Below are 72,089 nucleotides of genomic sequence, written 5' to 3'. Positions count from 1 at the left end.
GGATTGCAATAAATATTCATTTTAGTTTGAATTTTTGTCATATTTATAATGCTGTATAATTTATATAGATTAAGGTATATGCATTTATTCATTCAAATCTCATTCTTCATTTAGAAACTTGACATTTCCTGTGTAGTCTATTTGGAGGTCTTTGGGGGTATTTTTGCTTTCTGTGGGTGTTTTTGGTAATTATAATTGGAATATTTTCCTTATAACAGTTTCTTACCATAGTTCTATTGAAGCCATTCTATATAGTTTGTGACCTGTCACATTAGTGAATTATTTTATGTTTTACTATATATTTTTTCCCAATTGCTTCTCTTAGGTTTTTTCGAATAAATATTATATCATCTATAAATAATAATATTGCTCCCTCTTTTCCAATTTTTATAATCATTATTTCACCTCCTTGCCCAATTGTATTGTCTAGTATTTCCAGAAAGATAGTAAATAATGGTGGAGATACTATAGATTGTTAATTGGATGCATTATTTCTGACTTGAATGGGAACGGCTCTAGTGTTTCATCATCAAGAATGATGCTAGAAACCAGTTTGAGATATGCATATAATTTTACTTTAAAGAAACATTGTTCTCTTACTATTTTACAAAGGATTTTTCTTTGACCTGTAGTCAAAGTGCAACGTTTCCTATTGCTAAACATTCTTCCATTCCTGAAATAAACTCCACTTGATCATGGCATATTCTTTTAATGTAGTGCCTGATTTTATTTTCTGAATTGTATTTGCTATTTTTCATTAGTATTCATCAGTGAGTTGATTTATCACTTTTTTGTGGTGTCTGTCAAATTTTGAAGTCAATGTCATATTCGTTTTTTCAACGAATTGGAATTTTCTCTTTACTTTCTATGCCTGAACCAATTTAAATTGTACAAAAATTACCTCTCTTTGAAGGTGTGTAAACATTCATTCATGAAATTCTTGGGGTATTTATAGCCAAGGTCCTAATTTAGCAACATAATGGATTCCTCCCATGATCACTGTTTTATTCAGTGTATCTATGCCTCTTGAGTCAATTTTAGTTGTTTTTAATTTCTTAGAAAACTTAGAAACCAGCTTCTAAATTTTTAAGTTGGTTTCGCATTGTGTAAAATTGGTGTGAAAAGTGATTAATGGAAAAAAATCAAGATTTTTTTTTCAAAAAAGATTATGTAAAGGAGATATTCCAAAATATATATTTGTAGATGTTAATATAACATAAAAACAGAATCCATGGTCAATACCAATGGGAAATGAAATGTTAAACAAATAATAATAAAGATTTCTATTCTCTAAGACTTCTCAGAGTCCTTACTGTGCTTATGTACCTTATGAATCTCTAAAGGGGGGCTGGTATATATAGCATTTTCCATACTTCACTGTATAATTCCTGTGTTAATGAGCTTATCATGGGACTTGAGTCCTCTGATACACATTTTGGAAAAGAGCTCTAAAGAAATTGAAGGTTTATTATTGCAGAAAAGTCTTCAGGATTGATGGGACTAGGATGTTTTGGAAGACAATCTCTTATATAAAATCCACCACAATACGATAAAAATATATAAACCTCGATGGCTAAGAAAGACACTTGGTGGTTTTATTTGATTCAAACATATTTCACGCTCATACCTTTGCTTTTATATCTCTCTGAAAAAATCCCAAAGACCTTAAAAATGTAAAAGATGAAGTTAGGACCATCTGAAAATTTAAAGGCAAACCTTCAACCAATCAATCTTTAGCTTAACTAATAAGGTACCTTGCAATTTTTACTTAGATTACATAAATATTGCTGATTTAAACAGGGTGCATTTTATATATTGTAGGTATTGACCATAAAATCAAGGTCATTGACCTCCAAAATATTATGCTGTCTCCAACAATAAGTTTCATGTTTATTGAAGAAAAACCTTTGTACAACTCCTCAGAGACGTGGTCTTTAGGAAATAACCTATAATAGCTTCTTGAAAGCCTCAAAAAGCTGAAGAAAGAAAAGCACTGGTTTGAAACACCAGGAATCTCTTTCAATATAGGCCAGAAAAACTCTGCAAGCAAGACCATCACTACACATTAAAGGCACAGTCGCACCAAATTCACGTATCAGTTGAAAATCCTCAATTATGCTTTCAACCAAACACCTTTACCTGGGTTTTGCTACAAAACAAAATCTAGTTCTAGAAATTAACACTGAAGAGTTTAGAATCCAGATTCGTTTCAGAATCGAAGAGCCAGACACTCCTTCCAGAGAACAGAACCTGAGCAAGCCTTAAAATCAAGCCAACCCCAGAGGCAAGATCCCCCTGCAGAGGATTCAAGTTAGAGAAGCCAGATGGTGCCATACTTCCTATACCTCTTCCCAATTATCACTCTTTTCAAAGCTTTTAAGAAAAACTTTTACCCTGGAATTAATTCCAGAGAATGATTTTTTAAAGAAATTGGGGTTTCAGAGTCAAGAGCCCAAATTTGGTTTCAAAACTGAAGATCTAGATGCCTTGTCCAAGGAAAAAGAGAACCTGGTGAGAGCTTAGAACAAATACAAGACAAGGCACAAGATTTTTGAGATGAGAGAGTTCAAGGCATAAAAGCCACACAAAATATCACCTACCTCACTAGCAAGTATTTTAGTTGTCTGGAGCCAGAATTGAGGGGGGCATAAAAACAAGTTCAGTGTATCTGATACCATCACCCTGAGCACCAAATCTTTCTCATTTTTCCTCTGAGACTGCAAGTTGAACATTGTGGAAATGGTAAGCAAGACTTAAGGAGGCAGAGATAGGTCCAAGAGGCACTCCACAGCATTACTCACCCAACCTGGATCTAGAGTTCAGCAGAATTTGAGAACAGTGGAAATAAAACTAATACGTATCATTTTTAATCATCAATGGATGTAAAACTCTCGAAGTGAACGTTTTATGAAGAACCCGATATGTATTGTCTCAAAGAAGCTACCCACAGATTACTTATTAATTACAATAGGAAAATTGGTAAATATGTATTGGAGAAACCTGACACAGACGCCACCTTAACCAAGTGCTCAAAATTTGCTTTACCAACAATAACACAGACTGACATGAGATGTCTCCTGATATAAAGCACCCAAGAAACACATAACATTCCTTCTGGGGTATCACTGCCAACAGTGTGCATGCATGATTTAATCATCAAGAAACAACTGACTAGCAAAACTGAGTGACATTCTACAGAGTAACAGGCCTGTATGTTTCAACAATGAATTGAATAATTGCAATAAAGAAGGAGAGATAGTATGCTAACTCAGGAAGTCTCTTAAAGAGTTATCTTCTATACGTGCAATGTACTACCATTTATGTGGGAAATGGACACCAATTCAGAGACCTACTTATGCCTACAATTTCTCTCCAAAGATGTTCAAGAAACTGGTAACATTAGTTATCTGTTTTTTTTTTTAATAAATTTAATTTTATTGAGATATGCAATCAGTGGTTCACATGGTGGTGCATTCATCACCATGATCGTTTTTGGAGCATTGGCATTACTCTATAGAAAGAAATGAAAGGGAAAAAAAGAAAACCCCAGGTATCCCATACACCTTGCCCCTCCCTCTTATTTACCACTACTATTGACTGTACCCAATTTTAAGGCTTACAGTAGAGGGAGGTTAACTACGACAGTGTTAGTTAACAGAACGAAACATCCAGGAAGTAGATCCATACACACAGGCAACTGACTTTTCTTTTCTCCTCAGTATAGTTATACAATCATTATCAAAGATCAGTGCTACTGGATTACATGTCAACAACTTCAGGTATTTCCTTCTGGCTATTCTAAAACACTGGATTCTAAGAAGAAATACCTGGGTAATGAGGCAATAGCTACGGTCATTTCTTAAATCTTGATTTCTCAGTTGTACCTCCTCCCTTTCACACTAGTTACTTCTTGAGAAGAGAGGTGGAAAATTGAAGATAGAACTGTCTTTTCATTTTAATCTTTTTTTAAACCGTTTGTTGTAGTACCAAATAAACACCTCAAAATTTCTCATTTTAACCACTTTCAAATGTACAATTCAGTGGCATTCATTCTATGCACAATATGGTGCTACCTTCACTAGCATTCATACCTCAACTTTGTCATCATCTCAGACAGAAACTCTGTACCCACAAAGCAATAACTCCCCCTTTGCCACACCAACTACCCCCTCCCCATTGCCATGGCTGCTGGTAACCTGTAATCTGTCTTCATGAAGTTTGCTTATTATATGTATTTCATGTAAATGAGATCATAATCATACAATATTTGTGTTTTTGTGTCTGGCTTATTTCACTCAAAGTGATATCTTAAAGATTCATCCATGTTGCAGCATGAATCAGAACTCCATTTCCTTTTAAGGTTGAAAAATATTCCATTGTGTGTACTGACAATATTTTCTTTATTAATCATCTGTTGATGGACCTTTTGGCTATTGTGAATAAAGTTGCTACAAACATGGATGTAAAAAAAAAGTGCTAGTGTGTGACTATATCTTTCAGTTATAGATGTACATTCAAACTGAAGATATTCAGAAGCAGACACTTTCTCATTTTCAATGACCTATCAAGGATAACGGAAGATGAGTTCTAATTTTAGAGCTATATTCAAGGAATCCATACAAGAAAATAAATGCGTGGAACCTTCTTGTGCTTCTAAATTTCAGTACAAATTTTAGAAAATTAGTACAAACTGCAGACCTAACAACTAAAAATAATCACCTTGAACTATATTACCTATAATTGCTTGAGAAAATTCAGAAAAAGAAAGAATATCCTTGAGTAAAGCCCTTCAAAATAGTCAGCCTCATACATACTAACTTTTACAGATTTATTAAAAGAAATGTTTAAATAAGAAGTGAGCTTCCACTGGAAATCTACAGGGGAAAATCAGTTTGGCAGTGGTGTGTACAGGAGTCGGGAATAGCCCATTGTAGTAGTTATTGTAAATGGAATTTTTTCCTGGTTTCCCCTCAGATTGTTCATTACTAGTGTATAGAAACACTACTTATTTTTGCGTGTTGATCTTGTATCCTGTCACTTTGTTGAACTCCTTTATTACCTCTAATACCTTGTTGTAGACTTTTCAGGACTTTCTAGATAAAGGATCATGTCATCTGCAAATGGTAAAATTTCTTGCTTTCCAATGTGAATGCCTTTATTTTTCTTGCCTAATTACTCTAACTAGAATTTCTAGCACAATGGTGCTAGTGGGATGACAGTGGGCATCCTTGTCTTGCTCCAGTTCTTAGGGAGAAGGCTTTCCATCTTTCACCATTGAGTACAATGTTAGCTGTGGGGGTTTTTTTTATATGCCCCTTATCATGTTGGGGAAGTTTCCCTCTATTACTGATTTTTGAAGTGTTTTTATTAAGAAAGGATGCTGGATTTTGTCAAATGCTTTTTCTGCATTCACTGAGATGATCATGTGGTTTTTCCCCTTCAATTTGTTAATGTGTCATATAGTAGTAAATGATTTTCTTGCTTTGAACCACCTTTGCATATATGTAATAAAACACACTTGATCATGTTGTATAAATTCTTTTAATGTGCTGCTGGATTCGATTTGCAAGTATTTTGTTGAGGATTTTTGAATCTATATTAATTAGAGAAATTTTCCTGCAATTCTCTTTACTTATACTATATTTACCTAGCAATGGATTATGGTGATATTGGCTTTCTAGAATGAGTGCAGTACTAGTCCCTCCTCTTCAATTTTTCAGAAGAGTTTGAGCAGGATTTGAATTAATTCTTCTTGAAATGCTTGGTAGAATTCATCTCTGAAGCCATCTGACCCAGGCTTTTCTTTGTTGGGAATTTTTTGATGACTGATTCAATCCCTGTAAATGCAGCTGGCCTGTTGTGATCTCCTATTTCTTCTATAGTAGTGTAGGTTGTTCATGTGCTTTCAGGATTTCATCTAAGTTGTCTAATTTGGTGGCATACAGTTGTTCATAGTATCCTCTTATGATCCTTTATATTTATTTGTGGTAAGTAATAATACCCACCCTCTCATTTTTTTGTGTGTATTTTCTCTTTTTTTTCTTTTGTCTATTTTATTTTCTTCTCAAAAAACTAACTTTTTTTGTTAATTGTCTCTATCATTTTATTATTCTTGATTTCAATTATTTCTGCTTTCATCATTGCTATTTCTTTCCTTCTAATTGCTCTAGGGTTCATTTGCTGATTTTTTTCTAGTTCCTCCAGGTGTACAGTTAGCTCTTTTATTTTAACTCTTTCTTCTTTTTTAATGCAAGCATTTAGGGCTACAAATTTCCCTCTCAGCATTGCCTTCACTACATCCCATATGTTTTTATATGCTGTGTTCTTGTTTTCATTTGTCTTGAGATATTTAATAATTTCTCTTGCAATTTCTTCTTTGACCCACTGATTATTTAAGAGTGTGTTGTTTAACTCCTACATATTTGTGAATTTTTCATTTCTCTGCCTTTTATTGATTTCCAGCTTCATTCCATTATGGTCAGAGATAGTGCTTTGTATACTTTCAACCTTTTAAAATTTATTGTGACTTGTTGTGTGACTCAACATGTGTGACTCAACATGTGGTCCATTCTGGAGAATGATCCATGAGTACTTGGGAAGAATGTACATCCTGCTATTTTGGAGTGCAATGCTCTGTATATGTCTCTTAGTTCAGTTATCTACTATTTAAGCTCTCTGTTTCCTTATTTATCCTGTATGTAGATATTCTATCCATTGATGAGAGTGGTGTATTAAAGTCTCCAAACATTATTGTAAAGACAACTATTTCAGTTCCGGGAAGATGTTGGAATAGTATAGGTCAAGTTCACGCCTGCTCCAAGGAATAGCTAGAGAAGGGACACAAGGGTGACTGAGATGATTCCAGGGTGTAAGTGACCTGGAAGAGTCTTCTGCACCACACAGGGAGGCCCTGGATGCAAAAGCTAAGAAACTGAGAAGCAAAGAACTGGAGCCCCTCTGGCTGATACAAACAGCCTAACATGGAAGTCCAGAACCCTAAAGAGTGTACAGATAGGGAGACAGAGACTAGGAAGTAAGCCAAGCCCTATTCCTTGAATGCACTACCATCAGTCCCATGACCCATGACCCACCCGATGCCCCACACACTTGGACCCCATCACCTGACCCTCTCCCTGTGCTCCAAGCGCCCCTGCCCAGACAAGCTCTTGTGCACGTACCTGCCACAGCCCAACCCACCTCTCCTGCAAAAATGAAGTCTTGCTCCACCCCTCCCGAGCCCCACCTACCCCTCCCTGCCCCTTGCAGGAGGTCACCAGTGCATAAAGGCTGCAGGCACCTACCTCCATATCTAGGCTACACCCACCCTCAACCCGTACAGTCTTGCAACCCCACCACACCCACCCTGAGCTCTGCGTACTTTATGGCATTCCCAGATCTGCACATGCACACAGGTCCCCAGTTACACCCCCAGCTCTGGGCAAGCATTGACCTGCATACCTAGGCCACATCCACCCACACACCATGCATGTGCAATGCCAAACTGCCGCCCTCAGCACTGTGCATGCACAAAAATGGCCCAGTGCCCTAAACCAGTGCACAACAGCGCCACCCTACCCCCACCCCAGACCTGTGCAACTGCACAGCCACAGTCTCCCCAATACTGGGCATCTATGCTCACAGGCACCAATGCAGCATCCCCACCCTGTGCTTATACCTGCACTGCAATGCATCACCACGGTGTTGTGTTCCACCCTGTGCCTTGCATCCTGCTCCACATCCATCCACAAATACAAGACTTTAGACTATAGAAGGAAATCAACCTCCAAAGTAAACCAATCAAGATATTTCATGCTGTGGAGACAGCAGAAGATCACTAAACATATCATGATGCAGACAGATATAGCCCAGCCCAATGACAAAATTAAAACACCAGAGGAGACACAGACATTGGAACAACTAATCAAAGATGTCCATATACCTCTACTAAATAAAATAAATGGGATGGCACTGACATAAAGGAGCTCAAGAGACACTAGAAGAGCATAAAGAGGAATTTGAAAGACTAAATAGAAAAATAGCAGATATCACAGGGATTAAAGAGGCTATAGACCAAATAAAAAATATACTAGAGACAAACAACAGCAGATATAAAGAGGCAAAAGAAAGAATAAGTGAACTAGAGGTCAAGAAAACTGAGTGTGGACATCAAAACAGCCAAAAAAAAAATGGAAAAAGCTGAATTTGATCTCAGGGAAATGATGGACAAAACAAAGCACATAAATATAAGAATCATTGGTGTTCCTGAAGGAGAAGAAAAGAGTAAAGGACTAGGAAGATTAGTTGAGGACATAATGGGGGGAAAATTTCCCAACCCTTATAAAGAACATAAATATGCAAGTCAAAGAAGCTCAATGAACTCTAAATAGAATAAATCCAAATAGGCCTTTCCCAAGACACATACTAATCAGTCTGTCAAATGTGTAAGAGAGGCAGGAAATCCTGAAAGCAGCCAGAGAAAAACAATCTACCACATAGAAGGGTAACCTTATAATATTGACTTCAGACTACTCAACTGGCACCATGGAGGTGAGAAGGCAGTGGTATGATATATCTAAGATCCTGAAAGAGAAAGACTGACAACCAAGAATTCTGTACCCAGTCAAATTGTCCTTTAAAACTGAGGGAGAGATTAAAATTTTCACAGACAAACAAATCCTGAAAGAATTTGTCAACAACAGAAATATTACAAGACATACTAAAGAGAGTTGAAAAAAAAAAAGACAGGAGAGGGAGGTCTGGAAGATGGCACAAAATTGAAGAGTACCACTAAGGGTAACTTAAAGGATAAAAAAGAAAGAGGGAAAAGAATATGTAGATCTGATAATTAAATCCAAAAGATAAGATGACAATTAAATCTAAAAGAATATGTAGATCTGACAATTAAAATCCAAAAGATAAGATGGTAGATTCATGAAACGCCCTCTCAGTAATAACTTTGAATGTTAATGGATTAAATTTACCAATTAAAAGACGCAGACTGGCAGAATGAATTAAGAAATATAATCCAGCGATATACTGCTTACAAGAGACTCATCTTAGACACAAGAATATAAATAGATTGAAAGTGAAAGGATGGAAAAAGATGTTCCACTCAAGTTATAACCAAAGAAAGCAGGAGTAGCTGTACTAACATCAGACACAATAGGTTTTAAATGTAAAGACATCATAAGAGACAAAGAAGGACACTATATATTAATTAAAGAGACAATTCACCAAGAAGAAATAATAACCATAAATGTTTATGCTCGCAATCAAGATGCTCCAAAGTACATGAGACAAACTTTGGCAAAACTGAAGGGAGTGATAAATGCTTCAACAATAACATTAGAAGACTTCAATGCACCACTCTTCTCTATAGATAGAACAACCAGACAGAAAATCAACAAGCAAATAGTGAAGTTAAACAACTTAATAGATGAATTAAACCTAACAGACATCTATAAGTTATTACACCCCAAAACACCAGCTATGCATTATTCTCTAGTGCTCATGGAACATTTTCCAGGATAGATCATATGCTGGGGCACAAGACAGGTCTTTTTTACATTAAAAAACATTGAAATTATTCAAAGCACTTTATCTGATAACAGTGAAATGAAGCTGGATATCAATAACCACCAAAGAATGAGAACTTTCACAAATATATGGAGATTAAATAACACACTCTTAAACAACCAGTAGGTCAAAGAAGAAATTGCTAGGGAAATCAGTAGCTATCTGGACACATGAAAATGAGAATACAACATATCAGCACCTATGAGATGCAGCAAAGGCTATACTGAGAGGAAATTTATCGCCCTAAATGCCTATATTAAAGAAAAAAGAAAGAGCAAGAACTGAGGCTCTAACTGCTCACCTCGAGGAACTTGAGAAACAACAGCAAACTAACCCCAAAGCAAACAGAAGAAGAGAAATATCAAAGATTAAAGTAGAGTTAAATGAATGGGAGAACAAAAGACAAATAGAAAGAATCAATAAAACCAAAAGTCGGTTCTTTGAGAAAACCAATAAAATTTATGGGTCATTAGCAAGACTGATAAAGAACAAAAGAGAGAGGTGGCAAATGAACAAAATCAGAAATGAGCAGAGCCCACTCATAAAATATCCAGTACTCCTAGCTTCTCTGGAGCATACAGTTTGGGGAGACAGAGATTAAAGGTTATGACAGGTAAAAGTAAGATATTAGGAGAAAAGAATTAGGGATATTGATAGGGTCTACCCTGATAGAAAATAAACCTACAGTGGTAGATGGTAAAGAAGGGAGGCTAATAGGAAGAAAAGGAGAGGTTTAGAACTGGAAATCTTAATAACTAAGGAAGGAGGGATACTGTGGTGAGAATGAGATATTATAACCTAATCTTTCAAAGGTAGAGGAATTATAAGTTCCTCTAGACCCAGAGTGTGTTCATGGGAGTGGGATGATAAAAATGAAATAGTAGGGAACTAGAAATGAGAAATTCAAGGAGTTGAGAGTTCAAACCCATCAGGAATACTCAGATTGATGGTAAAACCTGGGGTAAAAATAAAAAGGGGTATTGGGAAACTATAGTATAAAGGAGGGCATGATCAGTGGCATTTTGTAGAATTAAAACTTGATTTCACACTATTTGCATCAGAATATGAACTGCAGATAAGTCACCCCCCAAAATTATTTGTTCTCTATGGAAACAATCCAAGTTTATTTATTTATGCTTAATAGTAAATCACTTATGTTAGAACTCATTATTTAAGCTTAAAACCATAATAAAGTTCTCACCCCAACCAAGATGGCCTAGTGAGTGCCTTCAGTGCTTTCAGCCTTCAGGGCTCCATCCCTCACAGAAGTTTTAAACAACAAGCCATACCTGGCAGAAACATCTTTCTCAGGACACCAGAAATCAGTTTAAGAACTGCAGTGACAAGAAAAGCACCACATCAAGAAAAAGTCTTTTTTTTTTTTTTTTCATGGGCAGGTAATGGGAATTGAACCAGGGTCTCTGGCATGGCAGGCAAGAACTCTGCCTGTGAGCCACTGTGGCCTGCCCTAGAAAAAGTCTTCTTAAACTCAGTAAACATGGTGCCCTGCCTGGCCTTTCCCCTATCCTTCACCAGCTCAGTGTGAGCATCTCATAACCCCAGTTTAGATCCCTGTTCCCAGTTCCAGAGAGAGCAGATTGACCCTCATGTAAGTACTGGAAGCATGGCTATCTGGCTCAATCTGCTTAGTGGTGACCTGAGGGACACCTTGACCCAGAACTTACCCTGCATATAAAAGGCCACTCATTGAGTTCTCCTATGGAATTCTATAGGAGAGTAGTCAGGTTTTGCTGCCTGGAACAAGGGATTACTGGCTATAGGACATACAGTGCAGTGCTCTTGACTGTGAGGAAACTGTATCCTAGGAAAGAGAGGATATTTACAACTGTGTAAAGGGGGGAATCCTAAGGCCACAGTAAATGTCCAAGAGAAGACACATGTGCAGAAAGGATCAGGGAGACCCCTATGCTTGGCCTTGAGCTCTTCTCATACAATCCATTGTTGTGGGTTGCACAGGTTAATCAGTTTTATCCTCCTCCTCCTCTTCCTCCTTTTTCTTCTTCTTCTTGATAGCACCCTGGCATTCAAGAAAACCTCAGTCATAATACCACTTGGATATAAGCTTAAGGAAGAGATGTTGCAGAATCTAAATTTCACAATAACAAATCACAAGATCAAAATGTCCAGGTCTCAACAGTTACAAAGCATACAAAGAAACAAGAATTATGCCCCAGGCAAAGGATAAGACTAAAGTATTAGAAATCATCAATTGAGGGGAAACAGACCTGAGATATACTAGCAAAGATTTTTTTAAACGGTCTCAAATATACTCAAAGAACTAAAGGAAAACACAGACAAAGAACTAAAGGAAATCAGGAAAGCAATAGATGAACACGAAGAGAATACTGATAGATAGAAATTTTGAAAAGGAACCAAACAGAGCTGAAGACCACAGTAATAGACATTAAAAGTTCCCTGGAAGGGGTTCAACTGGCAAAAGATTGGAACTGGCAAAAGAAAGAATTAATGAACCTGAAAATAAGACAACCGAAATCATTCAGTGTGAAGACTAGAAATAAGAAAGGATTAAGAAAAGTGAACAGAGGTTGGGGAATGTGTGGGATACAGTCAAGTGTGGCAATATATGATTTGTGGAAGTCCCAGAAGGAGAAGAGAGAGAGAAAGGGGCAAAAAGAACATTCAATGAAATAACGGCTGACACTTCCCAAATTTAATGAAAAGCATGAATATGTACAACCAAGACACTCAACGAACTCCAAACAGGATAAACCCTAATAGACTTATGCCACAGCATATTATAATCAAACTGTCAAATACCAAGGTAGAGAATTCTGAAAGCCACAAGAGAGAAACAACATGTTTTGCATAAGGCATCCTCAAGAAGATTAAGTACCAATGTCTCACTGGAAACTATGGAGGCAAGAAGGCAGTAGGATGACATATTTAAAGTGCTGAAAGCAAAAAATTGCCAGCCAAGATTTCTATATCTGGCAAAACTGTCTTTGAAAAATGAAAGAGAGATTAAGACATTCCCAGATAAACAAAAAGTGGAGGGAGTTCATCACGATTGGATGACGTGCTACAAGAGGTGCTAAAGAAAGTTCTCAAGTTCAGAGAAACAGGCAATATGAGGGTAATGATATGGGTAAGTATAAATTCCGGTAATATTGCATTTTTGGTTTGTAACTTCACTTTTTACTTCCTACAGAATCTAAAAAAGACAATTGCATAAAATGTAATGATAAATCAGTGGTTTTGGTCTCACAATATATAAACATGTAATTTGTAATGAGAACTACCCAAAGGTGTTAGGCAGGAGCAGAGCTTGTGTGTACTATTGAAGTTAAGTGAGTATCAAAGCAAATGAGACTGTTATAGATTTATAATGCTAAATTTAAGCCCCATAGAGACTACAAAAATAAAACATTGGTGAATGTTCAAGCTCATGGGACAGAGATTTGAGTGTGTGTTGCTAGGGGCAGGGGCAGGGGGAATGGGAAGTTCATGTATAATGGGTTTCTTTCTGAGGAGATTAGAAAGTTTTAATAATGGAAGATGGGGAGGATATCACAATATTGTGAATGTAATTAGTTCTATTGAATTATATGCTTGAGAGCAGTTGAGATGGAAAAGTTTATTATATATATATATATATTATATCCGCAATTAAGAAAAAAAAAGGAAAAAACAACCAAAGAGACAATGACAATTAAATGCATTATATGTTCCTGGAAGGCATCTAGCAAGAAAGGAGAAAAGGCTCAAAGGACATTACAGAGATATATGAAAAAACTGGAATATAGATGGTAAGCTGTATTAGTTAGTGTTCTCTAGAGAAGCAGAATCAACAGGAAATATCCATAAATATAAAATTTATAAAAGTGTCTCACGTAACCGTGGGAACGTAGAGGCCAAAATCTGTAAAGCAGGCTGTGAAGCCCACGATTCCGATGGAGGGTCTGGATGAACTCCACAGGAGAGGCTCACCAACTGAAGCAAGAAGAGAGACTGTCTCTTCTGAATCCTCCTTAAAAGCCTTTCATTGATTTAAAAATATAATAAAGTCTATAGCAATTAGATCTAATTTAGAAAAGTTTATTAAACACACATCATGAGAAATTAAATACCTTACATATCACCCAAATTGGGTCTATTTGGGCCTCATGTTTAGTGCTTTGCTCTGCACATTAAATGTTCAATAAGTGTTTGTTAAATTAAATGAAAGGAGTTGCTTTTATCGAAGCTCACATTCCCTCCCACGATTAATGAATCGCTATTAAGTGAGAAATTAATGAGTGTGCTCTGTGAGTCAGGAAAAAAAATATGTGTTCTGTTTTGGAAAGGGACAAAATTCACAGCAGGGAAAGAAGAAAGGCAACTCTAGGAATTAACAAGAAAGAAGCTTGCAATTACAGCTACTGACATGTGGGTAAACTCAAAATAGCTGCCAAAATCTCTACCTGTGAGCTGACATATACACTCACTTCAAATTAATCAAGGTTTCACAAATCCCTTCTCTGTACAATTAGAAAGGAACAAAGGCATGTGAGAATCTATCAGGGCAGCTCCAAAGAAGAGAAAAGTCCAAAGTTCATATTTTTCCCAGCTGTTAGTTTTACAGCCCCTCGGTCCACATTTCCCCACCCCCACCCTTCTCCCATATTAGAAGAAACAAAGCATACAACGAAAGGTCAGATAGTTGAAGTAGGTGACCTGGATGAGAAGAGGGGGAAATCTGGGATGAATCCCAATGCAGGCAAAGGGGGTTAATTCTGAACTCACATGTGGCACGGTAGGGGATTACTGCAAATAAGGAAATCAGGCAACCAATGGCAGAAAGATCCAGACATGGAGCAGCTGCTCCTGAAGGTGAAATACAATTATCAGTGGAAACCAGCTATAGGCAAAAAGTAGTAGTCTGATAGACAAGCAAAAAAGAAAGGATGCAAAGAAATCTGGTATCAGGTATAGATGGGCGAGATTCAGGGACAAAAACAAGTCATGGAGAAATTAAGCAGGAGACAGGGAAAGGTCCCATTTTTTTGTCAAAGGTTTGACAGCACCAGTTAAGGTAACTGGCACACAAACACGGGGTGAGGTCATGCATATGGATGGCCTGATTCTGAGTCAACAAGTTGGCATCCCCAAGGCTTTTAAAATTCCTCAACTATGAACAGCATTGGTCCTTGAGCCTGGACCACAGGAGGAATGATTAAATGAGATAACGTGTGTAAAGTATCACAGAAAAAGCTCACTCTTCTTTTTTTCCTTTTTTCAGTTTTATTATTCAGGGGCTAGAGGGGGGGAAATCACAACCAAAACACCTCCTGTAACCTCTGTAACACATAACCAGTTCCACCAACATCTGACCATTTTGACATAACACTTTCATCATTTGTCTTGCTGTTACTGATAGCACCCTGCTCTTATGGAGTATTATGTGCTGTGAACAGACAACAAATAGAGAATTTGTGGCCTTAAGAAATTATGATTAGGGCTAGTGAGAGGAAGAAATAAGCAGGAGAACCTGAATTTGAGCATCCTTGCAAAATTGCAATTAGGCGCTTCTCAGAACCCTTCAATAGCTACGTATGCAGAAAGGAATCAAGAATCACATTTTTATATATTCCATGAATGCTACTGAGTATGGTCAGGGGAAATGAGAGACTTTGGTTTTTATTAGCACTATCTTGCTGATTTACACACACAAGGAGAATAAAAAAGCAGGCTGGAAAATTATACCAACATCCTTATCATTTATTTATTCCAAAATTACTCTTTCCACTAATACCCTCCAACCCTCCTTCCCTTTTGGCTCTGATAAAACACAGAGCTAATAATTTCCTGAAGAAGACTGCCCTTACTTGGTATTGGTCATTAACAAATATGACTGGTTACATTTTTTGGTCAAGGGGTATTTAGGGGGAGAATATAGTTTTCAGATTTGATGATGACTAACAGTTTAATTATGATATAATGGCAATTAAATATAATTCTGAAAAATAGGATAAATATCTACCAAAATAGATTCCTCTTAACCTTGTCAATTAATTATAGTGTAACAAGTTTCTCCTTTACTACAAAGTTACATCCAACCATAGCAACCTTCACATAGTCACAGATTTTTTAGCATTTCAAACTTAAAAATTTTTTTTTGTTTTTTTGTTTTTTACAATTATACTGGGATTTATTTCCCCTTTATAGTAAGATACAGTCATTATAACACTTTAGGGGTTATGATCTTCATTCTTTCCTTATTAGAGCAGGATATTGTGATGAGGATTTGATTTGGTTCAAATTATTATTAAAATATGTTAATTTTATGATTCTCAGGTTGACAATGATGCAGCAATTTACATCTATGATTTTTAAAATAAATGCTTGCTATGGGATGAAAGAAAACTTGGTAAGTCTTACATCAAAAGTAACTGCTGAAAAGAAAGTATGAACACATTTAATATAGATATTGTAACCATGTGTTCACTCCTGCCAAAAGTTAGTTATTTTCTTCATTTATGATTTTAGGTTTTACCATGTAATCATCAGGCCAGCAATAGCTAATCAGGGCATAAAATAAAGTAGAAATGTTTTACCAGCCTTATAAACATTTGTGCTGCTAGATTTTTCACTAGTTGAAAGCAACAAGACAGCCTGTTAGGTAGCTGAATATAGAGTATATTGGAATTGTACCATATGCTCTTTCAAAGAAACATCTGACTTAGCTAAGAACGTGTTTTTTATTTATTAGTCAACGTCTGTGCAGACATATGCGATATCTTGATTCCTTTATTCCTGTCACACTTTTGATGCAATCAACCCTCATGTTCTCTTCTCCTTTTCTTCAATTCCTGGGAGAAAATACAATCAATCACCAAGGAAATGCAGTAGGGTAACAACACTTTTTCTAATACAATTTTCCTTCTCTTTTATACTGCTGTTTTAAAATATATATTTTTGAAAGAGAAAATAAATGAAGTGATGTAATGGTGATCTTTCTCTCTGCACACTTTTGAATTTGGGCTGTTTTGATTTGTCAATTTGATACTGGAAAATGATAGAATTCCTCCTACTTTTGCACTAACTTTTTCCTTTCACAAAGAGCAGTTATAGTTTGTCAGATCTTCCAGTAATTAGAATTCTAAAATAAAAATAGGTTTTGAAAGACTAGACAGCCAGTTGGTATTTGCTTCAGATGCAAGTGGCCAGCCCAATCCTAAGGGTAAAGGAAATACATTTTATTGAGTGAATTACCTTGAGTACTTCCTCACATCCTCAGTAATATTAAAGCAGTTTAGCTGGACTATCATTATTAATGCTTCCAGCAATTCCAGTAGACAAATTCTATCCTTGGTCTCATTTTGTTGTTAAAATAACTAAGTCTCAGGTCTTAAGTCACTGCCCAAGGGCACTCAGTAAGTTCAAGAACCACAATCTGAACATAGCACATCTGGCTTCATGGTTTTCAGTACTAAGTTGATCTCCACCTTATCAACTTTAAAATATGAGAAATTGCCTAACCTTTCTTACTACCATTTTGTAATCTCTAAAATACAGATTATATTATGTAACTCTCCAGACATTTGGGAAGAATCAGTAGATTTTAAGAATCTGTAAAGAAATAATGGCAGTAAGGTATAGATTTATGGGGCTGAGGAAAAGATCCCCCATTTCAGAGATATTTTCTAAGGGATTTGCCTAGGTGCTCTTACAACTAAGAACCTCAACTGAATCACCCAATTATTTTTGAATCAGTGCCAGAACCCAAGTGCCTGCCAATTCTACCCTTTTGACAACTGCCTTGAAGTGGAACTTGATAATTTCTGCTCCTCAAGTACTGTTTTGAGTTGACAATTGATTTGAAGGGGTGAGGGAAGAATACCTTGAAATAAGAAGAGAAAGCAAACTGTTACCATAATTAAAATGACTTAGTACTAACCATAATGCTAAATGATGAAGCAAAATATAACCATGTTTTCAAGGGTTCTACAGCAGAATGGACATGGTTGACACAGAGACAATGCATTAAAATAGATATATTCATTCCCTCTCTCCTACTTTCTAAGGAGGAGAGGTGCTTTACTGCTATTTGCTAGGCTATTTTAGTTTTGATTGAAGTGATTAGTTGAGATGCAGAACTGAAGAACAGGAGAAAAGGGGAGAAATTTCTTTACATAAGGGAGAAACAGGACACACATACGGTTCCCTTTCACTATCCATTGCAATTAGGATTCAACTTCATCACACCGCTGAAAACTGCTCTAGTTCAGATCATCAGTACCAACGTGTAGCTAACACAAGTGGTCAATTCTCAGTTTTCATCTGCTTTGAATATAATTGCATTGAATATAATTGCTACTTTTTCCATTTGACATCCAGGACATCTCTCATTCTTGTTTTTTCTCCTTCTCATTGATTGTTCCTTCTCAGTTATCTCAGCTCATTCCTCCTTTTCTGCTTGATCCTTAAATGTTAGAATGCCCCAGAGTTCAGCCTTTGTTCCTCTTTCCTGTCAACTGTAGCAGAAATAAAATAATAACAATAATAATAACATGAGTGAGCTTCAAGTAGACTAAACTAGAGTAAATAGACATAAGTGAGAAACTGAACTAGATCTCAGGCTTGTTTGTGGACATTTTGAAAGTTCATGGGAAGAAAAATAAAAACACTGAATCCAGCAAATGTCTAGATGTTCATTTAACAGGATTGTCTGTAACATAGTCTATTAGTCTCCTAGGGCTGCTGCAACAAAACACCATAAACCAGGTGGTTTAAAAAACAGAAATATAGTTTCTTAGCACTCTACAGCCTGACGTTTGAAATCAGGGTGTTAGCAAGGCAAAGCTTCCCTATTTCTTCCTATCTCTTGGAGGTTACAGGCCATCCTTAGCATCTTTTGGCTTGCAGACACATCACTTCAATCTCCGACTCCATTGTTACGTCTTTCACCCTGAACGCCTGTGTCTCTGTTTTGTCTTCTTATTCAGACAACTGTCATGGGAGTAGGGCCCACCCCAATCCAGTATGACTTCATCTTAACTAATTACATCTGCAAAGATCTTATTTTCCAATAAGGTTATATCATGAAGTTCCAGGTAAAGATGAATTTGGGGGGGATATTATTCTACCTAGTATTCTTGGTGCTTTTCACACGCTAAAAAGGATATAGTAAGTGCTGTACATGAAGAATGAATGCTAAAAGAAGCCTGAGAACTCTAGAAAATAAAATCTGGACAAACAGGATTGACATCAGTATGGAAATATTGGAGCAAATGCTCTGTGGCAGACCATAGTAAAATCTTTCAGTTGGCCAAAATTGTTCAGAGATTCTAAAGAGATGACTCTCCCACAGAAAAAAAAAAATGTATCCTTAAGTTAATATCAATTAAGTCTGGAGAAAGATGGTCTCAAAAAGAATCATGGCTGTGGCCACTGACGCATTGAGCTAACTAGAATTTTAAAAGATATAAAGCTATGTTTTTTGAGAGAGTTGCACTGGCATCAGCCTGGATTAAAAGAGATTGTGGCCATTTGAGAATTAATATATCCTTTGGGCTCCCAAAATTCATAAGCAGGAAGCAGGGACTGAGAAAGTTAGCCTCCAGAGAGGGCATATTCTGGAATGCCCTTTTCAGGTATGGTCAAGGAGGGTAATCAGAAGGAAGAGGACAGAACTAAGGGTCATGGGAAACAGTTAGAGAAGGTAGCAACTTCTAAGGAGTAGAACTGGAATTTAATCAAAGAACATTCTTGCATCCCTAGGAATGTGCATCCTCCCTAGGATAGAAGGCTATATATGTCCAGATCCTCTAAGAAGCAGATGCCAAGACAGGATTAAACATGAAAGGACTTTATTAGGGGATAATGCCTATGTGAAAGGAAATAGGGAGAGAGCCAGAGAAGGTTGAAAGAGCCTTCAGAGCATTATGCAAGTCTGTCCCTGACTGAAGGAAAGAAGGGAAGGAGATTAGGTAGAATCATCCTAAAGTGCTGTGCAGTTTCAGGAAGATTTGGCAAAGTCATCAGTGAGTTATTAGTAGGCCAAAGTTCATGTCCATGCTTTTGGGGCCATGCAATATTTTCTGTCTCTGCCGCTGTAGCCACTTCTGACGTGCTCACTGTGCCAGTTCTGGAGTGGCCAATGTTGGTCTATTTGATTATCCAGTGCCTCTTACATGGTGGATGTTTTCTGATGGGCATTAAGGTGTAATGCAAATGGGATTAAGGTGTGATACAAAAAGATTTGCATTTTCTATCCACTCCTATGAGTCCTCTACATGCCTCTGCTCCTGATCTCCTTGTCTCCATTCTTCAAGTCCTTTACCTTCCAGACCCCTGAAGATAAGCAGAACATTAGCATTGCCCAGGGATCTATCAATATTATGTACTTCAATTTACATGCAAAGAGGATGACCAGATACTTGCCCTGTCTATTGTCTTTCAGGAACTCCCCTAACTGTGCTGTATTATAGCTGCCTTTAATTTTGGCTTGCATACACATACCTAGATAACTCAACTATAATCCAAATTGGGTAATGCTCCTTCTATAAATGAATATTGTTATCTGTTCCATATGGATGTGAACTGTTTCTGACCCTCTTTTATCACTGTAATGGAAAGTAACACATTTGCCAAATCAATGGCCATATCTCGTATACCTGAGGCTTTATTGATCTGACTTAGTAAAAACAGCACATCTGGCACAGCAGCTGCAATCAGGACTACTACTTGGTTAAGCTTGCTGTAATCTATAGGCATTCTCCTGGATTCATCTGGCTTCTGCAGAGGCCAGATTGGGCAATTAAATTGATATATGATAGGAATCACTATCCTGCATCTTTTAGATCTTTAATAGTGGCACTAATATCCACATCCCCACTGGGATACCATATCGTTTTGATTTAATATTTGATCCAGGAGCTGAGGGGGGTGATGGTATTTCCAAAGGTTTCCATTTTGTCTTCCCAATGATAATAGCTCTTGCTCCATAAGCCAGGAGCCTAATGTGGGGGTTAATCCAATTGATAAGTATATGAATTTTGATTTTGCACTTGGGATCTAGGGAAATGATGACTGCAAGGAACACGGTGGACCCATATGAATTGGATTTCAGCCGAGACTTTATTACCTGGCTCTCATAGTCCCTATTTTAGCAAGGAGGGCAGAGGCTGCCTTGGGTCTCTGGGTATAGATGAAACTTGAGTCCAGAAGTCCTCAAATATTTCATTATTCCTCTTTCCCTACTGTACTCTTATCCAAGCAAATGACTGTAAATCCCTTTGGATAAAGACAGGGGGAATTGTCATGGTATATACTTGCCATGAGGTTAAAGGGTCTTTCCTCTTAAGGACCCAGACACTTCTTCAGTCAGTGGGTTCCAGATCTTAAAATTGGCTTAGAACTGAGAAATGAGCAAAGAATCTTGATTTTTTTTTTAATCAGGGGGACCTGCCCTCATTCTCTTCTACTCCATGTTCTATCTCTTTTAATTAATGATATTAAGCAGCACCCTTATTGATTGCTCTTCTGTTTTGCTGCTGGGGATGCCATTCTTTATTCACCATCTCTGCAATTTCCTGCTACCTGGTCAATTGTTAGGTTCATTATGATCTCTTGCTTTTTGGCAGTTAAGCACCATCACCTGCCTCTACTACTTTTGTGTCCGATAAGGCCATCAATTCATGAGATAAGCCCAGCTCTGTAACCATATGTCCTACTGTCATCTCTGGCCTGCATTCCTCTCATCAGCACCTTCCTGATTTCCTTGGTGAATGGTGTGTCCTCTGGGCTCTATCATGAGCCAAAACCTTCTGTTGGGTTTCCCGTCCTTACATAAATATCCGCTCCAACTTGCCCACTCTCTTGAGCTTTTTTTTTTCCTTCCTCTACCACCTGCCAGGGAAACTCTACCACCTGCCAAGGTATTTCTACTTTGAGAGTTGGCCATGTTTTTTTCTAGGCTTCTTCCAGTAGCATGTGTACCCCAACCTTGGGGTTTTGCTAGGTGTTAAAACCTATTTCTCAAGAAAGTGCTCTCAATTCTTCCAGTTCTTGCTTATTCAGGCCTACATTCTGAACCCTTGACTATGCATTCTTATGAGTCCAACCCCTAATCATTAAGTTGCAAGCCAGAATAGTAGGCTGCTTCTGAACAGGGCACCTTTTGCCTTTTAGGAAAGAGGCTTCTTCAGCATCTTCCAGCACAACTGAAGTGGTAGCTGTTCCAAAAGAAGGTAAAGGTGGCCACCTCTATACACTGAAATAGTCCCGAGGGGGATGTAGGGTCAACATGCTCAGAGACATCCAGATGGACCTGTCCCAGTTTTCAAGGTCCCAGGTTTTCCCTGTAAGACCCTGACTCACACAACATACCTGAGTTGGCAGAGAACTCATTCATCTCTACAACTCTGCAACTCACAATTGGGTCTTTAGCCTGCCATTCAATTATGCCTGTTTTTTAAATATGCTACCACCACTGATGATCTCTGGTTTTCACACTTATCTTTTATTATCCTTCTGCATGGCCCGAATAAAAGAAAGCAGTAAACAGCCAACTCTATTGTCTTCCTTGGTATAGTGGTTCTTCCTGAAATTTCAAATGCCTGCCTCATGACACCTGCCATAGCATTCCCCTTCCCAGGAAATTACCAGTGAAATTATTAGCATTTGAACCACCACTAGGGACCTTTTAGGGCAGTGTGCTCTTTGTCTATTGGGCACTGGGTGGACAATCCCAAATCTGTCTTACGGCCTTTTTTCTCAGACCAAACTCATTTCCACTTGTGTTAGTCCAGCTCTTCCAAAAAGCAGATGCCAAGGCAAGATTAAACATGCCAGACTTTTATTAGACCAAATACCTGTAAGCAAGGAAATGGGGAGGGAGCTAAGAAAGGCTGGGAAATTCATCAGACTGTGAGTGAAGGGGAGAGGGATAGAAGGCTAAGTGAAATCTGTCTAGAGTGTTATGCAGACTAAGGCAGGTTCAGCAAAGCTGTTTGGGAGTAGTTAAGCCAACACTGGCCTTCAAAGGAGATTCAGGTCTTCAGGAACAACTCTTTAGCATTCCAACCCTTCCACACTCTGCCATCAACAGAAAGCAAATCATGGCAGGCATGACCTCCACTACAACATATTGATGGATGCAGGAGCTGGAACCATCCTAGGACAAGTGTGTTCCCTGCATTAGGAGATCTTGCAAGGCAAATTCCCATGACCTCCACAGGGACCGTTATATTGTCTAACAAGCAGGATTTAAGATTTGCTAATGGTCATTGATTGTTTCATGTCTTCCAGATGGAATTATTTATCGTGACTTTCCTGCTTTTGCTCCACTAGTGTATACTGGGTGTATTGCAGACAGATAACTTGGCTTTTTGTTCATATATCTCCTGGCCAAAAGGAGCCATCCCAGACCTGATGTAAAGATTTTCTCAGCTCTTGGAGGTATGTGTCAGCCAATTTTTGCTGCATCACAATATGCATTTATTTAGATGAAATGCCTGTAGATCAGTGAGGGTCAACTGATTTGGGTTGAGCTCAGTTGGGCAGCTCTACTTCAAGACAGAGATCCTCACTGAGATTTCTGCTGAGGACTGCTCCATATATGCTCATTCTGGGCTCAGCCTGATGGGCAGCAGCGACTTGGAAACAGCCCATCTCTTGGTGAAGGCAGAGATGTAACAGCATGTGCCCAATTTCCAAGTACATTTCAAGCCTCTGCTTGGGCAGATCTTCTAACAGCCTATAAGCCAAAGAAAGCAACAAGGTTGAGGTCAAAGTCAAGGAGAGAGGTATGCCATGAGGAGTGAGGAAGGAATATGTTTGAACAATAATCTATCACAATGCCCTTTTCAACAAGGAAAGATCTTGTACAAAAATCAGTTGGAAACCAATCTGAATATTCTCCCTTGTCTCACAGTGTCACTGGTTAAACCTTATATAATTCTTTGGCATACTTGAAAACATGAAACTCTAAAGTGTGGAAAAGATAAAAGAACTAACCAGGAAGGTCTTCTTTAAGATGTATATTTCCTTATCCCCTTGTTATATGAGAAACACTGTGTAGTGAGCCACTATTATCCTTTCATTCACCAAATATTTATTTATTGTTTTTCTGAACACTCCCCTTCCTTCCTCTTCCCCAATCTCTAATAATCTACTTGTTGACACTCCAAGTTTGCTATTTCTAGTCATCTCTCATAAATGATAACATATAATTTCATTCTTTTTAAGGATGAATATTCCACTGTAAATATACAACTATTTTTATCCACATCAAATATTTATTGAGCTCCTACAGGTGACAGGCTCAGGGCTAGGCCCTGAATATGGGGCAGATGCTGCCCTTGCCCTTATGAAGCTTATAGAATAGTAGGAGAAACAGACATGAGAAAAAAAAAAAATTAAACAAATATACTTTAGTTATCTGCAACTGTCAGAATACAATATACTAGAAAAGCATTGGCTTTTAAAAAGAGAATTTATTAAGTTACAAGTTTGCAGTTCTAAGGTCATAAAAATGTTCAAACTAAGGCATCCAGAGAAAAATACCTTGACTCAAGAAAGGATGATGTCTGTCGTATGGGAAGACACATGGCTGGCGTCTGCTGTCCTTGTTCCCAGTTCCATTGCTTCCTGCTTCTCATGTACATGGTTACCTTTCTAAGCATCTGTCGACCTTCACTTAGCTCTTCTGGGACACAACTCTGGGTTCTAGCTTGCTTAGGATTTCACTGGAAGGCACATGGTGATGTCTGCTGGGCTCTGCCTCTTCAAATGTCCATATCTAAGTATCTGCTCCATCATCACTCTAAGCATCTCCAAATGTTTGCATCTCTGTTGGCTCTGAAGCTACTCCAAAATGCTTCCCCTTTTAAAAGACTCAAACTAATCAAGACCTATCTTGAATGAGCAGGGTCAGATCTCCATCTAATCAAAAGGCCACACCCACAATTGGGCATGCCACATCTCAATGGAAGTAATCTAATCAAAAGGTCACTCATGCCGGAGACCTGGGTTCATATCCCGGTGCCTGCCCATGAAAAACAAATAAACAAATCAATAAATAAATTTTAAAAAAAGATCACACATACTATTGAGTGAGTCATTCTCCATGGAAACAATCTAATTAAAGGTTTCCACCCTAAATAATAGGTCTGGCCCCACAAGATTGGATCCGGAGTGAAAGAAAATGGCTTTTCTGGGGTACATAACAACTTCAAATGAGCATAAAATATTTTAAATTAAAATTGTGCTAAGGGCTATAAAGGAAAAGTTGCAGAGGGACCTGATACTGGGGGGACAGTTTAGGAGTATCAGGAAAGAATTACCCAAAGAAAACATCTGAATTCTGATCTGAAGAATGAGCAATGGATACTTAATAGAAATTGGGTGGAAACAGAAGTGGAGATTGAGGAGAGATGGTTCCCAGTAGAATGAATAGCAGGAGTAAGTACTATAGTAGAAAGCAGTAGGGCATGTAGAGGGAACGTGCTTCATAGAAACTTCTCTAAAGCTAGTCCTTCCCCAACTCATTTTTTACCATCTCATTCTATTTCCTTCATAGTATGTGACACAATCTGAAATTATCTTGGTTATTTTTTCACTTGTTTAACCATCTTCTACAATTAAAATATAGGTTCCATGAGAGTGAAGACCCTTTCTGTCTTATTTACTCTAAGTTCCTAATAAAAGTCTGGTGAATTAATTCATGAACAGATTAAAAGATGTCATGTGCCTAAAGGGCTAAGGGAACAATAGCTAAAACAAGAGGCCACTTCAAAAGGTTGATCTTGCAGCTCCCTGTAGGCTTTATGCAGGATTTCAGCATTTATCCTAAGAGCAATGAAAAGCCATAGAAAGAATTAAAGTGGAGAAATGGTATGCTCATAATTACCTTTCTAAAATATCATCCTGGCTATATTGTGAAAATAGATTGGGTAGGATAAGAATGGATGTGGGAAGACTAGTTAGTAAGCCATTATGGCACTTCAGGAGAAGGATAAGTAACTTGACTAGGAGGAGATGTAGAAGATAGGGAATCTTCATATGCTGTACTCTTCAGGCATGTTGGGAAAGAAACAGCTTTGAGAACTGTTGTGGTTTGGAGCCATGTACCCCCAGAAAAACATGTTCTTAAACTTAATCCATTCTTGAGGGTAAATAGGGTCTTTTGATTTAGTTATTCCAGTTAAGGTGTGTCCAACTCAATCTAAATGGGTCTTAATCTTTTATAAGAAGAATGAAGTTCAGACAAAGAGAAAGACACAGAACAACAGAAGCTGAAAGTCAACAGAACCCAGAAGAGAAGGGAGAGGCCAGGAGAGACCACTATGTGCATTGCCATGTGACAGAAAAGCCAAGACCAAGCATCACTGGTAGCCAGTCTCAGAATACCAGTCTTCGAGAAAAAAGCATCACCTTGATGATGCCTTGATTTGGACTTTTCCTAGCCTCAAAACCATGAGCCAATAAATTTCCATTGCTTAAACCAACCCATTGTAATGGATTTGCCTTAGCAATGAGGAAACTAAAGTGAAAACCATACACTTGAGTGACCCATAAATCCTGATGATATGAGCTGGCTGTTGGTGTTTCAGCAGCACTGTGTTTGGGTAATCAGTGTGTAGTGCAACTTTCAGTTGTAAAGTGGAGTGTTTTGGATGCAAGACAAGAGTACGATAATACTCTTATCATTGATAATGTATTAATTATCATTACACAATGTATCAAGTGTAAGATAATACACTTTTCTTATCTAGTCATTGGATGAATAATTTGTTTCTGGTAGGAATATAAATAGGTACTCTTTCAGTATCTGGTTGATGTACATTTTGACCCATGTTTTGGCAAGTGATAGAAAATTGAACAGATGGATGCACAATAGTATGGATGACTGAATCTAGTCCTCCCAAATCTGGCTGGAGACTGGGGAGTTTGGAGATGGAGACTAGGGACTATATTTGTATACTTACTAGCATCTCTCCAGCATCTGATAATACTTGAGTAAATGGCCAACATGTCAACTGAAAGGAATGTGATTTATTGGTGGAAGGGGGTACCTGCAGGTGATGATGTGTCCTATGATGATAAGGCATACAAAAACTATTATGACTTGTACCAGGACAGGACCGGCAAACAGTATGATAGGGTTAGGCCTGAAACAAAACTCATCTTGATGGTGTGGGAATGGAGTCATCAGTAATGTTGAAAGGAGTTCCCAGGATTGGCATAGAGGCTGCTGTAATCTTGTCACAAAGCTGAAAGTAGTATTAGATAGGTCTTCCCAGGATTGAGTATTGCAAGGTCAATCAGATTGGCTCTTAGCCCATTTCTGTACTGTCAAGTCCCCAGGGGGGAAGTATTCAAACCACTTTTGGTTTATTTGGACACAAGGAAAACAAAGGAGAATAAAGGATGATGCTTTTCAGCAAAGCTGAGAGGATAACAGGATGAGTAGTCTAAAAGTGACTGATGTTCTGTCTCTATTACTTCTCTTAGAGACAGATAAGCATATCTAGGTCCAAAAGACTTCTTTTTGGCTTCCTGAAACAAGAGTACCAACCTAGCACCAGCTGGAAGTGTAATGTGTAACTTTTGTTTCCCTGGTTCTTGATTGGAATGAGGATGAAGTGGCTAACGGCCAGGGCAAGTTAGCTGACCTAGAGTGAGAGCCTCAAATGCTAAAGTGTCTGGTTAACGGCCTGCTCTTGAGACGTTCTGAATATCTTAGGCTCTGACCCTGGCTGAGCTAATAAGTGAATGGGCTAGAGGGAGTGCATAACATATATCTCTTAGTCCAAAAAAGTAGCCTATGTAAATTTAATCAATTGAAATTAAATATTGAGAGTTAATGCTTAAACTGTATTGCTTTTATTTGGAGTGCTGAAAAAGTTTTGATGATAGATGGTGGTGATAGTAGCACAACACTGTGAACGTAATTAATATTGTATACAAATTATATATTTGGACATTGTTAAAGGAGGAAATTTTAGGTTGTATATATGCAACAAGAATAAAAATTTTAAAACCATAGGATAGTACAACATAAACAGGGAACCCTAATATAAACCATAGATTATAGTTAATGTGTACAATTATAATAATATTTTTTCATCAGTAATAACAACTGTACCACATTAATGTAAAGTGTTAATGGGTAATATATGGGTACATTTTCTGCATGATTTTTCTGTAAAACTACAACTTCTCTAATAAAAAAAAATAAATAAGTTAAAAATTCAGTTCCTCAGTTGCACTAGCTGCATTTCAAGTGCTAGTGATCATCACAGTAGACAGCACAAGTATAAGACATTTCCATCATTTTATGAAGGTCTATTGGATAGTATGAATCTAGACTTTCTAAGCTTTTTCATCTGTAAAATTGGGAAGTAATTCCTGCTTATATCATAAAGATATAGGTTCATATGAGCTAAATGTGAGTGAAAGCACTTTGAAAAAGATTGTGTACATTATGGAGCAGAGTGGAAGTATGAGTATTGCTTAACTGGCCCTTGGCTTTGTTTACCAGCACAGTAGCCTTCCTACACCAGCCCCTGGCTGGCAGTAATAAACAATCCCATGGGGATCCAGTCTTTTCTGAGAAAGTCTCTCAGGTTGTAGATGGTGTTTTTGAGCATGCACTCATGCAAACTGCAGGCTCTCTAGGCTCTTATCAAATATGCCTGTCCAGAGCCCTCTCTAACAATGTCTTGTCCTTTCTTGATCACCTGTGATCAGCAATGAATGGGGAAGTAATTTAAGTCCAATCCAGCTTGCAACTAACCTAATGGTCTGAGCAAGGCCAGCTTCACAGTCGTGTGACCTGTACAGTCAACACAGGTCACTTTGCAGTCAAAAGGGCTCTCCTATCGCCATCTTGAAATTCTTTAAAGTTTCCATTTGAACTTGTGCTTTATAAATAAGGTCCACTGGGGCAATGGAGCATTTGCATGAGCAGAGGAGATATATACAACATGCCTGTCCACCTGTTCCATTCCTTGCCTCCCAATTTACATGCCATGTTTGTGATGTCCCACAAGCACAGAATTCTGGTAAACCCACAAACTCTCTGAGTGGAAGTTCAGAGAGATATGCTACATCTAAGACTGAGTAAGAAAGTACTCTTTTGAGAGTACCAAAAGGCCACACTTTCTGTTCAAACCAAAACTTGCTTCAAATATAGAAAGAAAATGATAATGTTCTAAGAAACATGAACAACCAATAAACTCTATTTAATAAGGTTTCTTACTCATACTATTTCCTTTCTTACTCTTACCTTCCTTTTCTTTCTTACTCATATTACTTCCCTGTATTAGCAAACTACTTCTGCTGAAAATGATTTAGAGGGAAAGAGAAAAACAAGACAACCCATATTTCATTTTCCTTTAGTCTTTCTGTATTCATTGATAAGCCAAAAGGTAGTGAGTGTTAGTAGAATGTGCAGGTTTCAAGAAGAGAAATAAAAAAAATTGAGTTCATTTTGTGCACTTTCCACGATTCTGGAAATTATTTGGTAAAACAAAACCAAACAAACAAAACTTACATAAAAGCTATGACCAAAGCATTGTATTATTTTGGTGAGTTCACATTCAAAGTAAATGCTCCTTCCTATGTTCGCAATTTAAAATAGGCATTGCGCAATATAAAGATGAATGGTAAAATTCGCGCTAACCATGTTAATTTTTCTCTACCTAGAACGACATTAAATGACAAATAAAGAATCCCCTTTATAAGACAAGAGACCATGAAAGAAAGGAAAGGGCTTTATATTTTAAAACTTTTAATAGCATTCCCCCCCACCCCCCACTTTTTGAATGAGAGGCTCCACATTTTCATTTTCGACTAAGCCTGAAAATTATGTAGCCATTTCTGGGTGCATGCTAGTTACCTGACTTCTTCCCATCTCACTCAATAATAATTGAGTGATCAAGTGAAAAGCAGGTTTGGGCTGTAGATACTCAAGACCCAGAACGTGGATCCAGGTCTCCAAACTGAGCGGGCTGAAGGACAAGGCTGTTTTGCAGAAGCATGCACTATAGAAATTAAGAACACTAATGCCAGGATCAGGATGCTTGGGATCAAATTCTGACTCTGTCAACTTTATAATCTGGACAATTTATTTAACCTCTCTGTGCCTCCATTTCCTCATCTATAAAACCAATGTTGTGATATTAATAAAGCCTAAGGATGTGAGATTTTGTGAATATTGTGAGTTAATATATGTAAAACATTTGAAATAATATCTGACACATAGTTGTTACCAAATAAATATTAGCCTTCATTATTATTTCACAAAATAGAGGAAAATAGCCTGTTAATCAGAGACCTGAGCCACCTATAATACTTCATTATAAATTAGCATTATTTTTAAAAATTATGTATGGCTACACGTAGCAAGAAATATTTACCTTCACCAAACTCTACTTAAACATACATGAATGTGATAAAAGATTTTTGATAGGTGAGCAGGGATGTATCATGATTCACCTAAAATGAGCATTTTCTGGTATCTTAAGCTAACCATACCCAGACACTGCTTCAGGTAATCAGCCATTAGATAGCCAGACTATACTTGTATTTGAGTTACAATTACCTGGCAATGAGGAGAAACTTTAAAATCTTACTTTACAAATTATATATTTATTTGATAATTCCACATGGAACTACATGGGAAAAAAGCAACTTGTAACAAAGCTAGCCAAAATGAACTTGCCTTTAATGTCTCCTAGAGACGCACCAATGTTTGGATGTTCCGACACACATCATACATTATATTGATGTAACACAACTTGGAAGCTTCAATACTACAGAGAATAGAGCCTGAATTTAGATAGACCGGGGAAGTAATGTTTGTAATTATAAAGCCCTAAGCTCTCATTTCTCTAAATAGCTATGAAACTCTTCCATGTTCTAAATCCCCTAGGAAGTATGTAAACGTAAGAAGGAAATAAGTGCCCAGCCTTAATTATCAAAACTACTACTACAAAGTTTATCTTTAAAAAAGGCTTTGCAGGCTGGGAAAAGCAAAATCTCAACCTGCTACTAAATGAAATAATCTGTAGGTTAACAATATGTACTCTAAAAATTAAATTATAAAACTAAGGCATATATTCTCCCTTTTAGATTAATTTCATTCTCTTGGAAAATATCCTGTGCATTTTGATTCTTTCACTCCTGATCATAATTTAATTTGTTTGCAGCTTTTCTTCTCCTATCACACAAAAGTGCTTTATCCCTTAAAGTTACTACAGTGTTATATATGCAGTAAAAATCTCATTTCATTGATTGCCATTGGATTAGTGAAGTAGGATAATTCTAAAACAATAGGATTTGAAAGAAGTAAACATAGAAACCCTAGATCTTATACTGCTTTTCTGTACTAATGGTTTCAAAGAACACTGTGAAATTATTAAATTATTAAATCTGATTAAATCAGGTTGAATTTTATAAAGCAAAATAGTTAGAGATGCTATTACAATGGCAAGCCTAGTTTTATGTTCTGAACAACTTTTCTCCTTAGAAGTTTTTGGAATTAAAGTGGATTAAACCTACCCCTCTACTACTCTGAATGTAAAACCTAGCTAGCTACACAGCACTACCTTGTGACATTCAGTTGTCTGGGTTTATAGACATTTCCCAACCTGCTCTCAAAATCATATAAATTCGGAACTGGTAAAGCTCTGAAAATTGGTTTAGTGCATCTTCTTCATTTACATTTGAGATAGGGAGGCACTCAGAAGTTCTGTCATTTGTCCAAGAGCACACACTTTGATGAGCATGGTGAGCATCAGCGATCAGGTTTGCTAACTCCAAAACCAATCTTTTAACTCCAGAACAATACTTTATCAAACTCTCAGGGAATTTCTCTGTTCCAGAGCTACTCAGGAACTATGTTCAATTATTAGTTCCTTCTGAGATGAGTCACAAGAATACAGACATTAATTCAGAACTTAAGAGCCATCAGGGTTTCTGGATGCTTTCCAGACTGTTCAGAAATCATATGAAATTCCCATGCACCTATATATCTTATATCCCACATCTTTGAGGGATATAAGGATATTAACCACAGACCAGTATTGAACCTCTGAAGTAATGAGTGACTAACTCTTGTTCAGGTGTTCTTATCACAGTTTCAGAGGCTTCCTTTTGAAGAAATGTCCTGCCTCCAAGAGTCACAGCAACCCTCCAGGGTCGGGGTAGTGGCTGGGGATGAAGCTAGGCATTGAGTGTTGAGGCTGCTAAGGTTAATGGTGTCAGGTTAAATTATAGCCATATATATCTTCTCTTTTTCTCACTGACTTCCTCTGTTAGGGCAACAAAATATACAGTAAAAATACTTCAATAGGTGCAGAGAAGGGAGAGATTTTATGAGGAATGACTTCAAATTTATCCCTTTAGGGCTGGTACAGAATCTGTCTGCCTGAGAGATGAAGGGAGTATCCTCTCCTAAATTACGAGATCAAAAATAACAAGAAGAAATGCCAAATTGAGGCTAGGCTACGAATTTGGGACTCAGCCTCTCTTATGGTTATAATTATGCTATTGTAGAAATCCTGCAGACAGAAAAGATGGCTTCAAATAACATATGCAGACAGCCTAGAGATCCATCCGTTTAAATGTAGAATTGGGTTGAAACTGTAGCCATACAAGATTGGCCCTTACTATTTCTAATCCATTAAAACAAAAAGGAACCTTGGAGGACATGTCAAATAGATGAGAGTTGAAGAAACTGAGGCCCATAATAGTTTAAGAAAACCTCCAAATCATTCAATTGTCACACAAGTGTCACTCTTAAATCAAAGTCAGACCTCTGCATGTATTTCGTATTTCCAATTGCTTGCCTAATAAACCATTACGTAAAGAAGTCCAACCTCTAAATTTAAGAATCAAAATGTAAACTGCTAGAATCTACAGAGACTTTTGAGATATGTCAAGGATACAGTGAAGCTACAGGAAAAGGGATTACATATTTTCCTTTTGTCATTATTCAAAGGTCTCTCCACTCCTCCGTGGCCACTGCTTTTGGCTAAGTATAAGCTGTGGAAACATTTTTCCTGGATTCATCTATTCCCGGGAAAGGAAACTCAATCTGGCTTAAGAGAAAAAGTTCCTCTCCAAGTAATGATAAATTGGCTAAATTGAAAGCTCACACCATAAACAAATTTGAACAGTACAGACATCTTAGAAAATTAAATTTTCATGTAGTGAATTTGAAAGACATTTTAAGAAAAAGAGAGAATATGTTAGCCTTGCTTCATATGTCTTGCTTCCATGGTATTGTTTTTAAAACCCACAAACATAATGGTCATAATGGTATTTTTCTTTATTTCTATATGGTCTACTCAGTGAAATACTTAAAATGTTTTGAAAGTAATGGCTAATATTGTTCTTACAAGGAAACAAAAACTCCTACAAATTCTGATATGTAATAATTCATACAGCTTCACTGAAACTAAATATAAACTAAATACATCTTTGAATGTGTTAAGAAACCTACCCACACAAAATATTCAGTGTACATTTATGCTTGTCCTTTGTACGTCATTGGAACAAAATTTTATATTTTCATACAAACCATACAATCAGATTCTGTGTTTCAAATTCAACAGAATATTATCTCCATAATGGCATACTGTATAGTTTAAACTAAGATGTATTTTAATTAAACTGCTAGTCAAAAAACTCAAGAATCAATTTTTCTATTAAAAAATACAATCATAATATTTTGCATAACAACAACTAGGCCCCAATTTACCATTGTAATTTCGCATCTGTTAGGGAATTCATAGACCTCACCCACACCTCACCTACCCCTACCTCCTCCTCTGGGGAAGTCACAAACACACTTTAAGGGGCCATCCTCCAGTCTTCGGCTACCCCCACCTCTTTTTCTATCGTGTGCCACTGTACAAATGGGGAGGGGGGAGGGGGGAGATGTTAAGTCTAATAAGAAGGCCTAGCCAGACCTTAAACCCAGAAACTGGGAACAAGCAGCCCCAGATACTTACCAGAATAGTAATTCTCAATGGCAGGGCTTCTTTCCCCCATGGTGAATGTACCCACACTCAGAGATTTGTCTCTCTTCTCCAGTGGAAAGTGGCACATGCAGAGCTGTCATATATCTACCCAACCCTGAGCAGTTTTCATCCATCCCAGGAGACTGGCTGTGATAGGACCTCTTCCCCTGTTCTGTTTGGACTCTTTGTGCTATGTAAGTGACAAGAAGATTATTTACTCTTTCTGGACTCTTTATTCTGTGCAAGTAATAAAGCGATCATTTGCGGAAAGTTTCTGTTGAGAGCCCTCATCTTGTTTTCCCACTCACACCACTGTAGCAACTTGCTCCATAATCTCCCACTACTCCTTAACCTGCTCGCAGTTCTAGACACCAGTGAGGTGGTGTTTTTCCATCTGTTTCTCATGCTTTTGCACTTGTTTTTGATCGGTTGTTATCCTCTTTCCTCTAATAGCCACAAACCTAAATTCTACCTAGCCTTCAAAAGCCAAGTCAAATGCCTTCAGAAAGCATTTCCTAAGAGCCTTGATCAGGATTAATTTCATCTACCTGTGAACTCCTGTAGTCCTTTCCCTTTCTTTCTGCTGCACATCATCCTTGTTCTTTTCCTTTCTTTCTGCTGCACACCCTCTTTTGCCTTGTAGCATGGATCTTTAGAGAAAAAATTTGGTTAAAAATGAAGACTTTGGAATCAGACAACCCCAGTTCAAATATTACCAATATATTTACTAATTGTGGATCTTGGGCAGGTCCTTTAAACTTTCTTACATCTAACATCATCATCTATAAATTGGGCAATAAGTAACAAACTGGACTATAAATATACCTACATAATAGATTTGTTGTAATAATTTAAAATGATCCATTTATATAAAAATTGCTTTGAAAGGTGCTGAACACCTAGTAAGTGCTCTCTAAATGTCAACTACTACCAACGCTCTAATTTTATAATTATCATGATTTGTAGCGGAAAGGGCTTCCACTATTAACTGTGTGACTCAGGAAATAGCCTCATCTTTCCAAGTCTTTGTTTCTTTGCAGTAATTAAATAATAATGACATTAGTATAGTTATCTACTGCTGTGTAACAAATTACCACAAAACTTAGTAGCTTCAGAAACCATTTACTATCTGTTCTAGTTTGCTAGCTGCTAGAATGTGCTATACCAGAAATAGAACAGTTTTAAAAGAGGGAATTTATTAAGTTGCAAATTTACAGTACTAGGGCTAAGAAAATGTCCCAATTAAAGCACATCTATAAAAATGTACAAACTAAGGCACCTACAAGAGGTTACCTTCACTCAAGAAAGGCCGATGAAGTTCAGAGCTACTCTGTCAACTGGAAAGGCACGTTGAGAACATGTCCATGTCTGCTGGCTTTCTCTCTAGGCTTCTTGTTTCATGATGCTCTCCTGGGGGCATATACCTTCTTCATCTCTAAAGGTCTCTGGTTGCATGGGCTCTGGCTCTTGTCATTCAAAAAAGGGCTCTCTCCAAAATGCTTTCTCTTGTAAAAGATTCCAGTAAACTAATCAAGACGCACTTGGAATGGGTGGAGTCATATTTCCTTTTCTTCAAAAGTTAATACCCACAATTGGGCATGCCACATCTTCATGGAGATAATTTAATTAAATTTCCAACATACAGTGCTGAATAAGGTTTAAAAGAAATGGCTGCTCCAACAAGATTGGATTAAGATTGAAGCGTGGTTTTCTAGGGTACATAAATCCTTTCAAACAAGCACACTATCTCAGTCTTTATGGGTCAGGAATCTGGCTGTGTTTTCAGCTGGGTTCTTGAGATCAGGCTGAGTATTTCTTTTTACAATAAATTACTGTTTTCAAAGAGTTAAATTGTCATCAATAACTACAGCAGCAATAGCTTACTATGTGGAGGCAATTTTAAGTATTTTGAATACAGTTCCTCATTTAATTCTCAAGTATTTTTATTAATTCAGTTTATAGTTAACTGAGATTCAGAGAAGATAAGTAGCTTATTTGAGTTATCTAGTCACTGGTAATGGTAGGATCTAAATTCACACAATGTGATGCCAGATCCTGAACTCAGAGTCACCTACCATTAAGCATGTTTAGCAAACACAGACATTCAGGAATTATTTTTACAATGTTGGGATTTGGAGCAGGCATAGGCTTTGATTATTCCACTCATTTCCTAGCAGTGAGAAATCAGCCAAGTTACTTTGCCTCTCTTGGGTGGTTTTGAGGATTAAAACAGTGAATGCAGAAAATAGGTTTGGAATAGTGTCTGAAACATTAAGCAACCAATAAAATTTACTGGTCATTATCAACATTATAGAAAGTATTGAGACTATTGGTACAATATCCTGGATATCTCATGGCTGGTTGCAATTTGGGGGAGAATAATAACCCCCCAAACATGTCCACACCTGAATCCCCAGAATATGTTACCTTACCTGGCAAAAGGGACTTTGCTGATATGATTAAGTTATGGTTCTTGACATGGGGAAAGATTATCCTGGATTATCCTGGTGAGCCCAATCTAATCAAATCAATTCTTAGAAAATCAGAGGACATTTACCAGTTTTCATGCAGTAGGAAATAGGAGACAAAATAACAGGCAGGAGAGAGAAGAAGCGTGAGAGGGACTTGGCCCGCTATTGCTGGCTTTGAAGATGGAGGAAGGGGACCACAAGCCAAGGAATGCAGGCAGTGTCCAGAAGCTGGGAACAGTTCTCAGCTGACAACTAGCAAGCAAACAGGGACTATAAGGGCAAGAGACTGAATTCTGCCAGGAACCTAAATGAACAAAGAAACCGATTCTCCTCTAGAGCCTCCAGAGAGCAACACACCCCTGTGAGTAGCCTGGTTTTAGCCCAGTGAGTCCCAAGTTGGACTTCTGTTTATAGAACTATAAGATAATGATCTGCATTGTTTTAAGCTGTTAACTTTGTGGTAACTTGTTACAGTAGCATTAGGAAACTAATGTAACCTCTATGTTTAACTTTTTCTTAAGGACTAAAATATATTGATTTAAGAACCATGTAATTTGCTAAATAAATGTAAATTTCTTAAAGTCAGCAATTTTAAACTATGTTAGAGGCATAAATCAATGTCACCTCTGTATTTCTATTATAGAACCTAAAAGTGACTGAAAGGCTAAGAGTATCATAAATAAGATGCTATCATAAATTTGTTTACATCTTTTCTTTATAGTTAAGGTAAAGAAGTATACAAATTTCAATTTTTTTCTTCTTTAGGTTCTTAGAATTAATGGATGCATTACGAATACTTTGATTTTTTACTAATTTTTTTTCATATCCAGTTAAGTCCTAATAAGACACTTCCTTAACATGACAGGAATAAATTCAATTAATAGGTTTAACACAATTAAGGTGTTGAATTTACAAAGATAAAGCACTTACTCAAAGGCAAAATACACTAAACTTTGATTACTATCTACTTATTTGTCTCTGAATTGATACTTATTAGCTCTGTAGAAAGCAAGGCTCATGTCTGTCTTATTCACCTTTATATCAATACTACCTAGCAATACCTTTGGACCCCAGCAGGCTTTTGTTAAATAAATAGAAAATAAATATACTTTTAGAGCAATTACAAAATATTGGAAGTAAAGCTTCCACAAAATTTTAGACTGTGAGCTCTCACTGGAAAACTAAAAGGTATCCTCTACAGTTCCTAGAGTTTCAATGCCAAAGCCAGAACTTATTTTTAACATTTTCAACAGAAACCTTCTTCTGTTCTACATGTTTTTATATTCTTAGACTCCTTAAAAATAATTAAAGTTTCTTGATAGCTTGTGTCTTTATTATCATCAGTAGACATTGTGATGTTCTTGTGACATAACCAGTATGACAACATAGGGCTCCATGAAATGGCACATGCCCTCTGAAAACGTCCTCCAGGTCAGTCTTTTTTGGTCCTTTAGTTCCCTTATAAAAATGAAGCCAAGCACAGCACATCTGTAGGCCTACCTGAGAAGTGCAACATGGCTGCCTTCCTTCACAATTACTAAGTGAATGATTTGCTCTTCTTCAAAAATGTTCTCACCCTTTAAAACACCACCAGGCAATAAAAATGCCAGCCACCTATGTAATTTTAAATTTTCAAAAATATCATTTCAACATATAACCAATATAAAACTAATGATACATTTTACATTCTTTTTTGTCATGCTCTTAGGTATCTGAAGTGTACTATACACTTACAGTAGACCTCAATTTGGACTACACATTTCCAATGGCAACTGTACCAGCTTCAGCTCTAGAAAATGTTGTCCCTAAATGACCTACAAACCTTATCAACTTGCAGCTCCTGTTCTATTTCACTCTTACTAAGAGTATGATAACTTGTTGGTTCACATGATGGGAAGGATTTTGTTTCATAAATTCAGGAAAACATCCTACTCCTCCTCTTCCTTCTCAGCCCCCTTTTTCCTATATTCCTTAACGTGAGGATCGCAACAATATTCCACGTATACATGATGATAAATTCTACATATTAACGTAAAAATGAATTTGATAGTGTAAGGGATCATTAAGAAACTCTATCTTTTCCGTAATGCATCATATTCTGAGTAGCGATTCTGTACCACAGGATACTTCGTAAATAAAAATATAAGCCTTAACCTCGCCCCACGCAAAAAAAAAGGCAGCTTTCCCAGATCAGTGCTTCTACAGACTAAGCTCTCCAATGTTTAACAATAGAGCTATTTGTTGTAGGACTGAGTGCTCCTTATTGGGGTGGGTGTAGGGGGTAAGAGGTGAGGTAAGAACTAAAACGTTCTTAAAATCTGCTATGAGCAAGAGCTCTAAATCCTTGACTTCATTCAAACCCTAGAGCAAACTCACCAGACAAGCTGTGCCATCCATACTATAGAATACAAAGGCAGTGGCGATTCTCAATGCCGGTTGCACATTAGATTAACCCCACGAGCTCTAAAAGCTATCTCCCCTTGGGTCCCACTTCCAGGAATTCTGACCCAATTTCCCAAGAGCGGACGACCTGGCTGCCCGTCATTCTAAATGCTCCCCGGATCCGACGCGTCAGTGGGGCAGGAACCCTACGGCCAGGTTCGCACCGCTAGACCGTGACAGCGCATCCAGCCCGCACGGCAGCACCTCCCGGACAGCGGTTCTGTAGGGCAGACAACCGGCCAGAGGCAGCTACCCGCCTTCCAGAGGCTGCAGAGTCCGCAGGCCACCCACCCTCGGTACTCTGGCCCCGGTGAAGGGCAAGTCTCCACGCGCCGCACAACTGCCCAGCACCGAAGAAGCCACCGGATCGAGGGATTCCTCCCACCGGGACTTCCCGCAGCCGGTTGTCCTCCCACTGCGAACGGGGAGCCCCGCTGCCACTCGGCGGCGCACGTCGGGCAGCCCACCACAGAGATCACAGGCCGGGAAAGCCCAGCCCTGTGAAAGCCCCGGCTTCGCTTAACACAGCAACCCCCTCACGCGTGGCCCGTGACCCGGGGCTGACCGGTTCGTGACTCTCCTGCCAATCAGATACGGTTTACTTCCCGGCCGGCCGACCAATCACCGTGTGCGGGGTGTACTCTTCGGCTCCTCGGCTCTTCGGCCCATCTCGTCAGCGTTCGCCGTTTCTAGGCCCTCCCCGCCCTCCCGCAGCGCGCTGAAGCTTAGATCTAGTTGGTTTAATTTCCCCTTTTTCAAGCCACTTCCGGGTCCTGCGTCGCTCCGGAAGCCTGCGGGTTCCGGAAGCCTGGGTAGCCCAGGTTCCAGTAGGAAACGGCCACCTCTCAAGAGACTGTTTCAGAAAAAGTTACGTGCAGCGTGAATGTTTCACAGACATTTAAGGTTAGTGTCTGCTGGAGAGAGCCAGAGTGCAAACCTGAGGTATATTGCTTACAACTAGAAGTCGTGGAGTTTCACGGCCAGCTCAGGGCCGCAAACTTGAACCTTGTAATGATCTCCCTTTGCTGGAGTTTCCCTGTATATTGGCTTCCTGTCTTCCAGGAAAACCCAAATTAAAGTCTCCTAGTTTTGGAAAAAGCAATGAAGCGAACATAGCTGACAATATTTTTAGGATCGCGACTTTAAAAAAAAGAGAAAGACATTGAGCCCTTTTGCATCGGGTTAAATGGTTTCCTAAAAATGAGTTCTGAATATTTTCCCCGCACTTGGCGGTAAAAGTATTTACCTCTTATGAACTGCTTTTGAAAGAATCCTGCAGGATCCGAATTTTAAATTAATACCTGAAGGTTTATGTAAAGTGTTATATTTGGTAAAAAGATTGAGTATATTAAAATTTCCAGTTTTTGAAAGGCTGTTTACTTAAAAAGCAGTTGAGAAGTAAAGTTACTTGAGGGTTTTTTTTATATTTAAATGTTTTTAAATAATTTCAAACTTATAAACAGTTGCAATCATAATACAAAACCAATACTGTGATCCCCAATATATCCCCTACCCAGATACCCAAATCTACCAACTTTTAACAGTTTCGTGACTCTGTTATACCAATCTATTTATCTGTCTGTTTTCTAAACATTTGAGAATGCTTTGCATACATCATGTTCCTCGAACACTTGAAATGTCCATGTATATTTCCTAAGAATATATTCAATTATGTAGCCTTATTAAGTAGAGTTAATCAAGTTCATGAAGTGTAACATTGATATACTTATTCCATTTTTTTCAGTTGTTCCGATAATATCCATTTGAACATTTTCTCCATCATTAGATCCAATCCATGATGCTGTATTGCATTTGTTGTCATTGTCTCTTTAGCCTCTCTTTTTAAAAATTGTCGCATATGTTGCAGGTAACAACATAAAATTTTCCATCCCAACCATACACTTCACCAGATTAACACATTCACAATGCTGTGCTACCATCACTATCACCTATTACCACAACTTTTCCAGCACCCCAAACAGAAACTCTGTACCCATTTTGGGTTAACATCCATTTCCTCCCCCAATTGGTGTTCTGTTTTCTCTGTGAATTTCTGTGTAAGGGCAAGCATATGAATTTCTATATAAGTGCAGTCATACAGTATGCCCTTTTGTGTCTGACTTATTTCACCCAACATGATGTCTTCAGGGTTCATTGATGTAGCATTTGTCAGTATTTTCTGTTTATGGCTGAATAATATTCCATTGCACATATATACAACATTTTGTTTATCCATCTTTTGATGGACATTTGGGTTGCTTTCACCTTTTGTAAATAATGCTGTTGTAAATAATGCTGTTATGAACATTAGTATACGAATTATCTCTTTGAGTCCCTGCTTTCGGTTTTTGGGGGCATATACCTTGAGTCAGATTGCCAAGTCATATGGTAGTTCTGTGTTTAACTTTTTCAAGAAAAACTAGGGTTCCTATTTCTCCACATCCTCATTAAGACTTTTTGTTTTCTGTTTGTTAAATAATAGCCATTCTCCTGATGTGAGGATGGTATCTCATTTTTATTTTGATTTGTATTAACTTAATGGCTAATGGTATTAAGCATTTTTTTCATATACTTGAAACTGGCCATTATATATTTGGAGAAATGTTTGTTGAAGTCCTTCCCTACTTTCTTAATAATGTCACTCTTCAATGCACTTAAGTTTTTAATTTTCACGAAGTCTTGTTTATCTTTTTTTTCCTCTTTTGTTGCTCATGTTTTTGGTTTGAAGTCTAAGAATCCATTGTCTAATACACAGTACCAAAGACATTTCCCTGTTTTCTTCTAAGAGTTTTATGGTTTTTAGCTCCTATGTTTAGATCATTGATCCATTTTGAGTTTATTTTTGTATATGGTGTAAGGTAGGTGGCCATTTCCATTCTTTTGCATGTGAACATCCAGTTTTCCAAGAACCATTTATTGAAGAGTCTATTCTTTCCCTAATGAGTAGACATGGCACCCCTGTCAGAACTAATTGGCCATGGATGTGAGGATTTATTTTTGAACTCTTAGTTCTCTTCCATTGGTGTATATGTCTGTCCTTGAGCAAGTATAGTGCTGTTCTCATTGCTTTGGTTTTGTAATAAATTTTGAAATCAGGAAATGTGAGTTCTCCAACGTTGTTCTTTTTCAAGATGATTTTGGTTATTTGGGGGCCGCTGCACATCTATATGAATTTGATGATTGACTTTTCCATATCTGCAAAGAAGGCTGTTGTAATTTTGATTGAGATTGTGGGGAATCTGTAAATTAGTTTGGTCAGTATTGACATCTTAATGATATGAAGGCTTCCCATCCTAAAGCCTTGAATGTCTTTCCATTTATGTAGGTCTTCTGTAATTTCTCTTTTAGTAATGATTTGTAGTTTTCCATGTGCAAATCATTTACATCCTTAGTTAAGTTTATCCCTAGGAATTTTATTCCGTTAGTTGCTATTGTGAATGGAGTTGTTTTCTTGATTTCCTTTTTTAAATTGTTCATTGATGGCATGTAGAGAGACCAATGCTTTTTATGTTGATCTTGTACCTGCCACTTTGCTGAATTCATTTACTAGCTCCAGTGGCTTTTGTGTAGACTCTTTGGGATCATGTAATCTGTGAATAGGGATAGTTTTACTTATATTTTCCAACTTAGATGTCTTTTATTTCTTTTTCTTGCATGATTGCTCTATCTAACACTTCCTGTACAAGATTGATAGCATTGGTGAAAGTATACACCCTTATCATGTTTCTCATCTTAGGGGGAAAACTTCCCATCTTTCATTGTTTAATTTATTAGCTGTAGACTTTTCATATATGCCCTTGGTCAGGTTGAGGAAGTTCCCTTCTTATCCTAGTATTCTGAACATTTCAAATCAAGAAAGGGTGTCAAATTTTGTCAGATTTTTTTTCAGCATTGATTGTAATGGTCATGTGTTTTTTTTTTCTCTTTCTAGTCATGTGGTGTATTACATTAATTGATTTTTCTATTTGATTTTTTTTTAAGTAAAGTTGAACCACTTTTGCATTTCTGAGATAAATCCTCTTGATCATGATATATAATCCTTTTAATGGGCTGTTGGATTCAGTTTGCTCTTATTTTTGGGGGATTTTTGCATCTATATTCATAGAAGATTTTGATCTGTAGTTTTCTTTTTTGTGATATCTCTATCTGGCTTTGGTATTGGGGTGATGTTTATCTCATAGAATGAATTAGGAAGACTTCCTAATTTTCAAGTTTTGGGGAGTTAAAGAAAGATTGATGTTAATACTGATTTCTCGTAAAAAATCTGAGAATTTGATTACAAATTTTATAAATTTTTGCCGGAACCACTGGATATTTCCCAACAAGAAATGCTTTGCTTTTTGTTGGGATTCAAACTAAGGGAGCATATACAATACCGATATTCTCTAAGGGGCTTTGTGTGGATATCGGTGGCCTCAAGTCAGACTGTATACTATTTAGTTCCTTCCTTTTGAGTCCTCCTTTTTCCCAGTGGGAAATTTGAGAAAAGGGATGTAGGAAAAGCCATAGAACTTACAGTATACAAATATCTTCTCACTAAAATGACCAAACTAAAGCAGAATAAAGAATATTTAACCTAGAAAACAACATTGAGCATTTGGCAAGATTACTTAGCAAAGTCGTCAGCCTTTGCCTATCAGGATATCTTCTTTTTATAGATTCTTCTGTCTTCAGTTCTAGCATTTAGGGGATATTTTGACTTATTTACCTTAGTTTCTAATTCAGAATCTGTATGTGGAAGAGAAGGTAAGGAGAGGATATTGATATCATCTGTCCTTCCCATTTTGGGCTGTTAACCCTCTTCTTCCCAACCCATTCCCATCTATGCAGTCAAGATACCATTTTCTGTATTGCTTTTTACACTAATATATTTTCTGTTTATCAGAGCATTCCTTTTCCCTTTCCTAACAATAGGTAAGGTAAAATTTTATCGATGCTGTCTTTTCTTTGTTCTTACTGTTAAGACATAAAAATGAAGAGTTCTAGAGTCATTCTGTTTTGATCATCACTAACCACCTCCTTTCCAGTGGCAGATGGATGAGTTGGCAATCCCTCTACCTTGCATGAAGTTTGTGATCATATTAGTTAAATGAATGCTTATGCCTCGTTTTTTCACCCATGTATTCCCTTTGTTCAGATTTGACATGCAGCCCCTTTGAGTGGTCCACTGACTGCATGAGGCCGGACAGGGAATGAAGATCAAATGTATCCCAGACAACTTGGGCCACTTTACCACATTCCTGTAATTTCTTTCCCCATCCATAGTCCTCAGAGCTTGACTGGCAGTCTGGTCTTTGTAATGATCTAAAGGGAAAAAATTTTGCTTTGAGCTCTCTGGGATTAAATGTGATCCTTGCTTACCAAATATCCATACTACTGACTCCCTTTCTTGTATTTCACAATTTCTCTAGCATTTACCAGAAATTTACTAATTTCCAAGTTGGCTTTAGATAGGTTATTCACCTTCTCAGGCCTTAATTTTTGTCTTCTCAAAAATGGACATGATAATACTGCTTTATGAGAATTAAATGAAAAAAATATATATATGTATATAGTGCCTGGCACACAACATATAATCCTATCTTATCCTCTTATTCTGTTGCCAGTATCTTTTTTCCTTTATGAATATTTCTGCATTCTTTCGAGTGCCATAAAGTGTCAAGTCATTTAGAATTCTCTCCTTAGGCGTTTAAATTCTAAAGCCCTTTCTAAATTTACAGAGAATTTGAAGATCTAGTATGCTTCACAGGTTTCATGTGCCTCTTGTTCATTCGTTTTTGGATTGTAATTTTTGCTGTAGTTCATGCCTGTATGCTTAACTTTTTAGTTATTAGCCTCGTAAAATAGCCCATCTGCTTGTTTTGTGGTGCCATCCTTGATTGTTTATGTTTACCTTTTAGACCCATCAGCTGATCAGAGCACGAGCTCTGGAGCTAGAATTTGTCTGGCTTTCTGCCACTTCTAGATGAGTGATCTTACACAAGCCAGCTAATCTTTCTATGCCTCAGTCTCCTTGTTTGCAAAGCAGAAATAATAAAAGTACCTCTCTTATAGTCTTATTCAGCTTAAGTGAGCTAATATTTAATTTTAACATATGGCACTTCGGTATGGTACTACCTTGTTTAGTGTTCAATACCTGGTAAGTAGTATGTGTTAATTACAGTTATAAATTGAGAAGTTTATTGGGATTGTCTTCCCTAAATCTTCACTCTTTCCACATTCTTCTATGAAGACTTTCTGAAGAGTCAGTAATGAAACTTATGTTCATTATTGTCATTTTCACAATTGGAATTATGAAGAGTCAGTAATGAAACTTATGTTCATTATTGTCATTTTCACAATTGGAATTATGAAATTCCTTTTTCCCTTCCTCTTCCAAAGCTTCCTAAAATTGTTCTTTAAGGATTCTAGATAGGCAGACATTTTACAGTTGCTTTCTTTTTTTTTGGTTGCTAAAGAGTGTAATATGGTAAAATACTTGTGCAGAGTCACAGTCTATTTTTGAACCTGGGCTAGAGTACAGAATTAACTAGAACCAACTTAACTCTCCTTCCCTTCGTATTTACTTGAACATCTGCTCTTTATTTTTGTAATATGATTTCTCTTTTAACCACTCAGAGGTATCAACTTTCTGAAAAAATAAAAAAGAAAAGGAAAAAAACAGATTATGAGTGCCATGCCATTCTCTTAAAAATGTATTTGTGAGGCTAGGCCAAGGTATTAGAAATTTTGCTTTATGGTAAAAAAAAAGTATTGGAGGTTTGTTTTAGATATTTGAATAACGATAACATAAATAAAATAAGCAAAGCAATTAACTGTGAAAGACGAATGAGAGTCTTGAAAATTCTAGTATTTTTGTTGAGTTCCCTCTTCTCTCCAAATAAACAAACTGTTTTCCCATCTGCTACAGAGAGGTAATTATCACTGTTCTTTTTTTTTTTTTGAGTAACTTAAGCTATTTATCATTCAGATATATTTTAGAAAAACTTTGTCGTGTATCTACCATTACCCCCAAAAAGAAAAATCCTATTGAAAGTAATTTAAAGATCTATATTATGTTCATAAATTTTTTAAAAACTCTGTATATCTTGGCTATATTCAAATAAGCACAATTTGGATTTATAACATCAGATGTTTATAAATGATTGAAACTTACATTATGTAAGACAAAAGAGAGAAGCAAGAGAGTCATGACAAGTCACTTAGCAAGTCCGTGGCAGAAGTGGGATTTGAACTTAAAATTGTTGGTTTCTAGGTCTGTCTGTAGTGCCAGAGATCACAGTGTTCTAATGGTCTCAGCCATAGCTTGTTCTCTTTGGCCCATGTTTGAAATGTGTTCTGGGAATCGGCATTCTGTTAAATCTCTCTTTGATGCATGTCCCATTTATTAGTATTGATTTCACTACAGTGGACAGTAAATCTGACTACACAAGGGAAATAAAATAGTAGACTGTAGGTTCAAAGCTTAGAGTCTCTGGTCTTAGAACTTCATGATATGGAAAAGTTGGTTTAAATATTAAAAAAAAACATAAAGGGAAAAACGTGAATTTATGATCTCAACCACCTAATGGAGCACTTAGGATAGCATAGAAACAATATTATCATACTAAAAATTAGTTGATTATTGTGGAGCTGGAAAGAAATAGCCTGGCATGGATAGGGTGGGTATGATTCCTTTGATATTACTTGGCAATCAAATGTTTCAGCTGACAGAGTTTAAAGGACTATAAATTTAAATAAAGAATTTTTGTAGTCAGTTTTCATTGACAGCTGCGCCTAACAGTGATTCATCTAGTTCTCAGAGTCTCAGAACAGGTCAATAATAATGTGTATGTTGATAGCCGCAAGGTAGGGATGTTACTTGGTATTACAGCTAAAATCCATGCTATCCCCTTAGTTATAATTACATTAATATTGGCAGTCCTTGACAATATCCACATTATTATTGATAGATTTCTGTCGATAACACGTTTTTAGATAAAATATATTAATTCGTAATTTGTACTATACTCAATAAAAGCTCTATAATACATCGTGAAAAATTCCTCTCTTCTTGGTGAGATATAGTAATTTGTTTGGATTTTGGAATGTGATGTAGATGGAAAGTTTTTATTTTGGGGAATGAAAAGCAACAAAGGAAATGCATGGGTTATTTAAGGAATGAGGTTGTATATTGCTATTCATGGTAAATGGATTTTCAGTTGTTTTTTCTGTGAAAAAAAAGCAGTGTGACATGTCTAGTGATAAAATGTCAGCAGGAGACCTTTAATAGTTTTTAGTGCTAGATCATTTTGTCTTAAACATATTTATGTGACAAGTTAATCACACTAACCCTTAGTAGATGCTTTACCTTTTATCTGGTCTTGATTTTGCCTTAAGCATTCTTTTCACATATTCTTAACATAGTAGAATCCTTCATTAAACACTAACATTGTTTAGTGCTGATTATATTTTTAAGTGGTTATTTTTTTTAAGTCTCTTTGTGTGGTCAATAAATATTTCCCCCTAGGCTAAGCTTTTAGTGTCCTAAAGTTAGTATAGCTTGGGAAGGAGGTGAGTAGGGAGAGGGTAATAGGATTGTGTATTAAAAGAATGAGATTTCATGGTAGAATAGAAAAGCATTGCCTGTTTTTTTGGCATTCTGGAAAAATCAACTTGGATTATCTGATTGTATTTTGTTCAAAATAATTCCAATTTAAAAAAAAGTTAACTTTTTAAATTAAAATTTGAGCTAATATTTGTAAAATTGGATATTAATCTGCAAGAACCAATAGTATGGTTATTGTAAAATCTTGCATAAGTTAAATTCTTGAAAGCACGATAGAAATAGACTGGCCAGTAGTTGGTATGGGTATTAGGAATCAGTGAAACAGAGTCAGGAAAGTGCTGATTTACCAGAAAAATTGGGATTTTTGATGAAAATGTAAGGTCATCACAGCCTCCTTTTTGAAAGTCATAGTTCTTAAAGAAGCAAGTTAAATTTCTTTGACTTTTTCAGAAAGTTTACACCCTAGTTGAATTGTTAAATTATTGCTCTCACTGTATTACAGTTTTCTTCTTCAGTCTTACTGAATTCAGTCATCAGATTAATCTTTTCAAATTTAGATCCTATTTTATCTGTTCTCTTCAGTGATTATTCATAACATGCCTACAAAACCCATACAAATTCCTTAATACAGAGTCTTTTCCAGTGGGGCCCAGCTGGCTCTTAAACTAGTCCCTCCTCCAAGCCTACCTCTGCTATGATCATATTAGATGGCTTGTGTCTTTGCTTCCAGATAACAGGCACAACCACACAGATGGGATGAAATAACTAAGGGAGCAGCTGAGGTGGAACACAACCCCATTTCTCCCACAGAGGCCATGGCCATATGCTTGCATATTTGGAGACTTTTGTACAACCTGTTCCCTTGCCCTAAAAGAGAAACATTTTTCTCTTTTTTTGCCTGAGGAGTTTTATGAGCCTTTATTATTTTCACATTTTAGAATCTCTTCCGTGCTTCAGAGAACAATGGCCAGTTCTGTTAACAGTAATTTATACTTTGTCCTTAAAAATGCTTAAATAAAAGAAATTAACTGAGTTAAATATTTAGATTAAATCTCTGGTAACTAAGAGAATGCCTGGCATTTGGTAGGTACTTAATAAATATTGGTTAAATGATTGAATAGCCCGAGAATTAGAATTCACTAAAAGATAAACTGCTTACATTATATTGAGAGTAATTTTATGTGATTTAAAATATTTTTATGGAATATTGCAGTGCTTTACACATATTACGGGCAAAAAATTATTGCACAGCAGTAGAAGGAAAAGGATCCCATGATCTGATTACTTGAGCTTCTAGTTATTTGGATTTTTTACCCGTTTCTTACTTCTGAGCACCGTCTTCCTCTAAAGCCAGTGCTCTAGGATAACTGAGGCCACCAGAAAAGAAAGGGATAGAACTGGGGAAGGGTAAGAATTGTGAAGTGGAGGAACGGAATGTAATGTGTTGGTGATGAACCCAGGGTTGGGTGATTGTTGTTGGACTGCCTACACCAAGCCCTGTGTGACTAAGTACTCTAGAGTCAGATATTATGAATGTACAATTCCTGAGATTTCTTTACTTCCAGAAAACAGGCATAACTATGTCAATGGGGGTTAAATAACCAAGGGAGTAGATCATGCTGGAACCCATCCTCATTCTCTCAGAATCCCCACTGCATCACCTTCTTTCACACAAGATGGAAATTACGAGTGTGATGTGTTTCAGAGAACTGTGACTGTCCCCCTCCTGCCTGGCCCTACACATGCACACATATTAGTGACATCACATTCACTATTCAATCACCACAAATTTATTTTAATGATATTAGTCAGTATTTCCTGGGGGAGAAAAACCATTTTAATACAGGTTGATTGAAGCATTTGTGTGACTAATAATGAAAGTACCAGTCTTTCGAAATGAAATTTGCCAAAATCAACTTGGAGGCTTTTTCTCCTTATGCCCATTCTTTAATCAAAGCAGTAACAATATAATAACACCACTGTACGGTTTCCAGACCCACATCCATAATGTTATCTGTGTAATCTCAACAACTCTGTTATTTCCAACTTTGAGAAGTGGAATCTGAGGGCAATTCCTCTTTCAGAAGAGGAATCTGAGACTTTAAGATCACTAAGCAAGCAAATGGCAGAGCTGGAACTTGAACCCAGGCCTGTTTTCTAAATTCACTTTTTCCACCTGCTTTTTCCACCCCATCATAGTTGTCTAAATAGGAATATGGAGTATAGGAGAGGTATTCCATTTTGATGAACTATAGTGTATAATGGACAGTATCTGTTTTATGTTTTTAGCTAAAAGAAGCCACAAGATGATTAGAATGTTGTAAAATAAAACCTAAAACAGAAAAGAAAGAAAGAAATTATTTGTCTGGAGAAGCAAAGGCTGAAGAGCAGCTTAATAATATTCTTTTAGTCTATTTAAGAGTCTCACATAAGAGGAGAGCAAGCCCAGCTGTTCTTAATCTACATTGAGGCCAGGCCTGGGGAGAAAAGGAGGAAAGAAAAATGTTAAACTAGAACAGAGGGGCTGAGACAGAATTTTTTGATAGTAAGGATTGTTAAAAACTGGATTAGTTAGAGACTATGTTAGTCTCGTTTTTTGGCAGCCATTAAAAATTTCATCTTTACTAAATGTTCCTAAGTATGATTCCTCCAAAAGCCAAGGATTTAGTATATGATTCCTCTAAGAAATCACTACTCTGACAGTTTCTCACTAAGTATTGGTAAGAAACCTCAAGAAGAGGCATCTGCCCTCATTCAGTTCATCTAGATGATCTCATACGGTATTCAGTTGGCACATTTATTGCTACCAAACTATTTCGTCCATTGCACAAAAGTTCAGCATTTATTGAGGAGCTGCTATGAACCTATCTTTGTGATAAATTCTAGAGCTACAAGATTAGTAAGATTCTGTCAGCCTCCTGTGCTGAAAGTGATCATGAGTCTAGTGTTTCAAGATATATAAACTGGCACAACTGGCCCTCTCATACAAGCCAAATACTTTACCTGGTGCTCAACTGAAAAAAAATATTAATTTAGTCCAATACTGGGGGAGGGAGAATGGTAGTGTTGAATTTATATAGATATGTAATATGGTCAGTCCCTCTTAAAAGCTTTTCAAGTGTAATTTGACAGTAAGAGAGTTTTATCTTACTGACCACTGAACATGACATCTGAGGAAGAGAGAGTTGTTCAAGAGAAACACTGTTGCAGCTGTAGAATTGCATAGCCCATGCTCCCACACAGTCTGAATTATTGTAGAATTTTGCTTGAGGAAAACTGAGCTAGGTATCAAGGTTACCTTGTAGGTGAGAAATAAGTGTAAGAAAGAATGCTTTCCTTTAAATAGCTTACCCTCAAGTTACGACTATGAAATCACTTAACAAATGTTGAGGGCTTGAAGTGAGTGGCACAGTTACTTTCAGAGCTAAGAAATGGTAATAGTCGATGGAAACTGGGGATAGTTATGAAGATTTCATAGAGAATGTTGAACTCAGGTTGAGAAGATAGATGTTTTAGGTATAGAAGAAAACACACAGAGGCAGAACTGAAAGATGGTCTAGAATTAAAGGGAAATAGTGGGTTATGTGGTTGCAGAAATGGAGACAGAATTGAACTAGTTTAGATTTGAGAAGTTTGTTCTTTATCTTAAGGGTAATAATCACACAAGAAATAGGTGACTTTGTAAGAGTTGGCAAATAATGTAAGTTTTCATTAGCTTAGAGGTTTTAAATAAAGGTTTTTTTCTTTAATTACATAAATGTTGCAAGTTAGAGAAAAAATTCCAACTGCAGGAAAAAGGTGAAAAAAGCAAAAATCATTGGGGATTTTATTCTGTAATTTATTATAACTACATATTTATTTTATGTGTGTGTGTATGTATATATATATATATATATATATATATATATATATATATATATATATGTATGATTTTTGCCCTACTTGCGCACTTACTTACTTGCCTTGGTAGGCCTGGTTGGTGTCAATAAGTAAGAATCAGAACTTGTCTTCTTCTCTGCATCTCAAGCACCTGACAGAGTTAGGATGTATTTGGTGTTCATAAGTATCAGTGAATGAATGGTGGTCTCTAATCACAAGGATTACTTACTAGAAGAATGGTAAACCTGAGCATTGAGAGATTTGTAACAACCTCTATAGATATAGGGACGAGAACTAACCAGAAATGAGCAAGAGGACTGGCATCCAACATTGAGTGGAAGGGGTAATAGATACGTCAAAAATATTATGACTTTTGCTTTGAAATGGTCTAACTCAGTAGTTTCAGTATCACTGGGGAACTTGTTAGAAATGCAAATTCTTGGGTCCCATTCCAGAACCACTGAATCAGAAACTTGTGTGAGGACCAGTAATCTGTTCTAACAAATCTTCCAAGTGATTCTGGTGAACTTTCAAATTTGAAAACCATTGGACCAAAGAAACAGTAAGACAGCAGGACTGTGATACCAAAGATCACAACAAAGAAGGATTGAAAGCCCAAAGATATTTATAACATCAGTGAACCTAGTCAATGAAATGCATAGTAGCTGGAGTGGGAAAACTATGAAAACAAGATTTTATTGTTTCAAAGAAAGTTGATTATGATGTAAATGGACAACATTTGTCTATCTTGTTTAGATGAAAGCCTTCCTGATATTAGTATTAAAGTAGATCAGGTAGATTTAAAATAGATTAGTCCTACTTGAGGGACCTGACCTATAAGTAAAATCTCTGCCCAGATCTTCTCTCCCACATTCACATAACTGATTACTGAACTTTTCCACTTAGTTATCCATAGAAGTCTCAGCTATCTAAAACTGCATGTATTTATTTTCTTTCCTTTCAAACCTGTCGAAAGAAAATGCAAAAATCATGCATTTTATTACAGAGACTGTGCCATCATGCACTCAGTTACTTAAGTCAGTTATTCTTAGTTTATTTCTCACCAGGTCATGATAGTCTTACCCATTTTGTAGTTTTTCTTTCCATCCTGCTGATTCTTTTCTAATTTAGACTATCATTAGATCCTTAATAGATCATTTTAGCAACATCTTAACTGATATGTATGCCTTCGGTCTTTCAGCCTCTAAGGCATTCCTTTTGGATGCAGAGCAAGCTCTCTAAAATGAAAATCTGATCATATTAGTTCCCTTCTCCCTCTCATTCTCATGATAAAGTCCAGCCTCCTGAAATTGACCTTAAGGACCTTTAGGATGTCTCCTGCTTTCCTTTCCAGCCTTTTCTTTCATCCTTGCACCTTTAGTCCATGGCACTTGCTCTTCCCTCTGCTTGTAATATTTTATCCTCCTTTACCAGGCTGACATTGCTAATCTTTCAGGTAACTGCTTAGACTCCAGGAAGTCTTCTCGGACCTACTGAGCTCTAGTTGTAAGCATAGTACCCTAAATTTCCCCTATCATAAATTACTACACTTTATTGTGATTGCTGTTTATTATTCTATATAACACACCCTTCCTCCCCTTTCACACTACTAGATTATAAACTCCAGGAAAGTTGAGACATTGTATTGCTAGCTAGAATACATTAACTGATAAGTAGATGTACAGCAAACAAATTGAAGTAATTAATCAATATTCATCTATCAGTTCAGTCTACTAATGTTCCAGAATGCCTTCTTTGTACCAGGCAATGTGCTGTTTGCTAAAATTCATCTGTGACTAAATACTAATGTTCTTTGCAATAACAAAGCTTATCCTCTCATGGAGGAAATAGACATCTAAAAAGCAGTTTATGTATGGTGAGTATAGGCCGAGAAAGGAAAAGAACAGGGTGCTAAGGGAACAACAATAAGGGGCTTCTAACCCGAATTTGGAGAGTCAGGAGAAAATGATGCCTAAGCCAGTACTTAAAACTTTGTAGGAGTTTTTCAGTTAAAGAATGGGAAAATACTATTCCAGGGAAGACCTTAATAGAAAATGTACACTAGTGAGCAAGAGAATTTGGCCCTTTATGAGTAGAATATTAAAGCATCTGGAAGGGAAAGTAAACTGGGATCATATCATTGGGGAAGTTTGTGATTTAGAAAGATTGCAGGGTGGTGAATGCACCGGAGGAGGCAAAAGGCAAGTCAGTCAAATGTAATGCAGAGGAGGGATGGATGGAGCCAGAGCTCTGGAAAAGGCTTGGCAGGAGGTGAGCATGGGGGTGGAGGGTTGGAGAGTAATGAATGGATTAGAAAAATATTTTGGACAAATAATTTACAGACTTTGGGGATTGATTAGATTTATAGGGTAAGGAAAGGGGAAACTCTCCTTCTAACCTCCTCTTTTTCCTGTAGCTCCTGGAAAGTCTGAGGCAAGTATTTCACAGAGGAACTTGAGGGGAAACTCTCCTTCTAACCCCCTTCATTCCTTCCTACAGCTCCTGGCAAGTATGAGAGGAGGATTTCACAGAGGAACCTGCGGTGAAAATCCCCATTGCCTTAACGACAGGCTTTCACGTCTTAAGGGAGCTGCAGGAAAGGGGAGAAGGTGAGAGCTCCCCAGAAATCCATTGGCGTTTATGAGTGAAAAGTATTCATGTCATGTGTTCGGTTTTAGGGGAAAACACAATATTCAGTAGTCATTTTTGGTTCTGGTACTTAAACTTGTTAAGCATATAGTCTTCTGCCACTAAAATATCTAGGATCCTTAGGTAATTAAAATATTTCCCTCTTGAAAACATCTTTGGTTTTCAGAGGTAATCCCTATTTTGAGAAGTACTACTTTGTCTTTAGGATCCACCTTTCAATCCTTTTATCTTTTAACTTATACCAAATTACATATAATATGTTTCTAGCAAAAAATCATAAAATAGAACTAGAAAGGACTTAAAGTTCATTTTATCTCCAGCCTTTTGTTTTATAAGTGAAGAAACCAAGGCAGTGTTAAGCTAAATGACTTGTCCGAGATCATGCAGTCAATTAAGAGCAAGTGAACTTCAGTAGGATCTCTTGACTCCTGTCATTCTGTGTTCTTTCCATTACTGTTTGGGACCTAGAGATCATGATTAGACTCTGTGTGTTGAACACCCATCTTAGAAACTAAATTTAAACATGGTTTTTGTCAGTTTGAATTTACCAGTTCGTTAATAAAATTCGAAATATCTAAACTGGTCTGTACACTTCTTGACAATAGCAGCAACTAAATTTTTCAATTGCATCAGCTTACATCTAATCATCCTTTAATAACTGTTTTTTTAATAAGTTAATAATCCTTAACTCATCATTAATTAGCTTTTTATATTTCAGTTGAAAAGATTTGTTTCCCTTCAGCACCTTCTTTCATCCTTAGTATATTTGTGAAATTATCTTAGTATATATTTTTATATTATAGTTTGCTTTTCTTGGAGTCATATAATTGCACCTTTTTAGCACTTTGATAATAACATTTCTGCATTCATTTTGTTTCATGCTGAAATTTAGTAATTATTTTCTGCAATAGTATGATAGAATAATAAACATACATTGTTCAGTTATTTTTTCTTCTAATTTCCTTTACAAACATAAAACATATTTGAGAAAGATTAAATGACTTGTTGAAAAATATACCTTTGAAGTTAGTAGCTGTGCTGGAAATTAAACTGTCTTCGTTTATCATCCATTGCAATGTTCCTTACAGTTCGTTGTCCAAGTTCATATACTTCACCATTAGTCATGTTATTATTCAGTCTCATTGCTGTTAGCGTCAGGATTTTATCATCTCTCTGCTAGAATATCTGACCACAGAATATTACAGAGAAGTAAGTTTGTAGAAATAGAACACAGCTTTCTAAATTCTTGAGATTCCTTTGAGGAGGGAGAAAAAAATAAAAAGAAACAGAAGTTCCAAGTAAGAAGTGATTGTTTGCTATGCTGATTGTTGACGCTACTGAAAAGTCCAAATTCTTATGTGTGCTATATGATTTGTCATTTTCAAAGTGTAAGTTGAGGAGGCATAGTACAAAATTCCAGCTGTTTGTCGATGTTTCCTAATTGCATTTTTTCCTAGAGACTTTCGGAGAAGACATGGCTTCCAGAGAAGAGAATATGAAGAGTACAAACAGAGTGCTGAGGATAAGTCAACTGGATGCGCTTGAACTAAACAAGGCCCTGGAACAGCTAGTTTGGTCCCAGTTTACTCAGTGCTTTCATGGATTTAAGCCAGGGCTGTTAGCCCGCTTTGAACCAGAGGTGAAAGCATTCTTGTGGCTTTTCTTGTGGAGATTCACCATCTACTCCAAAAACGCCACTGTGGGGCAGTCAGTTTTGAATATTCAGTACAAAAATGATTTGTCCCCTAACCTGAGATACCAGCCACCAAGTAAAAATCAAAAGTTATGGTATGCCGTTTGTACAATTGGTGGGAAGTGGTTGGAAGAACGATGCTATGATTTGCTTCGAAACCGTCATTTAGCTTCATTCTGGAAAGTCAAGCAGTGTATGAATTTTGTGGTTGGACTTTTGAAATTAGGTGGGTTGATTAATTTCTTGATTTTTCTTCAAAGGGGAAAGTTTGCAACTTTGACAGAACGTCTCCTAGGCATTCATTCTGTATTTTGCAAGCCTCAAAATATACGTGAAGTTGGCTTTGAGTATATGAATAGGGAACTTCTCTGGCATGGTTTTGCTGAGTTTCTGATTTTTCTCTTACCACTTATCAATATCCAAAAATTGAAAGCTAAGTTATCTTTGTGGTGTATCCCTCTTACTGGTACTTCTAGTAGTGACAATACATTAGCCACAAGAGGCAAAGAGTGTTCTCTCTGTGGAGAGTGGCCCACCATGCCTCACACCATAGGATGTGAACATATCTTCTGTTATTACTGTGTTAAGAGTAATTTCTTACTTGACATGTACTTTACTTGTCCTAGGTGTGGCACAGAGGTTCATAGTCTGCAGCCACTGAAATCAGGAATTGAGATGTCAGAAGTAAATGCTCTTTAGAAATTAAAATTCTTTCCTCTGAGGAAAAATGTATTGTGTTTAAATCCTTAATATTAGTCATCTTAAGTGTATCATTTAGATGTCTTTTATAAGGATTTTATGTCTCAGCCATTATCTTCTGTTTGTTACCAGGCCTGACTAAATGCTAATCTCTGGAAGCCACATGATTCTAAATTATATTATGTTAATGTATCATTATTTTTAATCATTACATTCTTTTCTTTTCGCATGGGCAGGCCCTTGGAATCGAACCTAGGTCTCCAGCATGGCAGGCAAGAACTCTGCTTGTTTGAGCCACTGTGGCCCACCCTCAATTTTTAATGTCAGTAAAATAGACAGTTTTTCATTTGACTACTAAGGACTTCCCTTCACCTTGCTACTTCCTAGAAAAGGGTTAGACTCTAAAAATGTACTTCTAAAAATAAAAGATTTTGAAGACTGTCAGATGAGTGTTTTCAGAGACATCATTTATAACATCATAATCTGTCAGTGATATGACTTGTTTTGAACCTTAAGATCCAGTGCCCCAGTTGTAATTTTAAACATTTCTCTGAAGCCAACTTGTAAGGGGTTCATTCCTTAGCCATTAGACCCTTCAGGGTTGACTTCTTATAGTTCAGAAAGTAAAAAATGCTTAAAAGTGAGGCTTGGGGCTCTTGGGGACAACTGGTACGAAGAACACTGTTTACTGTGTTTCTTTCTTCTAGCCTTTGATTCAAAGCATACATTCTCACAAAGCATATTGAAAAGTTTATGAAAGATCAGAGGGCTTTAGTGTAGTAGTAATATGACCATATATATCACGATAATTCTATATACTCTACTCTTTTTCTCTGCATTTTTCACTTAAAAGATTAAAAATGAACCCTTTGGTAAATGACAATATGAAAAGTATTTGGACCATTTAAACCAAATCTCAATTTTTGTACATTGACAGGAAACCAAATATGCTGTATATCTTAAACTTTAACTAAAGATAACATATTAGGAATGGGTCACACTGAGTTAAAACTAATCTTAGGAGAATCAAGAGCTGTTACTTTCACTGAGTATTACAATGGTGAAATTACATTATCAGTAAATTGTGATACTTTTTAAAACTCTTAAAATGGTATAGAATTACAGCTTGTTTCAGTTTGCTAATGCCGCCAGAAGGCAATATACTAGAAATGGAATGGCTTTTATAAAGGGTATTTATAAAGTTACATGTTTACAGTTCTAAGTCAATAAAAATGTCCAAACTAAGGGATCCAGAAAAAGATACCTTGACTCAAGAAAGAGGGATGGTGCCAAGAACACCTCGTCACCTGGGAAGGCATGTGGCTGGCATCTGTTTGTCCTTTGGCTTCTGGTTTCAAACATCTGCACCAGAGATGTTTTCTTTCTACATCTCTAAATATCTCTGTGTCATCCCTGAGCTTTCTCCAAAATGTTTCCTCTTTTAAAGAACTCCGATAAACTAGTTAAGACACACCTTAAATGGGTGGAATCACATCTTCTAGTCAAGAGGCCGCCCTGCAATTGAGTGGATAACATCTCCATAGAAACAATCTAACCACAGGTCTCACCGAAGTTGGGTGTGTCGCATCTCCACAGAAACAATCTAATCCAAGTTTCCACCCTAAATAATAGGTCTGCCCCCATAAGATTGGATTAGGAGAAAGAATATGGCTTTTCTGGGGTACATAACTGTTTCCATCTAGCACAAGTGTAGATTTTCTTCAAGTCTTAATTAGAATATTTTGAAAATCTTGCTAGAAAAGCAAAACTATATAGTTTAGTGGAGATAGACCGCCAATTGTTTATTTCTCTGTTCAAGTTTTTATTCAATAAGCACTTATGTGCCAAGTACTGATATACTGGGTATTAAGGACACAAAAGGTAATAAAAGAAAAAGAAAAGTAGCCTTCATGGATCTTGCATTCTGTGATTGATTGCATTGTAAGTTTAATTTAGAATGAAATACCCAGGAAGTTTTGTAGTTTAATAAGAAAGAATATCCCAGATATTTAAAAGGTTGCCTTCTTTTTCTGATATTAAAAGGTAATATTGTAGAAAATTTTAAAAATGCAGGAAAAAATATAAAATAATTAAAATATCCCATATTTTTACCTAGAGATCACCACAATATTCTAATATGTTTCATTTGTCTTATTGTGACACATACTTTGTAATTTATAAAATTGGTTTATGAATATGCAGTTTTAGCATTTTTTAAATAATATTTATCATGAGCATAAATATTCTTAAACAATATGATATCAAATAGCCCTTATTAGTGGTAATTTGTGGTAGTTGTGTGGTTTATCATTTCATTATCCACTATCAAAGGACATTTAGGTTGTTTCCACTTTCTATTGAAAATAATGCTGGTGAATCTTGAGTATAATCGAGTGACCAGAAAAGCTGCTAATTTTGAGTGGGGACCTGAACAAGAGGAGGCTCTGCGACAGGTCCAGCCTGCTGTGCAAGCTGCTCTGCCACTTGGGCCATATGATCCAGCAGATCCAATGGTGCTGGAAGTGTCAGTGGCAAATAGAGATGCTTTCTGGAGCCTTTGGCAGGCCCCTATAGGAGAATCACAATGCAGACCTTTAGGATTTTGGAGCAAAGCCTTACCGTCTGCTGCAGATAACTACTCTCCTTTTGAGAAACAGCTTTTGGCCTGCTACTGGGCCTTAGTAGAGACTGAACGCTTAACCATGGGCACCACGTTACCATGAGACCTGAGTTGCCTATCAGGAGTTGGGTGTTGTCTGACCCACCAAGCCATAAAGTTGGACGTGCACAGCAGCACTCTATTATAAAGTGGAAATGGTATATACGAGATAGAGCCAGAGCAGGTCCTGAAGGCACAAGTAAGTTACATGAAGAAGTGGCACAAATGCCCATGGTTTCCACTCCTGCTGCCACATTACCTTCTGTTTCCCAGACCAGAGCTATGGCCTCTTGGGGAGTTCCTTGCAGTGAATTGAGGGAGGAAGAGAAAACTCGGGCCTGGTTTACAGATGGTTCAGCATGATATGCAGGTACCACCCGAAAGTGGACAGCTGCAGCATTACAACTCCTTTCTGGGGTGTCCTTGAAGGACAGTGGTGAGGGGAAATCCTCCCAGTGGGCAGAACTTCGAGCAGTGCACGTGGTTGTTCATTTGGTTGGACTAAGAACTGGCCAGAGGTACGTTTGTATACTGACTCATGGGCTGTTGCTAATGGTTTGGCTGGGTGGTCAGGGACTTGGAAAGACCATAATTGGAAAATTGGTGACAAAGAGGTCTGGGGAAGAAGTATGTGGATAGACCTTTCTGAGTGGGCTAAAAACATGAAGATATTTGTGTCCCATGTGAATGCACACCAGAGCGTGACTTCAGCAGAGGAAGATTTTAATAATCAAGTGGATAAGATGACCCGTTCTATGGATACCAGTCAGCCTCTTTCCCCAGCAACTCCTGTTATTGCCCAATGGGCTCATGAACAAAGTGGTCATGGTGGTAGGGATGGAGGTTATGCATGGGCTCAGCAACATGGACTTCCACTCACCAAGGCTGACCTGGCTACAGCCACTGCTGAGTGCCCAATCTGCCAGCAGCAGAGACCCACACTCAGCCCCCGATATGGCACCATTCCCCGAGGTGACCAGCCAGCTACATGGTGGCAGGTTGATTACATTGGACCACTCCCTTCATGGAAGGGGCAGCGATTTGTTCTAACTGGAATAGACACATACTCTGGATATGCGTTTGCTTTCCCTGCACGCAATGCTTCTGCCAAAACTACTATCCGTGGGCTTACAGAATGCCTTATCCATCGTCATGGTATTCCACATAGCATTGCTTCGGATCAAGGAACACACTTCACAGCAAATGAAGTGCGGGAATGGGCACATGCTCATGGAATTCTCTGGTCTTACCATGTTCCCCATCATCCAGAAGCAGCTGGATTGATAGAACGGTGGAATGGCCTTTTGAAAACTCAATTACGGTGCCAACTAGGTGGCAAAATCTTGAAAGGCTGGAGTAATGTTCTCCAGGAAGCTGTGTATGCTCTGAATCAGCATCCACTGTATGGTGCTGTTTCTCCCATAGCCAGGATCCATGGGTCCAGGAACCAAGGGGTGGAAATGGGTGTGGTGCCACTCACTATTACTCCTAGTGATCCACTAGGAAAATTTTTGCTTCCTGTCCCTGCTACCCTAAGTTCTGCTGGTCTGCAGGTTTTAGTTCCAAAATGGGGTGTGCTTTCTCCAGGAGAAACTACAGTGATACCACTGAACTGGAAGTTAAGATTGCCACCTGGTCACTTTGGGCTACTTATGCCTCTGGATCAACACACCAAGAAGGGGATTACATTATTGTCTGGGGTAATTGACCCTGACTATCAGAAGGAAGTAGGACTGCAACTACATAATGGAGGTAAAGAAGAGTTTTCTTGGAATATGGGAGATCCCCTGGGGCGTCTATTAGTACTACCATGCCCTGTGATTAAAATCAATGGCAAACTGCAACAACACAATCCAGGCAGGACCACTAATGGCTCTGAGACTTCAGGAATGAAGGTTTGGGTCACCCCACCAGGCAAATAACCATGGCCAGCTGAAGTGCTTGCTGAGGGGAAAGGGAACATGGAATGGGTAGTGGAAGAAGGTAGTGATAAATATGAACTTCGACCACGTGATCAGTTACAGAAACGAGGACTGTAATCCTGTTTTGTTCGTGTTATACTATTTAAGTTGTAAGATATCAAGTTTAAGAATGAATGTTGCCCAAGGATTTGCACCCTATTCTGGAGAGATTTAATGTGTTTCCAGTTATATGCAGGACAGTTGAGTATTGTCAGGTAAAAGAAAAAATATGTGCTTATTTGTTTTCATTTGGAAATTAAGTATGGTCTAAGGTGATATATATATATATATATATATATATATATAGGTGCCAAGTTGACAAGGGGTGGACTGTCATGGTAAGGGACAAGTGTCAACTTGGCCAAGTTGTACCTGTTCATCTGATTGGGCAAGCGCCGGCCTGTCTTGCAATGAGGACATTTCATAGGATTAGGTCATGATCACGTCAGCTACATCCACAGCTGATTCCATTTGTAATCAGCCAAAGGGGAGTGTCTTCTGCAATTAGTGATGCTAAATGCAATCATGGGAAGCCTTTTAAGGAGGACTCAGAGGAGACAGATTCCATTCCTGCTTTGGCTGGTGAGCCTCTCCTGTGGAGTTCATCCAGGCCATCCATCAGAGTCATCGGCTTTGCAGCCTGCCCTGTGGATTTTGGACTCTGCGTTCCTACGGTCACGTGAGACACTTTCATAAATTTTATATTTGCAAGTGTTCCCTGTTGATTATGTTTCTCTAGAGAACCCTAACTAATACAGGTATAATCAGAGCTTATAATACTGAATACGGGAGACTTAGAGATACATAGACGCTAGAGATGGATGAACCGTTAACTAATGAGGTTGAACGCCAATGTAAGGGTATAGATAGGAGTGAAGGTGATTCTCTAATGGGTCTAGATGTAATATTACCATATTGAAGATGAACAAGATTGAAAGGGGTTATATAGACCTATGTGTCCCACTGACTCACACTAGAAATATGAATAAGTTCTTGTAAGAATTACTTCAAAAATATGATTCTTGTATAAAGAGTGTTTAAGTCTAGGGTACAGGGGGAAATCTGCTGTTGCATGCTATGAGTTATGTTCAAAAGAAACCATCAGCACTATCACAGCAACAGCAGAGGTAAATAATGGTGGGAGGGACAAGGGTTAAGAGGAGGTTTAGATTTCCAGTTTTGTGAGGGTGTGTTTATTGTTTTTCTGTCTCTTGGGAACAATGAAATGATCTAAAATTGTGAATGTTGATGGGCTGTGGACTTTGGGCCCTCTACATGATGCCCAATGAACGCAGGTGGCTGAAGGATGCACTGATGGAGATGGAGATTGGCGAACAATGGTGTATACTTATGAACAAAGGTTGTACTGCTGCAGAAAAGGAAGAATGTTGTGAGGCATTCAAAGATGTGAATGAACACTTCGGAGATTTGGTGAGACAAAATAAACCAGAAACAGCAATGGTATGGTTACCTTTAGAAAATGCCTATAAGAAAACAGGGACTTAGATTGTAAGCTGTTAGAGCAGGGATATTAAGTCCAGAGTGGTGATTATTATTTCTGGATTTTGAGAGACTGCTTTATATACATAATCTGATATTTAGAGATAAGAATGAAGCCGAGCAGGTTGGAATTAAAGTAATTCAGAACGTAAGGGTAAGGATGACAGTGTCTATATTTTAGAACCACAAATTCTCTTTGAGACCAATGGAAGAAAAGTTTATTGGGTCTGGAACTGAAATCTTCTGTAGTGCATAATCCAATTCAACCTATCGGTGTAGCTCATTTGAACAACTGAAATACAGGAAGCACAGAATAAGAAAGAGGTCCTTTAATCATGTGTAGATTATTGTAATGCCTGGAAACATCCTAGAGTATATTAAGCAGATAATCAAAAAGTACTGGCAAAGTCCCCTGAGGGAGGGGAGAAAGAATATGGAACTATTAAACCTTACCATCAGGGAATCCTGTGTCAAACTTTTAGGGACACCCAAATCAATAGGCCATGCTCTCGGTCATGAGGATTACTCTTGTGAAGTTCATGCAGACAGCAGAGATGCTAAGAGTTACTTCTGGAGGACCTCTGTTGTTGCTCAGATATGGCCTCAGTCTTTCAACCCCAACTCTGCAAGTGAAATGAAGGCCCTCCGCAGTACATAGGTCATGACATCCAGGGGTGAAAGTCTCTCTGGTGACATGGGAGATGACTCCCAGGGATGAATCTGGATCTGGCATTGTGGGATCAACAATTCCATCCTAACCAAAAGAGGGAAAAGAAGTGTAATTAATAAGGTATCAGTGGCAGAGAGAGTTCAAATAGAGTTGAGAGGCTACTCTGGAGGTTACTGTTATGGGAGCTTCAGGTAGGCCTTGATACCTATCATAACCTGCAACCCCCAACCACGACCATTCCAGCCAATCCTAAAGAACACCTAGGGCAATATGTAAGATTCCACAAGGTTTCCATGCACTAGAGTAACTTTTCAGAAACCTACAACCTCCAGATGGGTCCCTGGCCCAGATAAGTCCTGAAACCTAGCCCAGCCTCTCCAGAACATCAGATAGTTCCATCTCCCTACCCTACATTAGTGACAGACCCTTCCAGTATCAAAAATTTAGAATTGCCATAGCCCAAACAACCCCAAAGAGAGGTACAGAAAGATCAAAGGTGGTGGTAGAATTATACATAAAAGATAGGACTTAACAAATGAATATGAATGCTGAATCATTAAATGGATATCTCTTTTAGTCTCCAGTATTTTAGGGCAGCTAGAAGTAAAAACCTAAAATTGTGAAATTGTAACCCATGTCAAAGTCTGAAATATGTTCTACAACCAATTGTGGTGCCATGCTTTGAAATGTATAGCCTTTTTGTATATATGTTATTGTTCACAAAAAAAAAAAAAGAAAAAAGTTGGTGGTGATGATAAAAAATAATTAAGCCCTCTAGTCTCCTATATTCTGGAGCTGCTAGAAGGAAAAATATGAAAGGATCATATGGGAGCTCATGACAAACTCTGGGATCTGTCCTGTAACCACTTCTTGAAGAATGCTTTGAAAACTATTGCATTTTTAATTCTTTGCTTTGCATATATGTTATACTATACAATAAAAAAGTAAAAAAAAAAATACAGGTAAAAAAGGCAGGTAGAGACTAGTCAAAGCAAGCATACTTATCACAACAGATAGTAATGAACCATCTGGCATTAAAGAAGAGAACTTAAAAAAACAACAACCATAATCTGTTAACATTTAGAGAAAGGAGACACAGGCTCTGACGAATAACTGAATAGGAATTGTGGTTTAAGAAATGACCTTGGATCATCAATAAAAGCTACTTTATATCCTGTATAATTTTGTTAAGAAGGCAAGGAAATTAGTATTGCTATATTTTAAAAAACCTTCAAAATGCGTTGGCACTTAATGGCAAAAACTTGATTCATTTGGAACATTTACTTCTAACAAAAAATTATTTTCCTAAAAGCACTCAATTAGGGAAGTATTACTGTATTAAGAAAAGATATCTTCAGCAACGGAACAATTCCAAACATAATTTTTAGCCAAACCAATTGGCCATATTGTCTATAGAACTGATGATCCACGGCTCTGTGCAGCTAAACCTAATACATAGTGCATTATTATATTACTCACCGCAACTAGTTGGCAAGTATTTCACTTTTATATCTTTTTTCTTCCTCCAAAGAGTATGTAAATCATGAAATGACAGAATATGCCTTCCTGTTTCCAGGAGGGAGTGTCATATTTCCTTTTGATATTTTCAAGAAAAAGTTTATGGTTTTAAAATGTCATTAAAAAAATAAGCACCATTTTGTACAGTGGCCTTCATCAAATCCTGCTTTGGATTGTTTGTTTTTCTGCCAATGACAATAAGTCAAAAAAGGTTAAACCCAGTCACTCCTAAGATCAAGAGATTCAGAAACATATAATTTAAGGGATAGTTCACTTTGTTTCTCATTAGCTGTATGTAGAATACTTATTATTATTAACAGGTTCAAATGATGTCTTGCTGAAATCTCAAAGCAAATAAAACATAAATCTATTTAGCTAAACAAAACCTGTTTTTAAAATCTGTTGGGTCGAGAAGTGTTATAGCCTTTGATCTCAAGAATCTACCTTAAGGACTTTGAAAAGAAACATAGATTTGAAAAGATGTTCAGTGCAGCACTATTCATAATAAATTGAATAAAGCTTAAATGCTCAACAATGGGAGAGTAAATAAAATATTATAACTCAAGTAATGTTATAATATCATGGAATAATTAATGCAAAAATAAATTTTATTTACGAATAATTTCAATGACATGAGAAAGTACAATAAAGTGTTAAAATGAATGACATAGGATGCTAAATTAAGCACCACAATCTCAGTTCTGAGATAAACAGGCATATATATATTCCATTAACAGTAAATAAATGCCTGTAGATAATTTTTTAAATATTTTTATTGACACATCTTCACACTCATATATTCCACACATGATGTACAATCAGTGGCTTACAATGTCATCGCATAATTGTGTATTCATCACCATGATCATTTTTTAGAACATTTGCATCACTCCAAATAAAGAAATAAAAAAAGAAAAAAATCATACATCCCATACCCTTACCCCTCCCTCTCATCAATCACTAGTATTTCCATCTACCCAATTTGTTTTACTCCTTACCCCCACTATTATTTATTTATTTTTTATCCATATATGTATTTTTTACTTACCTGTCCATACCCAGATAAAAACAGCATCAGACACAAGGTTTTCACAATCAGGCAGTCACGTTGTAAAAGTTGTATCTTTATGCAATCATCTTCAAGAATCAAGGCTACTGCAACACAGCTCCACAGTTTCAGGTACTTCTTTCCAGCCAGTCTAAAATGCCATAAATTAAAAAGGGATATCTATATAATGCATAAGAATAACCTCCAAGATAACATTTCGACTCTGTTTGAAATCTCTCAACCTCTGAAACTCTGTCTCATTTTTCTCTTTCCCCTTTTGGTCAAGAAGTCTTTCTCAATTCCTTGATGTCATGGCCATGATCATCCTGGGAGTACTCTCCCACGTTGACAGGGAGATTTGCACTTCTGGAGGTCATGTCCCTCGTAGAGGGGAGAGCAGTGAGTTCACCTGCTGAGTTGTCTTAGAGAGAGGCCACATCTAGGCAACAAAAGAGGTTCTCTGGGGGGTCACTTTAGGCCTAATTGTAAGTAGGCCTACCCTATGCTTTGCAGGAATAAGTTTCATAGGGGTGAACCCCAAGATCAAGAGCCCAGCGTTATTGATTTGGATGTCCCCACTGCTTGCAACTTATAAAAAATCCTCCAAATGGGGAAGCTGAATATTTCTTCCTTTCTCCCCAATCCCCCAATGGGACTTAAGTAATACTTCTTTATTAACTGCCCACATTACTCTGGGATATTTCGAGCTATCACACTAACCTGGACAAACCAACAGAATCTCATGCCTTATCCAAGATTCCATGTACTTATGGTATTTAACTAAACTGACCATATAAATTAAGTTAGGAAATACACTTCCCAAAATATAAATCTTGCACCAAATAAGCATCTTTCCCTTTGGTCTCACACAGAAGTTGAAGTTTTAAAATATGGACAATATCATCCTTTACTCTGTATTCTGCTCTGCCTTAGTCCTATCCAGATCAGCTTCCTTCATAGCCCTACTCAAAATCTGATCCTTTTTTTCAACTTTTAAAACAGTTTCTGTATGGAGTACTGCTGATTTTCATAGCTTCAGAGCTTAACTCTGAGTCTCAAATGTCACATAAATACCTGAAGTTTCTAGGAACGACCAGGTTATATACAAACGGCTAAGCATCTCAGAATTTAGAAATAACAGTTGCCTATAGGTAATTTAAATTTCTTATTCATGCTTTTCTGGATTTCCAAAATTTTCTACACTGAGCATGCGATATCTCTTTAAAACTCTGTGAGCAATTTCTTTTCCCGCCCACTCCCCACCCCCACCCCCTCCCCCACCCCCTCCCCCACCCCCTCCCCCACGGGCAGGCACCTGGAATTGAACCCTGGTCTCCAGCATGGCAGGCGAGAATTCTACCTGCTGAGCCACCATGGTCTGCCCCACTGTGAGCAATTTTGTTTCAGTTTAATTCAAAAGGAAAATATCTCTACAACTAGTAAACAAGAGTTTTAAATATATGAGAGAACTAAGGAGCATGTTTAAGAGTGCCCTCTTTTTGCATGAAAATAACAATAATTTAGTCTATCTTCATGGCCAACCTCAACGTTGAAGAAGTCTGAATTGCTGTGAAAGTTATCATTACCCCATATAGCAACTGTTAAAAAAAGCTGAAAAAGAGATCAGACTTCAGTTAGAGATAAGAATGAAGCAAATCTGGTTACAACTAAGGTAAATCAGACTAAAGGGTAAAGGATGATAATGAATGTGTTTATAAAACTTCAACTTCTGTGTGAGATCAAAGGAAGAGATGTTTATTTGGTGCAAAATTTATATTTTCTGTAGTACACTATGTAATTTAACTTGTGTGGTCAGTTTATTCAAATATCATAATTACATGGAATCTTGAATAGGGAGTGAGATCTTGTTGGTTTGTACAAGTTAGTGTGATGCCCTGATACATCCCATAGTAATTTGGTCAGAGAATAAAAAGAATATTTGCAAAGCCCAAATCTTGAAGGATGGGGAGAAAATATGAAACTATTAAACTACCCCACCTGGGGAATTTCTGATATTCTTGCGAGCATTAAGGACTACCAATTCAATAGGCCAAGCCCTTGATCTTGGGACTTGCCCTTATGAAACTTAATCCTACAAAGGAGAAAATAAACCTACTTATAATGATGCCTAAGAATCACCCACAGAGAACTTTTTTGTTGCTCAAATGCGGCTTCTCTCTCCAAGCCAACTCAGCAGGTGAACTCACTGCCCTACCCCCTCTATATGGACATGATACCCAGGGATGAACCTAGATCTAGCATCATGGGATTGAGAAAAGCTTCTTGACCAAAAGGAGAAAGAGAAGTGAAACAAAATAAAGTTTCAGTGGCTGATAGATTTCAAATAGTCAAGAAGTCATCCCAGGGGTTATTCTTATGCAATATATAGAGATATTCTGTTTTAGTTTTTAGTGTATTAAAATAGCTAAAAGGAAATACCTGAAACTGCTGAACTTATTCCAGCAGCCCTGATTCTTGAAGATGATTGTACAACTATATAGCTTTTATAATGTGATCGTATGATTGTGAAGACCTTGTAGCTGACACTCACTTTATCCAGTGTATGGACAGATGAGTTAAAAAAATAAGGACAAAAATAAATACATAATGGGGGGGGGGGAATAAGGTTATGGTATGTTTTGAGTATTTTTTTTCATTTTTATTTTTATTCTTATATTTATTTTCTGGAGTAATGGAAATGTTAAAAAGTCAATTGTGATGAATGCCCAAGTCTTCAATGATACTGTGAACCACTGATTGTACATTTTGGCTGATTATATAGTATGTGAGTATATCTCAATAAAATTGCATTAAAATGTATGAGGTAGAGATAGATGAAAGGAGACAAAATTAGAAAGGAAATATCTTCATGATTAATCAAAGACAAATAATTTCATCTTTGAAAAATGACTTGATGTTTAAGCCTTTACTCTACTACTAAACATGAGAATTATACAAGGTATTGAACTCTCAATGATGGAAATGAAGCTACAGAAAATTTTTAATAAAATGGAACATTTTTTAAAAGTCTGAATCCTCTCAAGCATTTTAATTGCATATTAATTACCTGACTATCGAATATATAATTATAGCCATATGAAATATGTAGGCACAAAAAGTAAAAGTTCCCAGTTTTTTAATGTTCAGTATTTGTAAGTAATTGTAGCTTAGTTTAAAATATTTAGAACCTAAAACTAATAGACCAGATGAGAACATTTGACATGAATCTTCACTTTGTATTATCAATTTGCCTACGCCTACAAAATGACCATATTTTCTCAACTAAGAATCAAGACACAGGATCTGACCCAGGATTTTGTATTCCTTCCAGATGTGGGCCCAAAAGAATGCTTACATTTCTGTGGTATTTTTATGGTTTCGTTGCCAAACTTGAATTTCAGCTGAGACTGTGTCTAAGTAGTCACAATTCTGAGTTAGTGGAGTGAGGCTTTACTGTTCTCCAAGGTGTCCAGGATGGCTCCTTGGTAAACACATCTCACTGAGCACTCAGGAAAGAACATTCCATTCTTGACAGCCTCTGTTCTTTTAAATCACATCAGTTTCTAAGAGTGCCTTTTTCAGTGAACAAAAATTGTAAAGTAATACAGTTGTTTTCCACTTACAGAAATTGTGGTAAATTGCTTTCACAATGCTTAGCTCCAGGTCAAATAAAAAGGAGAAATAAATTATTTGAGAACAAGGACACCCTTCCAATAATAGATGTGGTCTATTGAAATATGTACTCCAATTTGGAGATATTCTTAATCCTCACTCCTTTGGGTGTGAACCCATTGTAAATAGAATCTCTTGAAGATGTTGCTTTCAGTTAAAACGTGGCCCAACTGAAGCAAGGTGACTCTTAATCTGGATTACTAGAGGCCTCATAAACAGAAAACCACAGGGAGATGGCCAAAGTAGGAATCAGCAGGAACTTAGAAAAACCTAGAAGAAAACCTTGGAAAAGACAAGCCTGAAGAGCCAAAGAACCAAAGCATTGCCTACAGCCAGCACCAGAACCCTGTAGTCTTTGGGGAGAAAGCAACCCTTGCCAATATCTAGATTTTGGGCTTTTCTTAATTTCAAAACCATGAGCCAATAAATTCCTGTTATTTAAGTCAACCCATTGAGTGGTATTTGTGATAGCAGCTGTGGCAGACTATGACATTGGATATGTTATTTCTTAATGTCCCTTAACAGATCTTATAGAATATGTCTCATTTTAAACAGGATGACTCTCCGCCAAGTAGCAAAAGAGATGGTGAGCTCACTTTTCATGACACTACAGCCATAACCCAAGACCACCACTTTTCAGGTGCTCAGTGAAGAGAGGCAGAAGAATTTGAGGTTTTGAGCATCGGATCCTTCACAAACACTGAGGTGAAAGTACTAATGGTATTGTAGGAAGATTTCTACCTGCAAGTCTATAATGGTGTAAAGAGGCCAGCACAGCCCCACCCTCCACCCCTCCCAGTGTGTTTTTGTAGTCTCTTAGGAGTGCCATTTTTAATCTAAAATGTTCTGTGGCATTCTTGCTTTAAGGGAAAACACAGTTGGAATTCAGGAACACAATAAGAGAATTAATAACTTTTCTTTGAGAATACATGCAATTTTGGAACTGTCAATTCCAGCTATGTCTCTTTAAATACTTTTTCTTCCAGAATCCAACTGGGTAGATGAGATTTTTTTTTTAATTCCATTATAAAAGTAATAGCTCTGTTTTGGTGTTTTGTAAGCAGATAATATTCTGCTAGTGACTGTCTTTGCAGTAATGCATTGCTCTGAATTCTGAAATTCTATTATTTTACATCTACTGCAGCTTAAAGTGTATTTTTTTAAACAGCAAACTTCATCTCATAAAAATTCATTACATAAGGACATAAACAAGTGCTTTTCCTTCAAGTCATTGGCAGTAAATGATTCATCAGTTTTCCACAGAAAACCAATTTCATTGCAGATGTTCTATAATTTCCAATCTCCCTGAATTGTAGAATGTATCATATAATCCCAATGCAAGGAATGTAAGGATTTTTTCAAGGTCTGTGCTTAGTCTCTTTAATATGATTGAATATCATTTGCTGTCTCATCAGTTTTATTTAAAAAATTAAGTAATCAGTCTCTTATTCTTTCTTGAAATGTTAATTTTGCACATGGATGGATAACTGGTAGAAAATTCAAAACAGAAGATGTCCATGGCATCTGTAGACAATAGCATTCACTCCTTTTCCTGAGGTCAAAGCAGAAATATTAAGGGGGAAAAAAAAGGTTTTCCCAAGTCTAAATCCTTCTCCTTCAATATGTAAATATTTTATACTTTTCACAACTCCACAATGAGGGAAGATGACAAAATGCTGGAGAAAATTCAGGGAATATCACCCTTTCAGTAAGCAATGGAACTCCTGAGAGTTATCGTTGGACAATTGTTATCTATACTTGAGTTTAATTTTGTACAGGGTTTTAAATTTGAGAAATGGCATAGGTGTATTCAAGTGCATGAAGCTGAGATTTTATAACACCTAAGATTCAGTGATGATCTAAGGCCATAGATGATAAATGGAAATGTCTTGGAAATTCTGACAAAAAAAAGGTTAAACATCTCCAAAAAGCCCTAAGTGCTTAAAGTCCAGTGTTTTTAAGACACCTCAATCCTTGAATAGAGAAGTTAAATTTAAAGCATGATGATCAAGCTTATCGATAATTTAATGTTAAGAGGTTTTGCTAGTGTGATGTGACAGAGTTTCAAGATAGCCAATTAGATCCAGAAGCTGGTCCTTATTTACCACCCTGGTTTCTACTACAGCCCTGGTTACCCCATATTTCCTTTAATGACTTACGTAAGTGAGGCCCATGGAGTTGTCTCAGCAGGGCCATTCCTATGCATGGGCCTCAGAGTATGTTTTGAAAGGTGTGAATGTCTGCCCATAAGTCTGCCATGGTGCCTTGAACTCCATCATCAATGGAAAGTAATATATCTGTAAGGGCAGAACATTACTTATAATATGATAAACGACATGGAATGTGCTGCCATCCCTAGTGGCTTGCTAGCACCAGGCAGATATTAAAGGTGGCAGGGAAGGAAAAAGAGGAGGCACACATGCAAATACCCATAAACTATCAAACCACCAATCAAAACATCTTCTAAAAGAAAACTACAGACCAATCTCTCTAATGAATACAGATGCAAAAATCCTCAATAAAATTCTAGCAAATCGTATCCAACAACACATTAAAAGAATTATACATCATGACCAAGTAGGATTCATCCCAGGTATGCAAGGATGGTTCAACATAAGAAAATCAATTAATGTAATACACCATATCAACAAATCAAAGCAGAAAAATCACATGATCATCTCAATTGATGCAGAGAAGGCATTTGACAAGATTCAACATCCTTTCCTGCTGAAAACACTTCAAAAGATAGGAATACAAGGGAACTTCCTTAAAATGATAGAGGGAATATATGAAAAACCCACAGCTAATATCATCCTCAATGGGGAAAAATTGAAAACTTTCCCCCTAAGATCAGGAACAAGACAAGGATGTCCACTATCACCACTATTATTCAACATTGTGTTGGAAGTTCTAGCCAGAGCAATTAGGCAAGAAAAAGAAATACAAGGCATCAAAATTGGAAAGGAAGAAGTAAAACTATCACTGTTTGCAGACGATATGATACTATATGTAGAAAACCCAGAAAAATCCACAACAAAATTACTAGAGCTAATAAATGAGTACAGCAAAGTAGCAGGCTACAAGATCAACATTCAAAAATCTGTAGCT

General features: G+C 37.3%; 1 protein-coding gene and 1 long non-coding RNA gene across 2 annotated transcripts; one reads left to right on the top strand and one right to left on the bottom strand.

The window, feature by feature from the left end:
• Positions 1-22,251: 22,251 nt before the first annotated feature.
• LOC143688758 (uncharacterized) lies at positions 22,252-39,028 on the bottom strand. Its single transcript, XR_013178268.1, has 3 exons — positions 38,420-39,028; positions 34,121-34,222; positions 22,252-23,296 (listed from the first exon to the last, which is right to left on the bottom strand). It is a non-coding gene; the product is annotated as an uncharacterized LOC143688758 (long non-coding RNA).
• On the top strand, positions 37,446-56,397 carry PEX2 (peroxisomal biogenesis factor 2). The gene is made up of 4 exons (XM_077167043.1): positions 37,446-37,474; positions 38,541-39,388; positions 53,412-53,521; positions 55,019-56,397. Exon 4 carries the CDS (start codon positions 55,036-55,038, stop codon positions 55,951-55,953), a length of 918 nt encoding a protein of 305 aa, XP_077023158.1. The 5' UTR covers positions 37,446-37,474; positions 38,541-39,388; positions 53,412-53,521; positions 55,019-55,035; the 3' UTR covers positions 55,954-56,397.
• The last annotated feature ends 15,692 nt before the right edge of the window (positions 56,398-72,089 follow it).

Source organism: Tamandua tetradactyla, chromosome 6, assembly GCF_023851605.1.
Source record: "Tamandua tetradactyla isolate mTamTet1 chromosome 6, mTamTet1.pri, whole genome shotgun sequence".
Classification (NCBI taxonomy): Eukaryota; Metazoa; Chordata; class Mammalia; order Pilosa; family Myrmecophagidae; genus Tamandua; species Tamandua tetradactyla.
This window is presented reverse-complemented; position numbering and strand designations above follow the sequence as displayed.

Bases quoted from the DNA above. Each gene is read 5' to 3' on its own strand.
- PEX2 (XM_077167043.1), top strand. From the start codon at position 55,036: ATGGCTTCCAGAGAAGAGAATATGAAGAGTACAAACAGAGTGCTGAGG.